This window comes from Pholcus phalangioides, unplaced genomic scaffold (assembly GCF_987345545.1).
Source record: "Pholcus phalangioides strain wild (caught in Gottingen) unplaced genomic scaffold, Ppha-v1.0 ptg000022l_1, whole genome shotgun sequence".
In the NCBI taxonomy this organism is placed as follows: domain Eukaryota; kingdom Metazoa; phylum Arthropoda; class Arachnida; order Araneae; family Pholcidae; genus Pholcus; species Pholcus phalangioides.
In genome coordinates this window covers 25,542,204-25,607,257 of record NW_028301615.1, presented here as the reverse complement: position 1 = coordinate 25,607,257, position 65,054 = coordinate 25,542,204, and the positions used below count along the sequence as shown (strand labels likewise).

General features: G+C 41.1%; 3 protein-coding genes across 3 annotated transcripts; 1 reads left to right on the top strand and 2 right to left on the bottom strand.

Moving 5' to 3' along the window:
- Positions 1-11,591: 11,591 nt before the first annotated feature.
- On the top strand, positions 11,592-26,112 carry LOC149070076 (uncharacterized). The gene is made up of 5 exons (XM_089249560.1): positions 11,592-12,276; positions 16,300-16,770; positions 19,439-19,768; positions 19,895-20,080; positions 23,554-26,112. The coding sequence occupies exons 1-5, from the start codon at positions 11,983-11,985 to the stop codon at positions 23,851-23,853; spliced, it is 1,581 nt and encodes a 526-aa protein (XP_089105686.1). The 5' UTR covers positions 11,592-11,982; the 3' UTR covers positions 23,854-26,112.
- Positions 26,113-26,244: 132 nt separating this feature from the next.
- On the bottom strand, positions 26,245-42,608 carry LOC149070075 (A disintegrin and metalloproteinase with thrombospondin motifs adt-1-like). The gene is made up of 9 exons (XM_089249561.1): positions 42,537-42,608; positions 41,320-41,403; positions 41,051-41,175; positions 39,939-39,988; positions 38,971-39,076; positions 38,747-38,875; positions 38,434-38,599; positions 28,969-29,058; positions 26,245-27,829 (listed from the first exon to the last, which is right to left on the bottom strand). The coding sequence occupies exons 1-9, from the start codon at positions 42,606-42,608 to the stop codon at positions 27,653-27,655; spliced, it is 999 nt and encodes a 332-aa protein (XP_089105687.1). The 3' UTR covers positions 26,245-27,652.
- Positions 42,609-42,697: 89 nt separating this feature from the next.
- On the bottom strand, positions 42,698-50,304 carry LOC149070074 (uncharacterized). Its single transcript, XM_089249562.1, has 5 exons — positions 50,123-50,304; positions 48,670-48,769; positions 47,261-47,568; positions 42,884-43,088; positions 42,698-42,777 (listed from the first exon to the last, which is right to left on the bottom strand). Exons 1-5 carry the CDS (start codon positions 50,168-50,170, stop codon positions 42,698-42,700), a joined length of 741 nt encoding a protein of 246 aa, XP_089105688.1. The 5' UTR covers positions 50,171-50,304.
- Positions 50,305-65,054: the final 14,750 nt, after the last annotated feature.

Sequence of the window (65,054 nt, the reverse complement as noted above, 5' to 3'; positions counted from 1 at the left end):
TCATCATTTTAAAGGTTTCTCACAACTGTGAATGAATTGAAATCCCTGCCAGCTATCTTGCAATCACAAAATGAAATTAATATTTTCATGATTACTATATGATATTACAGTGAATCCTCACTAAAATGATACTCGATGTAATGACAAATCCCTCTACAATGATATTTTTCAAGTCTTGTTTGTAAATGTCTATACTATAATGTTAAACTGCTGCCTGTCGATGTAACGATAGTCCTTCTACAATGATATTTTTTCTTGGTACGCAGAGTATCATTATATCGAGGTTTCAGTGTATCAAATTTTATTGATGGCAATAGAGATGGCGGTTGAGTGTTTTTTGTGATGTGTATTTTATCCCGTTAATATTCTTCCACAGTTAAGAAAAGGATTATATCAAGCAGTGATTCTAATTTTTTTCATACATAATTTTTTCATTGAGATTCACCCCACCCTTTGCTGTATGTATTCAGTTTTATTCATGAATAGTTTAAGGCAGTGAAATTCTTTGAAGTATTTGTCTTATACAGGGTATTGTGTGAAGATGTAAATTCGTCTTTGATTGTGGCATTTCCATAAAACTATTGGGGGAAATATTGTTAAAATATTTTATTTTTACAGATTTCGAATTTCATGCGATCCATATCAAAAGGAAATGAAAATTAGCGTCTTTCTTTATTGCACTCGAAAAATAACAATCTGCTTAAAGCAGAGTTCTTCAACTCTTCAGTTATTGTGGGCTAAATTAGAACTTTTCATGAAGCGTGCGGGCCACCAACTCGTACTGTGGAATTCCCTGTTTTTTTTCAACAGGGTTTCCCAAATTATTAAACACTTCTATTTACTTTGAAATTCTTTCTTTCATTAAAACTGAAGTTTGTCTTGATAATTCTGAAACTATTTTTTCATTAAATGTACATTTTCATTGATTATGGAATCATCATTTTCTTTCAGTAATTCTGCAATAATTTCATGAGTTCTGTAAGTCATATATAATTTCATTAATTATAAATTTTCATCAGTTATGGAAATTACTTTTTTCAATGATTCTAAAATTACAGCATTTCTTTCATTAAGGTCTTTTTCAGCATTTCTGTAAATTCTTTTGTTATGTTTGCCTTTTCTATACTGAATGTTGCTTCTCAATATATATGAAACCATAGGTCTTTAAAATTGTTTTGGCCCCAGGTCTCCCAAATTAGTTATAATCCTTTTAATGTGTTAAATGCGCAACATTCAATTGATTCTGAATTTCTGAATATCCAACAGTTCTAAATACAGCAGCACAGATGTCAGTAGCCAGTGTCTCTTCAACAATTTTTTATTTTTTTGCAATTTAAAATTTAATCGTTTTCTATATCAAGTAGTTATTTTCTCGAAATGCTCGGTGGGCCATAGCAAAAAAAGCTCAGAGGGCCACTGGTTGAAAACCCCTGCCTTAAAGTTTGAAGGAAACGTTTTCTGCGATATCAGGGAGTGAAAATTCTTGATTTTTTGTTAAATTCAGTTTTTTGAAGTACCAAAAGATTTCGAATTTTTCCTTTTTTTCCATAGTGAAATAAAAGGGGGGTTAAATTCTAATAATTGAACTATTTTTTCAATTTGGGGTCATGTAAAATTTAATTTTTAATACTCGTGTTCCCCCTCTCCTTTTCATGTATTTTTTATGGAGTTGCAACTATCCCAAATAAATTTCCTCTCTTTCTGCTGATCGTCTCTCATATTTTAGTGTAAATGAACTGTCAAAATTTTTGTACACATTATAAAGATTAGTCGAATATATGGTGCGTACTATAAATAATAATGGACAGATTAAAAAAACAAAGAATTAACAAATTTATGTGCGGGATTGCGGTTTACGCCTTCAGATTTGTCAGAATCAGACTTTTTTTGACACTAGAAAAAAGTTGAATACTCACTGATAGGTAGCTATATTTGGTGCCACATTAACCAAATACTGTGATCTAAATGGTTTTTTTTCCTTCAAGTAACTTCACCAAATATGTCTTTTCTGCCAGTATCAACATCATAGTCTTTCAAAGAGACTGTAATGCAAGGGTCTTCAACCTTTTTTGGACATTGCGGGTCAAATTAAAACTTTCATGGAGCCTGCAGGCCACGAAGTTATACCATGGTATTTATTTCTTGTTATTAGACAGGATTTCCACAAATTATTATTTTTTATTTCTTTTATTAATTCTGAAATTTGTCCCGATAATTCTGAAATTATTTGAGAGATTATCAATTATTTTTCATTAAATTATTTGTTTTTATAAATTCTTTCGATTTTTTCATGAATTATTACTTTAAAGAATCCCAAAATTATTTCTGTCAGTGATTCTGCAAAATTGCAGTATTTCTTTCATCAATTCTATAACAATTTTTTCATCAATTATGAAATTATTTCTTTCATTAAGGTGTTTTTCAGCATTTCTGTGTATTCTGTAATTATATATATCTTTTTGGATCTCGAACTTTGCCTCTTGAAAATAATTATGCAAAATCACATGTTCCGAAAAGTGTTTTGGCTATGGGTTCCCCCGAATTCGTTACACGGCCCATTTAATGTATCAAATGTATCAAAATCATTACTATTGGGAATCTGGAGAATTATCTTACTGTTTTAAATACAACAGTATAGGTTTCAGGGGCTAGCACTATTCAACTATTTTTTTCCTCTCTTTTTGTGACTTATTTGTTTCTCTATTTAAAGTAGCTATTTTCTGAAAATGGTTGCGGGCCACAGCAAAAAGTTGCAGGGGCTATGAGTGAAGATCCCCTGCCATAATGCAACAGTCATAATTCAGTTCTCTAATATCTAGGAAGAATTTGTCTAAAATCTAGTTGATTCCCATCAAGGCTAATGCCACTGTGGCAGTCGAGTGATCATAGTGACAGACTGGCATTGTGAGGACTCAGGTTTGACCTCGAGGCTTATATGAGAGCCGATCTCCCAATTAAAATGTCTTGCCACGGAGAGCAACAGCCCTTCAACTGTTCAATCACTACACTTCACTCCCAATTTGAAGAGTAGATGGCAGCACTAATTCATGCACAACACCATGTACACACTCCGATCATTAGATACACACACTCACACTTCCGGCACAACTCAATCGGTAGTGAATTGCCCATTGCAATTGGTGGTTTGAAAGAAAGAAAGATTCCATCGTCTTTTGAAGGGATTAAATTTGCATATATTATCAGGAAACAAGACTAAGCAGTGTGCTTGGCGATAACTTCAAGTAATTTTCTGTTTTGCGTCAGAAAAAACAGACTGTTTAGCAAGTCTAAGAGCACAAAACTGCACCTGGTTACATCAATTTGCAGATTTTCCCATGGTTGTTTAAAATTTGTCTCAATTCATGGGACACCATGTACATCATGTTTTTGAAACTAAAGCCATGGCATTTGTGAACAATATTCATATCTTCGTTGAATTGCAATTTAACCAATTGGACATTTTGAAAGTGAGTTATTTCTCATCGTTCATAAAGCAGGTTTTTTTGACCAATTAACTCCCAAATACTTCCAAAAAAATCTTTTTGTATTGAAATCACATTTTATAAAGTAATTAGATTTTTATCTCGTAAAACACTTTTTATCTATAATACCTGAAGAGCTATGTTACGGAAGGCCTTTTTACATAACCACAGGGCTGGACAAAACCCAGGTTGCCATGGGGACTAAGAAATTGTTATTGGCGCCCACAAAATTTTATTTGTGGTTACTAAATTGCAGGCTGAGAGCAGCACAAAATGTTTGGAATTCATAGCAGCATTATCTGCCTATGGTCACTATGCCCTAGGAAAAGTCAATGGAAGCATTATTTTGGATCTTATTCTTTAGGTGAAAAATTTTTGGCACCTAGATTTTTTTTGGCGATTTTACCGGTCCTGGATTACCATGTATGTGAAATGCTCATTAGTTTGAAATTCTCAGGAATGTCATAACCCAGTGCTTAGTTTTGATAAATGGTGATATTAAATGAATGATATGTGATCAATATATATATGAATGATGATGACAAATAAATAATATTGCTCGAAAAACTCATTCCAATGATTCAAATACTAACAATCAGGGCCTGTTCTTAAGTTTGGACCCTGAGCAAATATGAATTTTCGGGTCCCCTTATATATGTATAAAAATAGTCTCTATACACATATATAAAAAAACAGTTGTCTTTGAGGCAGGGGGAAAAGGGGCGTGTGGACTGTGCTTAAAATATACAAGACAGCCAATTTTGGGAACCCCTGACAATTTGTGAGCTTTGGGCATGTGCCCAGTTAGCCCATGCGAAAAACAGGCCCTGCTAGTAATATATAGGGTGTTCTGCAAACACTAATGTTGCTTTCATCTCATCAACTATACCTACGACGTCCGTCGTAGACCTATAGTTTCAATGTAAAAAATGCTCAAAAGGCGTTCAAGAATTCCCCTGTACCAGTTTTGAAAGTGAAGACAGTGTATCACAAAATAAAATTTAAAAAATCTAAATTTTTATACGCCCCCGTCCTTCAACTTTCAGTTAGAAACTTGTTGCCCTGTCTCTCCCGAGGCCACAAAAAAAAACCAAGTTTCTAAGTGCGATATTCGCTGAGATATTCAAACATCGGAGTAAAGTTGGGAGAAAACACAATAAATGAGGAAAGAGAGGATTGTCCGTCAATTTTTCCTGTTTCATAACTTTTCTCCGATTTTTGAATTTAAATATCTTGGCAAATATTTTACTTTAGAAACATGGAATTTTTTTTTCTGTTGGCCTCAGGAGAGACGGGGCAACAACTTTCTAAGTTAAGGAGACAGGACCGCATGGAAATTTAGATTTTTTTTATTTTGTTACACACTGTATTTTCACTCTCAAAACTGGTCTTTGAATGACTTTTTAAGCATTGAAATTGGAACCACATCTCTAGGACGGACGGTTGATGAGATAGAGGCCATGCTACAGGACACCCTATATATATATATATGAACAATAATATGAAGTGGGCAGCAATTATCAGAAATTATATTGAAATATGTTTTTAACGGATTGTAATATTTGTGGTTGTTATTCGCTGTCTTTGGATAATCTTTTGGCTTTAATTATAATCTCTGTGATATATGTATTATGGATATTATACACAGTATTATGTTTCGTGGATTATTTTTCTCTTCTCATATTCTTTTTTCCTTGTTATTTTTGTCACAGACGCTGGAAGTATTCAATGTTGATGATTAATAAAAAAATTGTTTTTTCCCCAACTTTTTTGTTTGTGTGTTATGCATGTGAATCCTCATGTTTTGTTGAACAGTGAAATTGCTATACACATAGAGGGCTACAGAATGAGATCTGGTACTATGATTTTCGCATGTAAGCTGTGATTTCCAGGTACGTGTGGGAATCTCTGGACATTAAGTTGCCCGTCAGTCCCCTATGTTGAGACTGCTATGCTTAAAACCCCCATGAGAAGGAAGATTACTGAACTCTAGTCCAGGATAGGTGTCGACCCAGGATGATGTGTCGGGAGGTTTGATTTACTGTAGAGGTTCATTCTACCTCCCACATTTTATGCACACACATAATTCACTAAATCGCTTGAGAGGGATGATCACCCACTTTTTCTGGATCAGTGCCTGGCTCAGGATTCCAGAGAGATCGGTCTTATAATTTTTTTTCATTACAAATTTGGTTTCAATTAAATTCAACGTGATAAGTGGAAGAGGTCTGCCTGAAATAAGCCTAAGGAGCCCCGGATAAGACTGGGAGGCACAAGAAGATAATATGGCCAGGAGGGGGGGGGGGGGTTCCATGGGCTGAAAAAGTTGAAAAAACACTGGGCTACTGCACACGTGAATTAGATCACCCTCGTACGTCTTGGATGTAAAGTGGGGGGGGGGGGAGCGTATCGCATCCATGCCAAAAAGGCGTAAATAATGGAAAGGAATACCAAATTTAAGGCCAAAAAAGGCAGCATCTGTCAGAAAATTGAAAATCTTTTATATACAAATTAAGAATATTCTAAATCGTTTTCAGGCCCGGTCTGACAAGTGTTTAGGCGTTTAAGGACTTATGAAAATATTTCTCCCCCCCACCTTAGTGTCCAAGATATTGGGTTAGCCACCCTTGAATATAGGCTGTTTAAAGTTGTGGGGTCCCTGCACAAATTTCTTTTTGCTGAGTTTTTACAATATCAATTCAACCGTCTAAACGTTGGGACCTTTGGTGCCATTTATCGCGGCACACTACAACAACTACTTAACCGTACATGCACCTCCCACGCATCCATCTGTGGATTCCTAACCAATCGGTACACGTAAGAACATTTTGTGTGTATATGCCAGGCCCTTACGTATTTATGTTGTCAGAATTATTCTTGCTGGTGCCGCCATCTGTCTTACGTATTTAGACATAAATATGGTGAATTTACGTGCTGTGTCTGTATCGTGTGCAGGTCTGTGGAGAGACCTTTTTAAAGCGGCGGTTTGTCTCCATCAACAGACGACTACTAAACCACACATGCACTTCGTCCATATTCTTCTGCGGAACTTTTAACGAATTGGAATGTGCGTGTATGTGCTGTGAACCTAACGGGAAGTTTGTCTCCTCGTAATGCTTCTTATGTGTAGTGTGCTGCTATCAGTTTCTATAACTATGTGTGAAGTGTAATGATTGAATAGTTGTAGGCCTGGTAGTCTCTGTAGCGAGAATTTTTAACTGGGAGATCGGCCCGCATTTGTGCCTCAAAGTTGGGAACCACAAGAAACCAACTTCAGCTGACCACCACTGTGGACGGTGGGGTTCAAACCCGGGTCCTCGTCATGCGAGTCAATTAACAGACTGAAAAACATCGAAAAATGAAACCGATTATGAAGCAGTTGCTGCCACATCTGATATTTATTAAAAATTATAATGGAACTCGCATCTAGTATCATCCTTTAAACCCGTGTTTCCCAAAGTGGGCATTATCGCCCCCCTGGTGGGCTATGGAACGGTCCAGGGCATAGGCAGAGATAGACTTGGAAGTCTGGAGGGGGGCACGATGATGTCAATTCCTACACAACTTATACATTAAATCTGCCCACTCTATTTTTGAAGCCCCCCCCCCCCCCGTATATCTTCCCATGGTCCAGGAGCGCGATACAAGCTACGGATTTAAACATAGGATCCTATGGATTCACTTGAGTAAGGGTCAATGAGAGAAAAAATTTCTGATGAAGGGGACGATGGGGGACAAAACTGTTGGGAAACTATGCTTTCAACCAGTCTTTCGCAACCGGTGTGCTTCGGCACCATAGGGTGCCGCGATATCGCTAAGGGGTGGCGCGAAATATTATGGAGATATAAAAATATTACGGTCTACTTAAATTCTCAAAATAAATTAAGTCGAATTAATCACTCTCATGCATGACAGACTTATCGGATAAGTCGCCATCTGGTGACAGTGTCAGCAGTATGGGAGCTTTGGCCCCGAGTTAGGTTTGGCTGCCCATGTATGGCTCCGTTCAGCGCGCACGAACTTTAAGGAAAAAGGATTCGTTGGCTTGTACTTGAGTGCGTTCACCCGGCAAGTGAGAGGACGTGGGTTCGATTCCCCGCAAGACCAGTTGAACTTTCTTTCTTGGTTTCATCTTCGCATCATCCGAAACTTTCGTAGTAATAGCGGATAGTGAAGTGATGTCACTAGCATAGAGACCTTAACACAGCCTCACTGCAAGACTGCAAATCCTTAAGGGCAATTTACGGGTTTCGTTGCCAAAATTGTAAGGCCTGATATAAAGTATCTGCTCTCTAAGCATCAATCACAAGTTTCCCATAAAAATGATTCAATCAATAAAACTCTATTAATCGATTTTCACTCGGTGATTTTTGTTGTAGTAAACTGTATTCTGTATTCAAGGAAAAAGGGTGCCCCAAGAGATTTTTATGTTATTCCCAAGGGTGTCGCCAACATTAAAGGTTGCGAAACGCTGCTTAAAGGAAATATTTTTCACACTATGAGATTATATTGGTCAAAGCCGTACAGCTTTTGGTATAAACTACAGCAAGTCGAGAGACCGACAAGGTCAGTAACGTACATAAATTGGATGTTTAGATTATTTGTTCTGGTTATATAATTATGCGAGTTTCCCCCCAGTCTCCCATTTAAAGTATCTCCTTAGGGAGCAGGCAGACCTTCAACATGGTACTAACATAACATAAAAATTCAAGTATTTACTATCCTTACTTCAAAATGTGGAACACAGTTGGCGGCAACAGCAAGAGCACGAAACAATCGCAACTCTGACAACATAAATAAGTTAGGGCCATGCATATACTACATACACTCACACAACACGTTCCGACATGTGCCGATTCTTTAGTAATTCCGGAGAGGAATATGTACGAGCACCCCCCCCCCCCCATCCTGCAGCATGTCCTCTACCAGAGAAAATGGCTGAAATGTTTGGCGGACCAGCGGCTAGCCATTTCACGGGCTTCTCGTAGTGAATTTATGGTGTGAAAAAAAAAAGAAGACAATGGGAGTCCCCCTGGCTGGACTTCTCTCAGCAGCAGCACCCTTGTGTGTGGGGAGGGGCATGCGTACGAAGTGCATGTACGGTTAAATAGTAAATGTAGTATTTCGACATGGACTTCAAATTGTATTAATACTAGGCTGACCATATTTCCAAAGGGAACATACAGGCATTCGAGATTTCAAACACAAGCACACACACACAATTGCCAGTTGTTCACGCCATGAATATGCAATGCAACGCACCACTCTCCAGTCCCTGCATAAGGACTTGAGTCCCATATATACGGGCCGGCTGTTAACTTTCAGTCCCCAATGTTTTCCTCATTTGATTGCCTCTGATTACAGCAATTCAAAATAAGCAATTATCACGCAAAAACTAATAAAAACTAATGATTAGAATTTAAAAAAAAATGCACTGCCCATAAAAAAGATTAAGGTTATCTTAACTCAGTAGTTTGTAGTACTTCTTTTTAAACGTGCCAATTGTATTAGAATTCACGACCTCCCGAAGTAAGCTATTCCATTTATTAACGACCGTGTTTGGGAAAAACTCCCTGCGACATCCATGGCCTCCACATCAGGGATCAGGGGGGGGGGGCCCAAACCAGACTTTTCATGGGGCCCTTCGTGTAGAGAATTTATAGCATGGAAAAAATAAAATTATGGTAATTGTCTCGGTTATATGCAAGTGCATATGCATTTGCATATTTTGGCCTTTTTTAGCATTAATGCATATAAATGCATAAAACTGAAGAATTTTCAGAATAAGCGCATATTTTTGGAAGCTTATGTAAGCGTAATCACATTTCTATGATTTTTCAAGTAAATATTGCTAATAATGCAGTAAAGCCTCTCCTTTGCGTTCTCCGGATAAAAAAAAATTCGTTCGTAAAAGAGGGGATTTGAAGTGTAGGACCAGGGATTTGAAATGTATACTTCTAATATACAAGGGGAAAATATTAGTTGGTCGTAAAAGAAGGGTGACCGCATTTGACAGGTCTCCGTTATAAGAGGGGAGGTTTACTATTATTTTTATAACATCGGTTTTTCTGCCACAGGTGTGTGTGTGTGGAATTTAGTGAATTAATAGAGACGTTCGTATTTTCCAAATATCAAGTATTCTATGTATTATTAAGGCTATTTCTGGAGATATTTCAAAAGCGTTCAATTTTTTCAGAAATAGTGTAGAAATTATTTTGTTACTGGTATTTCGTTACTGAGCAGCTACAACAAACTAGAAATTAAAAATGCCTAAATAAAAAATGTGTAGAAGTTTTTTGCATATGCAGGTATATGAGGGGGATATTTTTTGTAAATCAAGTATGCACTAAGAAATAGAAAATATTCATTTTAAAACTTTTTCATGATTTTTAGTGTATATTTTGGGTTTTAATGCATATTTGGACATTTTTGAGTGCATATTTTATCATTTTAAAGTGCATATTTTGGCATTTTCAAGTGCATATTTGCATATTTTTAGAGCATATTTCGTCACTTTTTTAGTGCATATAATCCGAGCTCTACTTATGACTAATAATCTTGTAGGCTGCCAAACCTATAGTTAGTATGGTGGGCACTCAAAAGAATAAATTATGTGATGAATTTATATTCAATGTGTGTGTGTGTGCGTTTCTGTTTAGTTCTTCATCTTTGGGTAGTAGTTTGACGTCCCATGTGTATGGGATTCAGGATCGTCCGCCCTTTTACAAAGTTGATTGGGGAGGGGGGGGGGGGCAGAGCAACCCGAATCCTCAGGTTCCGGTATCTATGCCCAACATGTTGTAGGTATAAGATGAACTTCTACCGTACATAAGTGCATACAAAGTCTGCATTGCGATAATCGAATTCATAACTCAAAAATAAACAATTTAGAACTCAAGTGACGAACTGAACATTTTTACGAAAATAAGAGGACAGCTGGACAATATTTTGCATGAACGGAGAAAATGTTTGTGCCCAATAAAACGGGACGTATGGCCTGCGGGTCAAAATACGTAGAGTGGCACGCGTATCAAAAACAATGTTGATTATGGCACGGCTTGGAAAAAGGTTGCCATCCCTGGTCTATCCATTCCGTTGAAAATTTAAAACACTTCGATCATATCACCCACCCCCGATACCTGCGTTCTACCAATGTAAACATATTTAATAAATCCCCTCTTCATAGAAATCAAGTCCCTCTTCATAGATCAAGTACCTTGTGTGCAAACAAGAGCACACGTGGCTCTTCTTTTCGCACCCCCCCCCCCCCAATCAAGTCTATGTCCCTCTGCTGGTATGTGTGATCTCCAAAACCTTATTCTAAACGGTATACTCTAGTGCAGGACGAACTAAGCCCCTGCAAAGTGTAAGAATGAATTTAGGGGGAACGCGAAGATACCTTTTTAAGAAAGAAACGGAGCATTCTATTCGATTTTTTTGACCACGGCTGAACAGTGTTCAGATAACCTAAGCCGCTCGTCGATAGGATTACCCAGATCGTTGTTCCTATATAGTGTCATCCGGAATAATAACACCATAAGTGAAACGCTGGTTGTTCGAACCAAAATGAGTGACCATGCACTTATCAACACTGAACGTCATGCTCGAAAAGTAAGGACGGCCAAGGACACTTCCTTGAGGAACTCCATCTTTCACACCAGCCAATCAGATCAAATTTCTCTTTCACCATAACCCGTTGTGACCTATCTCTCACCCACGATTCAATTCAACAAGTTCCCCCCCCCCCTCCTAATGCCAATCTCATGTAAACGCTTCACAGAACACGCTTCACTTACATGCATATAATATATATAACCCCCCTCCCCTTCCACTCTCTCTGATCAACATGTCTCATGATTTAGGAATAAAAAATTCATCAGGCCAACAACTGGCCCACGTACAATATAGTGCCCTGATGCACATGCTCTCAGCGCAAATGTAGGCTTCTTCATTTCTGTGTGTAGTCAGTCTTGAGACCGGAAAACAAAAAAAAAAACTGTTTCTCCGCAGAATCTATCTTAAGATGCAACCGAGAGAGAGAGAGAATTCTAAATATAGCTTGGGCCTGTGCGGAGCTCACTGCAGTGGCAAAATAGTGGTTGAAAAAGAGTCTGAACTTGAAGGTGTGGATGGAAGAGAGAGAGAGAGAGAGTTGGACTCTTCGAAACACCCCACTTCCACCATCATTTGTATTGCCTACTACCGTTCTCTAAAGACTCGCATTAGACAAAGAGTCCAACCAACCAACCGACAACGCGAAAATGTCTTTCCACCGTTATTCTTTGCCCTCTGCTGGAGATGGCACCGTGCCATCGTGGTGAAATCGCATTATTTTGTTCCCGCTTTGTTTATTTACTGGTGGCGGATTCCATCTGCGTCCGTTAGCTTTTCGGGTGCTATCGTCGAATTAATAACTTATTATAGCCTTATCTAGGATGGTGGTGGTGGTGCTTCGTATGGATTCTTGTCATTTTGAGGCAGATTTTTATGCAGGTTTGAAATGAACGCCTCGACGAAGACACCGTCGAGGAGAGCGGCGTCGGCCGTTACCCCTCCTACAGCGGCAGTGAAGAAGTCCAACATCTCGCCTCTGAGCAAGTCGGCCATCTTGGGCAATGACGACGATGGCAATGTGATTAAAGTTAAGAAGAAGAAGAATAAGAAAGAGAAAAGCAGGACTGGACCCCGGAGACGTCTCGCTGATGTCGAGTCCTATTGGAATTGCCTGCCGGACATCCTATTGGAAGACGCTTTCGCCAGGCTGTCCATACGCGACCGGCACAATGCGTCGCAGGTGACTATAAAACAACTTTGTTTTTCTATTATTTTATTATTTTTTTTTCCTGAGAAAAATTCGATAATTAAGATGATATAAACATACGACGTGTAAATGAAGATCCCAAACACATGGGAAATCGCCAGTTGTCGCCAAAAATGATGCCAGAGGTGTGCAAACTTGCCAGTAATTGTTGAGATAGAAGAAAAATCGCTAATGGCGGGAAATGAAGTCCTACTGCAAATCACAATGGATTCAACTGAAAACGTTTAACGGGTGTAGGTTGATTGCCCTCAAGCTGAATCGTTTTTCAGAAAAAAAAATGAGTGGATATTGTGCCCTCAATTTCAGAAAGACGTGTCGTTTGCCCTTCATACCCCGATTTTTTAACATGGCATGTAAACCGGTGTCTTCATCTAAATCAGTGGTTCCTCACTCCTTTTTTTCAGCCCATGGCCACAAATATTTTCTTTCCGTGGCTACCCAGGGTCCCACTTTCTCCGTCCAAGAACAAGACCCGTGAATTCAAGAAATTCTTGAATTGAATTTAATCAAAATATTGAACAAAAGTTTTATAAATAAGATCGACGAAAGGTCTTAGAAGATCTGCGTAAAATACGGGATGAGCCAACGAACTTACACAGTGCATTAAACTTCTCGACACATCACCCGGGTGGTCCACGCCTAGCTTGGGCTGAAGCTCATATAACTTCCTTCTCGTGGGGGGGGGGGGTTATGCATAGCCGTCTCAACATCATGGGTTCCCACACACTTTTGGTTGCTCAGTGACCGGATCCCTCCATATACATTTCTCTTTCAGTCGTTCACATACTCGCACACACTGTAGGCCGGGTATCTTCAACGTGTCGCTTGCGAGCACCATGGTGTTCTCCGAAGCACCCCGAGTGCTCGATGCTCGTGTCCGATTTGGTGCTCGCGAGCACTTGATCAATCAACACCGTCTACAAATTGCATTCAATTATCAAAATCATCCGGATTTCATGTCAAACATGACGTAAGAGTGCTCTTCTTTTGATGATGGGGTACAGGCAATGCTCGTGACTAGAAAAGGGTTGAAGACCTCTGCTGTAGGTCATTATTTTGGTCGCTCAATGACCCAGTCCCTTGATCTCTTGACAGAAGCTGTGTGTGTGTGTGTGTGTGTGACATGGTTTTACCACCCTTTCCCCCATTCCACACTAATTTTGACGATGACCTCTCTTGATAATTATGATAATTAAGATTACGCTTTTAATCTATCATTCCTCAAATTTTCCGCCCCGTCAGAAATCACCGTGCTGGGTTATAAGTCCACTCACCAGCGCGACCCAACCCGCAAGGGTAAAAGACTTATATCCCGGGAGGACAGAGCCTGGGTCGTGTCTGGTCTGTCGGGTTATAAGTCCGTTTATATACATATACTAGCTATAATACCCGGCGCTGCCCGGGTTTTCTTCAATGAGGCTTTTTTGGATCACGTGATATCTCCCTCTCTTTTTCTTGAGGGACATACAAACCGTGTCCAAGTCAACCAATATGGCGACCTGCGCGATTCATGAAATAAACAAATATAGATTTACACAGAAACGTAGAAATGAATATAATTTTTTTTTTTTAAGGGGCGCTAGGTATTTCGATCCCCCCCCCCCCCTCCGAACTTCAAGTTATCCATCTGTCTGTTCCAGCTTCCAAAAATCAAAAATCCTTAGTTAAAGCTGTGGAATTTTTTCGATGCACTTTTCACGGGCTCATAACTAATTTTAAAATATCCTAACCCACATGAATTTATGCAAATAAATATCAAAAGAGACAATATGGAGACATTAATTTTCATACTTGAGAAGATATAAATGAAATCAATGATATTGCTCGAATATCCAACTCAAAAGTATAGGTTTGGCTAATTACTTCATATTTAATCTCCTGGGCTTCGTACATCTCTAAGCGAACTGAATATTTCACAAAAATCGAGAATTCAATACAATTTTTAAAATTATTGATGGGGCGGAAAACCCCACCGAATTTCCACATTTCTACATGAAAATCGGCAATTTTAACACTGATTTATATGAGGATCACCCTTTTCCTGACCATCAAAGCGATGCTGATGATGATTACGACGTTATTCAAAAAACCTCATCACTGGGAGTATTGAAAATGTGGCAAACCATTATAAAGGCATAAATATTATACATTTACTGACAGCATTAAAGAAGTGACAAACCATTGTAAAGGCATATACACGTCTGAAACGCATTTCTAGGGAACCACGGTAACCAAAGTAAACGTTCGGAAAGTGATTGTTGAGGCCCAAAAACCATTGTTGCCGGACAGTTTTTCGCCCATTTGGGGCATTTGCCCTGGTCTGACGAAATTTTAAAGTAGCCTATCGTTCAAGTCGGGTCCCATTTGGTATATATGCAAAATTTGGTGACGATCGATATAAAATTGTAGATTTGTATAGAGAACATACACACACACAGACACACACATAGAAAATCAATTTTATATATATAGATATAGTCTTCCCCCAGTAAAAGAATGACAATTCAAACAAAAAAAAGGAACATTTTCATAAAAGAAGAATCGTTTTCAGCCAAAATTACAAGAACATACGGGAATATCCCTCGGGGAAACGGGCCGTATGGTCACCCCCGAGATTTAGGAAAATACAGGGTGTCCAATAAATTCGTAAAATAGCTAAAAATTCATAAAAATTGTAGGAATTTGAAGTATTTGAATGCGGTTTGTGAAAGTGTGTGCGTTATCCCCACTACAGGGATTTTTTTCGGTAAATGAAAAAATATATATATTGTTCTGCTTTTTGTCGATAGAGGGCGTTGTGCATCAGCTCGTCAGAAGTGATTGGACCAGAACCTTTCTTCATCAATTCTGTGTCTGAAACGTTCGTGAACTTCAGCCGCTGAACCATGGTTGAGGTAAAACGACTTCGTGAATAGTGCTTCCCACCGATATCAACATCACAATGAAAAACCTCATGTAAGCGCCAGAAACAGGAATATTGTATTCAGAAATGAGCTGTCAGTCGTATCACGGCCGACTCAACACGAGGCCAACGAAGATAGAGATCATGTGACTTTATCCGTCTGACCTAGGGGAATACATTCTCTAAGATTGAATATGTTACTTCCAAAGCCCAAAGTTGGCTACTTAGTGAACTGGCAGGCCAGTTGATCCGGCCAATGTCCGAAATTCGGGCTTTCGCCGGCACCTATATGTCGATCCCTATGCATCCCCATATATGGATTACTCAAGTGGCTCAGATATCAATATTCAGATTCCTTTGATCGTTAGGGTTGCTATAGCTAATCATAATAATTATGGTTAGCTATGGCTAACCCCCAAATGGCCATAATTGTGACTAATACCACATGGCTATAAATGTGGCAAAAAAAATACGCCAACGTGGTGATGACCTCGAATTATAGGGATCGATGTATAAGGCCGGTGAAAGCCCGAATTTCAAACATTGGCTGGGACAACTGGACTGGCCAGTTCGCGAAGAGGCCAACTTCGGACTTCGGCAGTAACAAATATATTCCCTTCGGATATGAGTCTATTCCCTAAGTTCATCCCCAGTGCCATCTTTAGCTGTAGAAGGTATTGGTCAGACGAAAAGTGTCACGTGATCGAACATGTCGAGTCAAAGCCGCTTGAAAGACTCTTAATGCAGCTTTGTATCGAGTCGACCAATCGAGAATCGAGTGGATGAACTCACGTGATCCCTAGCTTCGTTGGCATTGGATTGAATCGGTCGTGGTTATACACATCCTGCATTTCCATAGGACTCTGATTTGCATATTTCCGGTGATTTTATTTCGTGCAGCACCCTCTATCGACAAAAGCTCGAACTAATTTCTTTTCTGTGCTGAAAAAAAAAATCCTCCCTCCATGAGAATAACTTTTCGCAAATCGCATTCAAATATATCAATTTTGTGTGAGTTTTTAGACTACGAATTCATGGGACACCCTGTACTTCAGCTAATGACATAAATTATAAATTGACCTTTATCTCTCCAGGTATGCAATAATTGGTACAGGATATTCTACTCGCCGAGCGTGTGGAGCACGTTCGTGTTCGGTGACTACACGTTGACGAGGAGGAAGTACAACTATTACATGGGTTACCAGCACGTGCTGGACCACTACAGGACTCAGATCTGCCTGCACAGGGTCGGCCGGGCTTTCCGCACGATAATCATCAAGCCCATGGAGAACTTCTTCAACCTGTACGAGTTCCTGACGATCGCATCTTACTTCTGCGAGTATTTCGACGACCATCCGCTGAGCATGGTCCGTTGCCTGGACTTCACCTTCGGCTGCGACGTGGCGGCAGCGGCGACCAATCGCTCGGCGTCGACTGACCAGCAGCGAGGGGTCGACAGCGGGGTCTACGGGACCGGAGGGAAGCTGCTGGAAGCTCTCAAGAGGCTCATGAGCAACTTGACCGGGCTGAAGCATTTGTCGTTGCGGGATTTGCTTCTGGATAAGGTGAGCACAATGTAAGAATCATTTCGGAACGTTCTTAAAAAGTACACCCAGTGGCGTCGGAGCCGGGATGGGGGGGGGGGGGGTGTCCCACGGAAGTTTGTAGAACGGGTCCGAGCACCCACGGAATTGATTCAAAAATCGAAATTTTCTACATGAAACTCAAAACGGGCACCCATAGGTTCAAAACACTTGCGATGCTCCTGAGTACCTTAACACATATTGATCATGTGTCAATGCGGGGAGAGGGGATTCGCCCCTCCCGAGAGCCAAAAAAATAAAGTAAAAATTTATTTGTCCCGTAAAGTAAAGGATGATTCAATGAACTTAAACATAACCCCTCCTAATACATTGCCCTGGATCCGCACCTGCCTCGGCTTCATTCAGTGTTGAATATGTCCGTCTCGGCTACACTCGCAGCTGATGGAGTCTGCCTCTGCTTTATTCATAGCTAAATAGGCTTTATCTGCTGAAAGACTGAAAATATCTGCCCAGGCTTTATTCGCAGCTGTAAACGGCTCACGTGCGGATCCAGAGGAGGGCGATGGAGGGTAATCGTCCCTCCCAAGAGTCCAAAAAATGGTGGGAAAAATTTGGAACAGCATAAATCAAGGGAACAAATGTTGTTCGTTAGTTTATGCTGTTTTTTCCCAACTTTCCTCTGGTTTTTGAATTGAAATATATCAGCGAATATTTCCCTTGGGAACGTGTCTGAGGTCTACACATTATTTGGATAGTTTTTCTAATTGAAAGTATGCCTCTTGGACCAACGGTTCACCAGTAAAATGCAGCATAAGGGGAATTAAATAATCACCCTGTACGTAAAGATATCTATAGGAAGAACTAGATGATTCGCGGTCTTATTTCACCGTTCCAGTATTACAGACTACTTCACCAACACTCTGGCCATATCGCTATATATTGCCATTAAAGAGATGGGTTGGAAATGAAGGCGCTATCTATCGGTGGTCGACTCAAGTTCGTTTTTGGAAAAAAAATATCTTATCTATATCATCCCTCGGGTGTGAACCTGGGACCGTGACGGTAACGACCACTCTTTCACGGTAGCAGACGATCATCTTACCACCACGCCACTCGGGCGCCAGTATTACAGACTGGGGCCTTACATGTTCCAACGTGTTCTGCAACACTGGTTAGTTAAGCATCGAGTGAAGATAAACCGTAAAGGCATGTTTATATATATACACGCGTCAAGTAGTTAGGGGTGATTCAAGTATTACGTCAGCATTGATGGGGGGTGGGGGGAGGGCGTTTCCGATTTGCTGACTTTTGATGACGGGGGGGGGGAGGTTCGGAATATGTTTACGTCATCTTTATGAAAATATGAAATATTCTTAATGGCATCTAACTCAGTGCGCCAGAAAACGAGAAAAACCTTTCGCTAGTTTGTGGGCACCTGAACTAATATTCTCCCTAATAATAAGTCCCCCCTACAGAGCCACTTTAGTGATCTCTAAATGTTTGGCGAATCCTTCAAGTGCTCTGGAAATGTGTCCGGGTCACTTAAGTGCTCAGGAACTGTGCCACAGCATCACTTAAGTGATCCGTTATTACGCCGCGGATCACTTAAGTAATCTAGGATTGAACCGCGAGTAAATTGAGAGATATAGAACCGCACTTGGTGCCGCTTAAGTACTCTAAATCTGTGCCACACGTCACTCAAGGGAGTTCTAAATGTGTCACGGATCGCTTAAGTGTTCTGGAACTGTGTCACAGGCCACTTGAGTGATATGTGAATGTGCCACGGGCCTACTTGAGTGATCTGAAAATGCGCCATGGGCCGCTCAAATGCTGTGGAATTGTGCCACGGGTCACTTAAGCAAATCTGCAAATGTGCCACTTAGATGATTCTTACAAAACTAGGTTTCAGGGGCAGGCCACATCAGATAACCCCCAGGGCCACATTTGGTCCGCGGGTCAAGGGTCATATATGGCGTAAAGGGTGGGTCGCAATGAATATCTTAAAGAGAAATTTTGAGTTCTTCAAATAGCATTGAAATTAACAGAAAAATTGATTATAATAACGCGTATAAAGTTATTTTATTCCGGAATTTTAATTAAAAAAAATATTGTTTGCATTAAAAAAATAAATTTTTGATCGTTGGGAGCCCTCTCCCGCTTACGTCTCTGCTTCCCCCAATATGCTTTGGGAAATAGGGGGGGGGGCAGAGCTGATGACGAAATGTTGATGACGGGGGTCAGACTTTTGCTGACAAGGGAGGGGTCAAAAATGGCTAAAAATTTGCTGACGTAATACTTGAACGGCCCCCTCAACTAAATTTGAAGTCGTCAAGTGCTGCAAAATAGTGTCCCAACGAAGTGATCAAGTAGTTTTAATGCTTATTGGATAATACGTACTAGGCTGCGCATAGGGTCCACTTAACCGAAAAAAATTAGAATTCGGTTCATCTTCTTGTCTACTGTACAACTTGACCAATTGGCGTGTGAAACGGTCATTAACGTCTGCGTACATTTTACAGTACTTGACGACTTAAAATTTCGTGCACGAAGTTATTTGACGCGTGTGAACGGGCCTCAACTCGATAACGAGTTGGTCTGGGTCATCGATCTTGATTGAGCGTTAATTGATGATATCGTTTGTACTGCCGCTTATAATCATTGGATTGTTATTCATTTCATCAAAACCAAGGAAGAGGCGATGTACCTGCTGGACGACGTGGCCTACAACTGCTGCGAGACGCTGTGCACGCTGAGGCTGGTGAACTGCACGAAGGAGCCCTACCCGATATTCCACTCGGTGGCCTTCGTCAACCTGCGGAAGCTGACGATCTCGCCTCAGCACATCAGCGAGGACGTCGTCTCGTGTCTCGGTTACACCCAGCTGCGAGATTTGGTCTTGCTGCAGACCAAGCATACGGACAACGTGACCCCGGTCCCAGAGAGAGCTTGGAAGGAGTGTCGCAAGCTGTCGTCGGTGCTCAGGGTTCACCTCAGAATCGAAGGCAAGTTGAGGACCGAGGTAAATGACGATCCAATGACTTGTATTTCTGCCAAGTTTATGTTATCATAATTCATGTCCACTATAGTTTTGCGCATGTTGTTTAAGTTAGTTTTGTTTCTCTTGTGTATGACTGGAATTTTAAAGATAGTTTGGCAAGAGGGAGCCCCGGTTTCATCCGTTGTGTATGACACACCATACAGCCCAGTCGCCTTCACGCCATCTCTGACTTGCTCGAATCTCTACCACAAGGAGCTAAAGACCTACGCCCATTTGAGGTTGCCGAGGTTCCACATGACCAGGAATTTCCAGGACAGGGCGGATTCTTCTTTGGTAAGTCATGAGTAGTACCTTCTGAACCACCTTAACGGGTTCTGCAACTCTCTGATAAACATACAACTCTGATTGCAGATGACAAAACCCAATTGGTTAATCTAGAAACTAGGCAGATGGAGAGAATAAGGCCGGCCGTCTTGTTGTGTGGTGCTTGCTCCAACACTGGCAGAGCTATAATCTGGGAGCTCTTCGAAGGTCATAGCCTAGGGTAGTGATGGGCAAACTACGGTCAGCCGAAGGCTTCCATCCAGCCCGCTGAAAGTGTTCCGGTAGAAAAGTATCAATATACACACAAAACACAATAAATACTTATGCTGACCATATTTCCTTCATAAAAAAAAATACTGGAGACAGAAAATCGGGATCCATGCGTAGGGCATAGGTGCCAATTCAGACTTAAAAACTCTGTAGTTTATCACGTGATGGCACATTCCGCATCAAACAAAACACGTCACACAAATAAAAGGAAACTTTTATTTGTGTGGAAACCGGGGACTTTTTTTTATTTCAACGGGTGACTATATATAAATCCCGTTTTTCCGGGACGAAATTTTTGCCACTTAAACGTAATTGGCCACTTTGCATGCTTTTGGCATCATATTTGGCAACAATTACTGATTTTTCGTACATGAAAAATCCTCATTCTCCATATTTTTTCTGAGAAACCGGGGTCAGCTTGAAATTGTAAATACTGGAAGAATATCTTCTTTCAGGGTATTTTATTAAACCAAAGTACAATTTGAGGACTTTTAGGAATTTTTCTGCGAAGATACGAAAAATCGGAAGAATCTGATTTCCGACCGGAAGGATTTTAATAAGGCTGAAAAATCGGAATCACTGGCACCTATGGTATACTATCCCTACACAAATTATTGCCAAAAAAAAAAATTGTGAAATGCAAGTTAAGTTGCTAATTATAGCCGAAAAAAATTTTCAAACTAGAATAGTTACAAACTATGGCTAAAATTGCTCAAAAATTGCTAATGGCGGGATGTAGGGAGCTTCCACAAGACGCAATGGGTGAAAATTTATATAATTCACCAAACAAAACGCATATGTTTAGCAAATACGTGAGATGAATATGTTTGTACATACACACACGACTAGAATTAGTTACCATATAAATTATACTATATGATAAGTATGACTAGGTCATTAAAAAAAATCTTCATTTTTGATTAAGAATTAAGATTTATTTTCTTAAAGTCTTCTCCCACCAGGATCGTCTATAGGGGCAGTGGGTGAGCTCATGGGCCCCCACATCCTGAAGCAGGGCCCCTAGGCTGGGATCTTTTACGAGCCCCCCGACTAGACTTTCACGGGGCCCCTTTTATGATGAATTTATAGCGTGAAAAAACAAAAAAATGATTAAAATCCTCCCGGGCCCCAGGGCTGGAGCCTTGTCAACCCACCCCTTGTGGGGGCCATGGGTGAGCTAGAGCCACCCCTGCCCCAGATCACTGACTGATATTGGGTTTTACCGGTTCTCGCACTGACAGGGTTCCTAGTGACCTGGGTAGTCAAGGAAAATGTAGAATATTTGGTAAAAGTCAGGGAAAATGTAAAATATTTGGTAAAAGTCAGGGAAAATATGTAAATATTTGGTAAAAGTCAGGGAAAATATGTAACTATTTGTCAAGGAAATATTCTGTGTAGGTTGAAAAAAAAATTAAACTTGAAAACATCGGGAGAACGTTAACATTTTGAATTCTATTTCCTTTTTTTCCAGGAGTTTTTGGCCCGGGGAAATGATAAACCGGATTACGCTGACAACCCTGAACGGTCATGGCACCGAATATGTCATTTCCTCGGAAAGATTTCTCGTTGAATTTATGTGGCATAAACACGTGGCTTAGCACAATATTTTGAACGGGAACTTAAGTAAACACGGAAGAAGCAGGAGAGAGAGAGTGATGGATGGGGTTTTCTTAAAATAGATTCCAAATTTTCATTTTAAAACGTCATTGGTTGGTTTTCATTCTTCGAAATGTCTACGGTGGGAAGGGGTGCTGCTGCTCCTCATCCACGGAGACGACACCGTCTCGCCAGTTGCATATCAAACTGCCATACATTAGTAAATGTAAATAACTTATACAGATTTTAAGTCTTATTAATTATATCTTTTTGACTTTTCGTGTGATGGTTTCTCTTGTTGCTTCGTAATTCAAATATTTTGGGATTTTTTTTTGTTTTTGGCGATTTTTCAAGTTGATGGTATCTAGGCGACTCAACACGTGTATTCCAATGGCGCCACTTAGGCGAGGATGTTGGATATTAGCGACAAGAATACCTACGCGACCGCGTGACTGTCTCCTTGATACTCTAGTATCCCGTTCTTCTGGTTGCCTGTCCTTGACTTTTAATGGATACTCCCCATCAACTGGGACGTCTTAAAAGCACCATGACACCCCCCCCCCCCGGGTCTGATGTTCTAAAGTCTCTTGCCCAACCAAATATAATCATCACGAGGCTCCCATTCCCTCCTAGATAATTTCTCGCTAGTCTCAGTTCCCTGCCAGGCTGAACCAATGCGTTTAGACGGCTTTGCCCGTCGGGTAGCATGCGTGAATATTAAGGCTAGTCATCCTGGAAGCTACTACGAGCGATAACAAGTCGCAGAACAAGTTACGTGCATGCCCAAGACATCCATAGTAGTCTTGCGCATACACGAGACAGATTTGTTATCGCTCTTAGTGGTTTCCAGTTGACGACCAGCCTAATCTACGAGATGACTAGATGGTGTTGGTGTTTTTCATGTGGGATGTTATGGGGCTGTGGATTTCCTAAGCTTCCATTATACTTCTCGCTAAGACTCCCCCCCCCCACCCCCACTTATGGCATGTGCAGTTTTTTATTCTGACCGGTTCTCCGGTCGGAAATAATGCCGGCATGACCACGCCCTCCTTGGGGAAATGAGCTTATATCGCGCAAGCGACTGAGCCTGGCGTGCTCGGTTGAATCTGTGCTCCCCCTGGATCCTCTATAAGGGGCCACGATAATAACATGATCTGATGCTATGAATTTTTTTGAGCAAGTATTTGAATTGGAGAGGCGTCAATTGGTTCCGGTCTAATAGGGGTCCCTAGAACATAACTTTAGGAACCCTTATTATGACGATTGAGGCTATCCGAAAAGGTTCGAAATCAATCACATGTGGTGGGTGCAGATAGTTGCATCCAAGGCCGCAACAAGACGCTTGGTCAGTTGGAGCAAGCACGCATTTTCTGTGCCCTCTTGTAATGTTGAAGGAGAGTTTAAAGGGTAAAATTTGCGCCCCCCCCCCTCTGGTCCAACGCCCGGGGCAACTAACCCGCCTGTTCCTCCCTCTTGTTGCGGCCCCGGTTACATCATCAATCACACCATGAGTTCGAATAAGCAGAAATTGTTATATAAACAGTGTAATTATACACAATTTTATTTCAAAATTTGGTGACAATTATCGAATATATTTTTTGTGTTGTTGTCCACAGTTGCTGATTGGTCGGACGTGCCTTGGACTGACGACGATCGTCATAAGGGAGCTCGTGTCCACGTGCACGGTCCTCCTGCTGAGCTGCGAGTGCAAGAACCTGCGGAACCTGGTCGTGAGGAGGAACGCCCTCGTCAAGAAGTTCGACTGGCCCCAGAATCCGGAATGGTCCGACGACTTCTACTGCTGGCTCAAAGCCACGTCCTTGTCGTACGAACTGACCATCGCCGAGGTTTCCAGGATCCTCGGATGCAAGTGGGTGCCGCTGACCGACCAGCAATTCAAAATGTATCGCCTGTGACGCGTCAATCCGCGTACACTATGAGCTTGATGAAGTCTGGATATACTGTCGCACGTGGTCTTTCGAACGTTGTATATCCGATATCTAGTCTGTAGATTTCTGTATAGTCATTTTTAGTGATTTGACCGCGGTGATAGCTGTTGGTTTTAGATCAGTGTTCTTCAACCTTTTTTACAGCTGCGGGCCGGTGAAAAGAGTTTAAACATTTTTAAGAACTGGTGAAAATGTGCAAAATAATTTGCGGACTGGACAGGAGGTATAGTTCGGGTAGCCGCAAAAAATAAAAGAATAGAAAAATAATTTGCGGACTGGAAAAAGGTAAATAAATAACAAAAATAATTTGTGCGCAAGAAAAAAAAAATTAACAAAAAAAAAAAAAATGAGAGAAATATTATGCGGACTGGTAATTAAAATGACTACCGTTAATAAGAAAAATAATTTGAGGACTGGCAAAAAATAAATAAATCGGAGTATTTATTAGCGGACCGGCAGAAAATTAATATCGTAAATAGGAGAAATAATTTGCGAACCAGCGAAAAAAAAGAAAAGGTAGAAATTATTTGAGAAATGGCAAAAAATAAATTCTGTAAATAGGAGAAGTAATTTGTTTTCGCTGCAAAAAAAAAAAAAATAATGTGAAAAATAAATCGCAGACTGGCAACAAATAAATAAATGGGAGAAATAATTTATGAATCAGCAGTAAATAAATATCGTAAATAGGGAAAAATTACTTGTGGACTAGTAAAAAAATGAACGAGAGAAAGAATTTGCGGATAAGGCAAAAATAAATAAATGGGAGAAATAATTTACTGACATCATGAAATAAATAGCGTAAATGGGAGAAATAATTTGTGCCGGCAAGAAATAGACACCGTAAATGGAAAAAAAAAACTTGTGGATAAAATGACAGATAAAATGAATATAGTAATAGGAGAAATAATTTGCAGACTGGCAGGTAATAAATATCGTAATAGGAGAAATAATTTGCGGCTTGGCAGGTAATGAATATCGTAATAGGAGAAATAATTTGCAGACTGGCAGGTAATAAATATCGTAATAGGAGAAATAATTTGCAGACTGGCAGGTAATAAATATCGTAATAGGAGAAATAATTTGTGCCGGCAAGAAATAGACACTGTAAATAGAAGAAACAATTTGTGGACTGAGACAGATAAAATGAATATAGTAATGGGAGAAATAATTTGCAGACTGGCAGGTAATGAATATCGTAATAGGAGAAATAATTTGCAGATTGGCAGGTAATGAATATCGTAATAGGAGAAATAATTTGCAGACTGGCAGGTAATGAATATCGTAATAGGAGAAATAATTTGCAGACTGGCAGGTAATGAATATCGTAATAGGAGAAATAATTTGCAGATTGGCAGGTAATGAATATCGTAATAGGAGAAATAATTTACAGACTGGCAGGTAATAAATATCGTAATAGGAGAAATAATTTGCAGACTGGCAGGTAATGAATATCGTAATAGGAGGAATAATTTGCAGACTGGCAGGTAATAAATATCGTAATAGGAGAAATAATTTGCAGACTGGCAGGTAATGAATATCGTAATAGGAGGAATAATTTGTGCCGGCAAGAAATAGACACTGTAAATAGAAGAAACAATTTGTGGACTGAGACAGATAATGAATATAGAGGAATAATAGGAGAAATAATTTGCAGACTGGCAGGGAACGAATATCGTAAAAAAGATAAATAATTTGTGCCAACAAAAAATAGACACCATAAATAGGAAAAACAATTTACGGACGGGCAAATAAAAATAAAATAAATTAATAAATGCGAGAAATGATTTACGGACTGGTTAAAAATTAATAAAAATGAGAAATAATTTACGTAACCTACTGATTGCCGAGACAGAAATAGAAACCAATATAGAGATGTTGTGAATTGGTCGAAATATTTGCAGACCGGACCAGTGGTTGAAGAGCACTGAGTTAGATCATGGTAATGTCAGATCAAGCTCCGATGCAACATCGACAGTTAAAGGGTTAGATTTAAGAGAGACATTTCGTTCGTGATTCCCGGTGTATGAAGAGAAAAATCCCAGAATCTCACCCTGATGGACGTTCCACCACACTGTGTATCATTCCACCCTCCGTTTAAGCCTTTGTGTGATTCCACTTCGACTCAATCAATGTAAATGTGATACATGTCTCAGTGTTTCTTTTTTTTTAGTCAATAATGTAAATACGTGACAGAGTGTACTCGAAAATAAAGCGACATATTGATTATGTTTATGACACCCATTATTAAACGTCCAGAAATACTCGCATCTTAATGTACACATAATGACCGCCATTATCCAACGAATTCGGATCTAGCAACTCCAATTTGGTAAGGTATTTTTTTAAGCAAAATTCTTGAGCGTTGCTGCTACTTTACCGCACACCAACTCCGGTTATACATCGCCATACGGCAATTTCCAACCAGTGGAGTTGGGTAGTGAACAAAGTCGCCATCGACTGGCGTTGTCTTGGCGCAAATCCAGCATTTGTCGCCAAGTCGAATTTTACCATCGAATTCATTCGATAGGAGACCAAAAAACATTGCTAAAGACGCCGAACGAGAACGATTTGATGCCCTGTCACTGAGCTAAGGCGTCTAAAAAAGAGAGTAGAGGCTTCGTTTATCTTTGGGCTGTTGCCGCTACAAGTTATGTCTCGGAAATCGTCGGGGAAAAAAAAGCATGACAGAGAACAGTGATTGATTAGAACTCCTTGAAATTCCAGGCTGACTCATCCGCCATGTTTGAGCAAAAGTGTGACGTCAGTATTATCGCTCTCTCTCTCTCTTCTCAATTACGTATCCTTTTTTTCAACGATTTTTGAGGCACCTTTCAGAGCTGCAACCCCGTTATTAGCTCAAAGATGGAATACGAGTCCGCTTTCTTTTATAGGCGCCTTACGATTGGATATTGCGATAAAACACTGGCATCATAATTTTTCCTCAAAGATGGAGCATTTGTCAGTCAGCCTGGTATTTCGAGATCTACCCTGAGCTAAGGTGCCGGTGAAAGAGAGCGGACTCGTCCATCTTTGATCTAAGGAGGTTTGCAAAAAAAGGAGAGTCGGGGGAGCAGCGATTGGCTTTAGGGATAATACTGACGTCACACTTGCTCTCAAAGATGGTTGATGAGTCAAGCTAAAGCGTCTGCAAAGGAGGACAGACTAATCATCCTCCATCTTTGAGCAAAAAGCTGGTTTTGCCGCTCCAAGTGATGTTTAATCATGGAAAAAAGTAGGATAGAGAATCACCCTGCATCTTAGATTGGCAAAACCAGTTTTCAGTTCAAAGTGACATCTAATCGTCGTTAAAAAAACAGCATACGGAACAGCTCTTGGCTCTAGCGATAATATTTATGTCACACATTGCCCAAAGATGGTGGATGAGTCAGCAAAGGTGCATAGAAAGTCGGGAAAAGGCTGGTTTTGCCGCTCTAAAGGATGTCTAATCGTTGAGAAAAAGTACAGCAGGGACCACCACGATTTTGACCGTGGTGGTAATACTGACATCACACTTGAGCTCAAACTGAGGACCAACATGGCGGATAGGTCTGCTCCCTTTAGAGACGCCTTAGTTGGAAGAAGATCTACAAAACAGGTCACGATAGGTACAATATGCGGGCTGCTGGTTCAACAGAAATGATTGTTTTCCTCCGAGTGGTTTTTGTTGACTAATGACTAGTATATGGGAGAGAGAATGACTATGTACCAGCTTTAAATAAATTTGTGAGCACGTTATGAGAAGAAGACTCGTGGAAAAAAGATCGTTTTATCCCATGCTTTTGATCATCTTTAGCACTGATCTCCTGATAAAGTCCATCATGTCTTCGTCGGCAACAGTTCCTCTGAGCCTGGTCCGTCGCGTCGACGATGTCGATGAGCTGTTTCTGGTAGTCTTGGAGGCGATCGCGGGCCCTTCGAGACGGCAGGAACCTTCGACACAGTGCTGTAAGAAATAATATAGAAAATGTTTTCATCGCGAGAGCATTTTGAATTGTATTTAAAAGTCATTGCTGCTGCTGGTGGTTAGGTACAAAGCTCGTCGTTTTGGCAATTAGGCGCACAACTAATCGTTATTTGCAATCAGGTACAAAAATAGTCGTTATTGCCAATTAGGTACAAACAGGGCCGCAACTAGATGCTTGGTCAGCCGGGGCAAGTGCGCATTTTGACGCTCCCTAGTAATGTTGAAGGAGAGGTTTCAGAATGAAATTTGAACCCCGTCGGGTAAAGCGCCCGGGGCACGAGACCCGCCTGCTCCCCCTCCCCCGATTGCAGCCATGGGTACAAAAATAATCATCATTGTCAATTATGTATAAAACTCGTCGCTATTGGCAATTTGGTGCAAAGCTCGTCGCTATTGGCAATTGGGTACAAAGCTCGTCGCTATTGGTAATTAGGTACAAAACTCGCCACTGTTGGCAATTAGGGGCAAAGCTAGTCGTTATTGGCAATTAGGTACAAAAATTTGTGCGATCAGGTTCAAAATTAATTGTTGCCGAACATTATTTTCAAAACTTATTGTTGCTGGAATCTATGTTCAAAACTCATTGTTCGAAAAAATTATGTTCAAACGCCATTTTCTGCTAACGATTACTGTTGCGCCCAAAACTCATTATTTCTGTCAATTTTGTCTGAAAGCCAATTTTCCAATTTTAAATAAAAAAATTGCCGAAGTCCAGGTGGCGCGGATCCAAGGTGGTCGTGATTCAGTGCATTGTGTCGGGAGTACATTGTGCAGGTTAGTTGGATCATACCATATTCTACTGGACAAACAAAATGTTCCCACATTATTTGGCTCTTGAGAAGGTAGCGATCGCCATCCGTCCGTATGCCCTCCCTGGATCATCGCGCGCGAGTCCAGGGTACTGAATATTGCTGAATTGGGTGACCTAGATACATTGAAATTGACTCAGGACTCAGAAATATGAGACGTCGCCATAATTTAGATTTTTGTATTACATGTGTCTGAGATCATTAGTAGATTATATTGCGCCAATTTTGAAACAAATGTCAATGTTTGGCTTCATTCAATTGATTAATTATGAATCACATGGAGAAAAAATAGGAAAGCATGTACATTACTTTTCTCGTGCCGCAAGGACTACCTTCAAGCGCTGGATGAGCCGGTTTCGCCCACGATCCAGATGCACACCATAGCTCTCTGCATACGTTCTGAAAAATGTCGAGATAAAAGACGCAATGAAATAGTAAGCACACTGCTATATATGTGTGCAATACAATCTCGGTGCAAAACAAAGTCCTTGAACACCCTTTCAACGTTTTAATTATAGTTAGACCAGTGCGTTGCTTGGGTTTACACAACACCGACTCTCGAGTGTGTGGAGGGCATGTCTCGAGCCTATACCACCTATAGCCGAAAAGGCCTCCGCAAGAAACTCGTAACGCCACTTTTTTTTTTCTTTCAAACCGAGCACAACAGGTCTATCACCATCTATGAGTGATTTACTACCTAGTGAATTGCGCCGGAAGTGTAGGCTACCTGTGTGTGTACCGTTTGAATGCGTTTGTAGTGTTCTGTTTGATTTTTCAGTGCCGCCATCTATATTTCAGAAGTGAAGTGAGTGATGTGTTATGATTGAATTATGTCCCTATATAGCAGGACGACGCATGTGCCGTCTTTATCCTTTTTTGTAGTATATCCAATGGCTATAGGTGAGATGACCTTCTTCAGTGACGTCACGTTCTTGGTTCGAACCTAACCGTCACCACAGTGGTGCTCGGCTGAAGTGAGTTTTCCTGTGGTTCCCAACTTCGAGGCGCAAATGCGAGCCGATCTCCCCATTAAAAAGTCTCGCCGCAGAGATCAACAGGCCTACAACGATAAATCATTCAATCATTACACTTCACTCATAGTTAGAAAAACTGGTGGCAGATGGCAGCATTACACAGAAACAAACTCTTAACGCCAGGTTTCACTACACGCACGTTCCAACATGTATTCCAACCGTTAGAGGTTCCGCAGAGGAATATGGACGAGGTGCACATGTCTGGTTCAGTAGTGGTTGTAGTAGTAGTGATATCACGTGCTTCGTGCGGTGGCCTCCTGCTATAGGTGGTGTTGCTTGAGGACACACATAAACGTGTGTTTGTTATCCATCTATGATTATTACTCAACCGTACATGCGTCTCGTACACATTTCTCTGGGGGAATTTTTAACGAATTGGTAAATTCAGGAACGTGTGGTTTGTGTGTGTGTGTGTGTGTGTGTGTCCATAAACGTGGCCCTGAAGTATTTATTTCGTGATAGTTATGTTTGTTTTTCGTGTTACTCTGGTGCTGAAACCCGTCTTTTATATTTGGGATGCGCGGCAATGGCAAATGCTTGAATTTTTGTGCTTTGTAAGTATCATGTAGAAGGTCTGCCAATTCTCTGCGGTGAGACTTTTCGAAATTGGAGACCTGCTCGTATTCGCACTTCGAAAACCACAGAAAACCAACTTCAGTCGACCACCACTGTGCCGCCAACAAGGTTCGAACCTGGATCCTCGCGATGGTCACCCGACCGCACAGCGGCACAGAATGCCCCACAGCTCTACCGCCAAAATGGGAGCAGTGATAGTACACGTCATGTCAAACAATTTATGAGTGGAATCCAAAGTTTCAACCCACTTATTCGGAGGATACATGTATCACCCTAATTCAGAATAGCCAAAATACGGCACCAATATATGTATATTATAATATATATAAAGACTTTACGTTTTGCACCCCCGTGAATGAGGAACATCAAAAATGAACATGAAAATTAAATTTGTGTTTAAAAATTTGTGTGAAAAACAAAAAAACCTGTGCAAAACTCTGACATCAGTCAAACCGGGCCGTGAGTCAGGGCCGTCTTAAGAGCAACATGGGCCCACGGGCCAATTTGTTTTTCTGAGGCCCTTACCTGGAACGTTCTCGAAAACTTCAGTTAGTTCTCATCTTTGTGATGGCCCCTATTCTCTTGAGGCCGTGCCTGGGTGGGCCCATGCGTTAAGACGGCACTACCGTGAGTGATTCATCTCGTTTTTTCTTTTTTTAAATTTTATTTCCCGTTAGTCGTGTGCATATGTCCGGGCCTTCCACTTACAAAAAAAGAGCAATAAACCGGGCCTACGGCTTCCGAAGGTTAAGAACAGGGCCGTAACTAGGGGGGGATAGGCGGGTCTTGTGCCCCGGGTGACCAATCACCTAGTTGTGGCCCTGATTAAGAACCACTGTCGTAACTTACTTACCAATGCGTGAGCACTCCAGAGCAAGGGCGTAGCGGGGGGGGGGGGGGACCAGACCCCCCAAGTCCCGAAATGTGAGAAAATTACCAAAAAAGGGAAAAAGATGGCCAAATCTATTGTTTTATCACTTTGGTTCCCCCCCCCCCTCCCGAACGAAATGTCTGGCTACGCCCCTGCTCCAGGGTTACATGCAGGGCTGGATTAACTATTAAGCAAAAGAAGCACGTGCTTAGGGCATCAGTACAAAAGGGGCACCGCAAAAATATATCAAATGTTTTGTTTTTTTAACGTAAAATTTTTCTTCAACATCGATCATCCTATAGAGGAGATCCTAAAATTTTAAGAACACTTGATTGTATAGTTGAAGATCATTATCACAAAGGATGGCACAAAAGATGAGAAACTAATAATATTGCAAACTAGACTTCACACACGTTATTGCTGAGTTTTTCGATCAGATTTTCACAATTTTCATAAAGTACGCCCCAGGGCTGCCTTAACATTATCATACGCCCACGTACAAAGCGATTTTTCTGAGAGAGGCACCACTACCTAGCTAAAAATTCCCACCTACCTATTTGCATATTTACTCTTGAAAATCGGAACCAGATCTAATTGTCTCTCGACACCACGGGGAAGTGGCCAGAGTGGCAAATGCGGTAAACCAAGTTCTACAGAATAAGGACATGATTTTTGTGGGTCATTAGTGAGTGGATCAACTGTGTAGTTTGATCTGTAGAAGTGAAAGAAATGCTACCAGGTGTAAATTACAAACATGAGAATGTATCTAAAAGAAAAAATGTCTAATATAATGCTGATTCAACAGAAATAAGGTACCTATGGCTGGGCCGCAACTGGATACTTGGTTAGCCGGGGCAACTACTCATTTAGGCACCCCTACGTAATGCTGAAGGATAGGTTGAATAGTGAAATTTGCGGCCCCTTTTGTGATGCGGCCCTGCCTATATTGGTAATAAGTATTATGGCCATTCTAACATTCAATGGTTTCTCCTTGGAGTGTTGTTACAGCATTTATCTCATTAACCGTTCGTCGCAGTGGTATGGTTCTAATTTTAAAAATTCTCAAAATGTGACCAGAAATCACCCTGTACGAGTTTTGAAGATGAAAATACAAATTTTTATACGACCCCTCCCCCCGTCCTCTAACTTCCAATTAGACAGTTGTTGCTCTTTCTCTTCTGAGCCCAACAAACAAATTACATGTTTTTAACTGCATTCTTCCCTGAGATATTTAAATTCAAAAATCGGAGACAGGTCCGGGCTCAGCAGAATTTCGCGGCCCAATGCAAAAAAAAAATTAGCGAACCCTCTAAAAATTTTTTATGTAGTTGCACCCCGACTTACAAACTTTTCGAGTTACGAACGTAAATCTTGAAGGGGAATTTTTCTTTAGAAAGAACGCATTTTATTACATTCATTTTTTTCATTATTTCGGGAACGCGTTGATAGTCAGGATCGTAATCAAACACGATCCATTGAGAGGCAATGGCATTTAAATTAATTTTACAAAATTCATAAATTATTAATAATAATTAGCGTAAATAGTTGGTAAGGTTTTCGCGGCCATCATTTGATGAAAATTGTTTTTTCGGGTTCGAAGACCGTCGTCCGTTTGAGTTAGTTCTCAACGTTTCCCCAACACTAGTGGTTGGCATCATCAGGAGAATAGATAAACTGGATCCTAGTTTATCTATTCTACTGCCGACGCAAAATTATACTGTTTGACATCAGCTACTCTGTTGTCTGCATGCTCCGGTTTGAAGGGAAGGGAAAGAAAACACAAGAGTGAAGAGAATATCGGCAAAACCGCGGCGCACGACGCATTTGACTCCTGCAGAAGCAGTCGGCTAATCACGCCCGACGTAAAGCGCTGTCATCAGGCGTATTGCGCTCTGTAGGAAAACAGTCGTGCTGCTTTTCTTATTGGTCAAGAAAAGACGGAGTGTCGCACTGGGCGAATCACGTTGCGCGCGGCACAGGAAACGTGCTCCCAGGAAAACCCGGCTTTATGGTGTCCCCCAACATCTTTCGTCGGAACATCACGTGACTCGGTGAAAACAAACACAATCCCCGTTATTTTCTTATGGTATCTACAGGAATTTAAAACAATAAATGAAAGAAATAATTTCAGCATCGATGAGATAATTCCGGAGGTAAAGAACGAGATAATTTCAGCATTGATGAAAGAAAACAGTCTAGAATAAATGAAAGAGATAATTCCAGAATGAAGAAAAGAGATAATTCCAGAATGAAGAAAAGAGATAATTCCAGAATGAAGAAAAGAGATAATTCCAGAATGAAGAAAAGAGATAATTCCAGAATGAAGAAAAGAGATAATTCCAGAATGAAGAAAAGAGATAATTTCAGTATTAATGAAAGAAAATTCCAGCATTAAGGAAAGAGGTAATTCCAATATTAATGCAGAAGAGATAACTCCAAAATCAATGAAAGAGGTAATTTCAGCATTAATGAAGTGATAATTCCAAAATAATTGAAAGTGATAATTCCAAAATAATTGAAAGTGATAATTCCAAAATAATTGAAAGTGATAATTCCAAAATAATTGAAAGTGATAATTCCAAAATAATTGAAAGTGATAATTCCAAAATAATTGAAAGTGATAATTCCAAAATAATTGAAAGTGATAACTCCAGAATTAATGGAAAGTGATAACTCCAAAATTAATGGAAGATCATTCGAGAATAAATGAAAGATAATTCCAAAACTAATAATTTTAGAAATTAATTAATTAATTTAATTTTAACTAATAGAAAGCGGTAATTCCAGAATTAATGAAAGGAAACATTCTAGAATTAATGTAAGAGATAATTTCAGCATTGATAAAAGTGATAATTTCAGCATTGATAAAAGTGATAATTTCAGCATTGATAAAAGTGATAATTTCAGCATTGATAAAAGTGATAATTTCAGCATTGATAAAAGTGATAATTCCAAAATTAATGAAAGAGAATTCCAAAATTAATGAAAGAGAATTCCAAAATTAATGAAAGAGAATTCCAGAATTAATGAGATATAATTTCATAATCAATGAAAGAAATAATTCCAGCATTAATGAAAGAAACAAATCCAGAATTGATGAAAGCAATTATTCCAGAAGTAATGAAAGAAATAATAATTAATAAAGGAAATAATTCCAGAATTAATAAAAGAGAAATCAAGAAATAATGAAGGGAAATTCCAGAATTGATAAAAGAAATTATTCCACATTAATGAAAGAAATTATTCAAGTATTAATGAAATAAATAATTTAATCTTTTTTCACCTTTAGAGATGAGTTCTCTTTTTTTTTAATCTTTAAAACCCAATGTTTAGAGACCGAACTGTACATTTCTATGGGCAAACAAATTGCCAGGCGGGAACTTTGGTCACGTGATTTCCTTGCATTTGATGTCGCTGCAGTCGCGGCGGCTGTATGCTCTCTCCGGTAACATAAACTCATTTCAGGCCTCAGAATCTCTGTCGTCTGCTTCTCTCCAGGTTACTTGTTTTGGACGTCTCCTTGTGTTCTGAAAAAATTACTGAACTGGCAGTTCGGACTTCCAGTTCTGTTTGTGAGCATAGCTTGTAGGGAACCTACTTCTTGTCTGTCGTCTGCTCATTAAGAGGCTCTTTGTTTTGGACGTCTCCTTATGCTCAAATAAAATAACCGAACTTTCAGTTTAAATTTCCAGTTCAGTTTATGAGCTTTGTTTATAAGGAACCGAGCAGAATAAAGAATATAGTTTTTTACTTCAAACTTCATCATCACCACATGAGTCACTTTTAAATTTGAGATTAGATGGCAGCACATTACTATAAAGTGGAGTGTGGGAAAATCCACTTTTTACGATTTTAACCTATCGTCTGCTTGTGTGGAAGTCATGGGCGGAGATACTGGGGGGGGGGGCAGCGTCAAAGGTGGAGTCGACTGATCTAATGTATATATGTATATATGAATTGACATAATCATCATCATCATCTTGCCCCCCCCCCCCCAGCAATAATGACCGTGCCCCCCAGACGTCCAAGTCTATATTTCCGCCTATTGGGGAGGTCCTTTGTTTTAGATGTCTCCTTGGATCTTTGAAAAAATTACTGAACTGGAAGTTTGATCTTTCAGGTCAGTTTATAAGCTTTGTTTATAAGGAGCAAAGCTGAATGAGAGAAGAATTTAGTTTTTTATACCCGAGCTTCGTCATCATCACATAAGGCACTTCTGATTTTGAAAGTACGTAGATAGCAGCACCAATAATATTTTTATTTAATGTCTTAAAGTATTTTCTAGAGTATATTAAATTAATTTTATTTCCCTTAAAATTGTTAGTGCCATTGTGAATTCGCTGCAAATGCTACAAGGCAAAAAAAAAAAAAAAAAACTGCTATTGGCGGACGGCGTAGTTTCGAGTCATGGGACTCATTACTTCTAGATACAATATTTATAAGACGTACTGACTGGGAAGACTGGATGCATTTATCGCACCCACGTCCTGCAGCAGGGGTCGTTAGGCTGCGTTCTTCGTTGGGGACTTAGAGGCCAGATCATGGGCGGACATCGGGGGGGGGGGGGGTGGCGTGGGGGGCATTGCCCCCCCTCTGCGTGAAAGGTGGAGTCGACTAATCTAATATATATATATATATGTATATATGAATTGACATCATCATCATCGTGCCCCAGCAATAATGACCGTGCCCACCCCCTTCCCCCAGACTTCAAAGTCTATCTCAGCCTATGGGCCAGATTTTTCACTGGTCCCTCGATAAAGAATTTATAATATGAAATAAACAAAAATTATAAGAAACTAGAAGCCTTTCAGCCCCCGCAGAGGCCGTGCGACCTGTGCAGCCATACGGGGCACCTCTATAGGAAAGGGTGCCAAATCCGAGTTGGAAGGTAAAAAAAAATTTGTTGAGCTGAGAAACGTCATCGAGGGCACCAAAAATAGATCCCGCACGGTAAGAGATTCTTTTCTTTTTTCTGCCCCTACCCATTGGTACATCAAGGCCACCTTATGATCATCGTAGACCCGGGGCCACAACTAGAGGTTTGGTCAGCTGTGTCAAGCAAGCATTTTGGCACCCTCTTGTAATGTTGAAGCAGAGTTGGAAACAATTCAGAAAAGAAACCATAATCGGTGTTCTTAACCAGGGACAGTTCTTTGGCCGTGTGACCTGCGTAGCTGTATGGGGTACCGCCAGGTGCGGATCCAGGTCTATGTGTCGGGAGAAGCGAATTGTATAAGTTCGTTTGGTCAGGCATCTTCAGCTACGAATAAAGCCGAGGCAGAGATCTTCAGCGGCGAATAGAGCCTAGGCAGAGATCTTCAGCGGCGAATAGAGCCTAGGCAGAGATCTTCAGCTGCAAGGGAACGAAGGCGGGTATCTTCAGCTGCAAGGGAACGAAGGCGGGTATCTTCAGCTGCCAATGAAGCCGAGACAGATATCTTTAGCTGCGAATAAAGCCGTGGCAGACATCTTCAGCTTCGAATGGAGTGAAGGCAGGCGGATCCAGGGCGATGTGTCGGAGAAGCGACTTCCTGTGTAAGTGCATTGGATCATCCGTATTTCACGGGACAGACAAATTTCTACCATATTTATTCGGCTCTTGTGAGAGGCGATCGCTCCCCGTCTGGATCCGCACTTGGGCACTGCTCTATGAGGAGTGCGAAATTCGAGTTGAAAAAGTGAGGAGCTTTGTCGACAAAACAACGTGGGCAGGGTGCACCAAAAATAGGTTTCACACAAGTACAGATTTCTTCTCGAGTCACCCCTGTTCTTAACGCATATTGCTGCATCCAGAAGTAGGGCCGCTGTGTCAGATTTTTTTACCGGATATTCATTACTCTGTAATGAATTTATAAACCCATTTATCCCATATCCTACAACATGGCTCCTAGGCTGGGATCTCTGGTACGGCTCCAGGTCAAACTTTTCATGCCCTCCCCCTCTTGCTGTAAGTTTATAATGTGGGAAAATACACATAAAAATTATAATTATCGTCCCGTGTCTGCTCCCCTCTAGTTGCGGCCCTCGGGAGCAGCGTGTCTTGTTACCCGGGCGTCGGATCAGAAACGGGGTGGGCACCAAAAATGCGTCCTTACCCCGGCTGACTAAGCATCTAGTTGCAGTCGTTGAGGTCCTGCCTACTCTTGTGGGAAGGGCCACAACTAGTGGGGGTGGGCAAGCGGGTCCGGTGCCAGGAGAGGGCATCAAACATTACAAAGGGCGCAAAAATGTGATCTTGCCCGGCTGACCAAGCATCGACCCTGTTGCGACCCTGCTTGTGGGGAGGAGCCTATGGGGGCCCAGGGACGTAGCGTGCCTTCTCAGGGAGCCCCGGGGCAGACTTTCCTGGGGCCTTTTGAAAATATTAATTATCATACAAAATAAGTGTGTATTTCTTTTTGTAAGGCCCCCCCCCCCTCATTTCCTCAAGGCAGAACTCTGGTTGCCCCAGCGCTTTTACGGGCCAGGGTCCACCTAGGGGGGGGGGGGCAAGATAGAGACACGCATGTCTCTATCTTGCATAATGTTAAAAATTAATATTTTAACAAATTTTTCATAATAATTTTTAATCAAGAAAAGTGTAGAGAGAGATCAAGCGCTGAATTTGGGGATGGAACAACCAATAAAATTTAACATTGTAATTTCAAAGCTACAATCAAAACACTGAAAGGAAAATTTAAGATGCGTTGAGTTAAGAAGCAAATAATGTGAGGAAAAAAAACCCTTTTCGATTGAGGGTCCATTTCATCGATTGAAGTACGTAAAAATATATGATGGCTCATCTCTACTAAGTATAGACACAAATGTGGTAAGTAGCATTAGTTTTAAAGATGTTATCAAAGACTTTAAACTAGAAAAAGTAGGAGAAAGCTTGCAGATAGTAAAGTGAGTGCTCAGAAATATCCAGATGATATATTCAACCTTAGATACAGTCACGGATCCACAGCGATGGGTCAGGAGGGGTGGTAAATTGTGTATGATTGTAGGATTGTCCCGTAGAATACGGGACAGGCCAAGTTTCACCATATTATCCGGATTTTGGGAGGGGTGATTACTCCCCACCCTACTTCTGGATCCACAGCTGGTCTCCACTTCTGAAATACAAAGTTACATTCAATGTTTTTTTTTCCATTGATAGATTCAACATTGTGTAAAATATACGTAATGGGGGGGGGGGGAGAGAACCAAAATAATTTAAGTGCTTAGGGCCTTCAAACATCTTAATCCGGACCTGGTTACATGAGGATGAATCTTAAGACTCACAACGTGATAACGAGAAAACGAGCTTACATTGAACGGCGCCTTGGTGTCCTGATGAGGTTTGTAATCGGGACCCAAAGCCAGGACGCACTGGTCAGTTAGCGAGTACCTGATGCCCGGTAAGCCGCGCATCTGCAGGTCGTAGCTTCTATTGGGTGGCGACGCATCGTCTTCCAAGCACCAACCATAACCACTCCTAACACGTGACAGAAAAATAAGTGAAAAAGGACAATTTAAGCAACTGCGGACATTCATCCGCGGGAAGCACACACACAGTACCACAAAGAAAAGATGCGCCAAGGTCACATTCTTTGACTGGTGTACATGCATTGCCCGGGATTACCTGAAGAACTTCTTGACGTAGACATTGCTGCACGTCGACCAGTTGACTTTGCCCGGTCCGGTTTTTTCGGACATGATGAAAGTGTTGCGGTCGCAGTTGTTGCCGCTGCCGTCGTGCATGATGCCCAGGCTAATGAACAAGCAAAAGAAAAATCAATATATTGAAGGGAAATCTCATCATATAATGAAGGTACTGACCGTTGGGTAAGGCTTAGCATTGCTCACTTGTGGCCCATCTCATGGGCGATGACGAAAGCCGCTTCGAAGCTCGTGCCCTCGTTCAGAGTACAGCTGTAGTTGCTTCTGCACATTCCGTTCACCCAGGCAAGACCTAATAGTTTGAACGAACGAACGCATGCATTATAATCTACAACTTGAAAATACGTCACACACATTCTATACTTCATGCATGCTCAACCCATGACCCGCAGGCCAAATGTGGCCCGTGACCGCAAACATAATTTTGTAAAAATGAACTAAATGGCATATTTACAGGTTACTTCAGGGAACCCCGGCATATTTACCTATCATTTAAATAACAATTAATCACTGTGCCACACTCTGCAACTGCGGCACATGTTCCGGAGTAGTTTTGAGGTAAATTCACATCTTTTAAGTGGTCTACGGTATATTTTCAGATATCTAAGGAACTCACGGCATATTTACAGGCCACTAGAGTGACTCCGAGGCACAATCCCAGATCACTTAAACGACCCACAGCACGTTTACAAATCACTTAAGTGACACGCAGCATGTTTACAGATAACTTAAGTGACCTGCGGCACAGTTCCGTGCCACTTGAGCTGCGCGCGGTGCAGGTTCACATCACTTAAGTGACTCCCCGGCCGGAGCCGGATCTTGAATTTTGCAAACTACGCGGCCGTAGAAGGCCCCAGCTGGAAGGGGTAAATTTTTTAGGGCGCCGACTGAAGAGGAGGAACAATTTTTTTATCACCAAAATATTATTCGCTTACACTTGAGAAATGTCCACAACCAGCCCTGCCCATGGTCTAGCCCTAAATCACTCAAGCGGACCACGGCACATTTAAAGATCACTAATGATCTGCGGTGCTGTTCCGTATAAATAAAGTGGCCAGCGACACGTTTTTAAACCAATGAAATATCCCGCACTCTCTTAAAGATTGAACACCCTCGCTACAGCGAATCAACTATACGTATTGCAGGAGACTCACCGAGAACTTTATGATTCTTCTGCAGACCGTCAAACTTGTACAAGTCCAACCTGAAAACAGAAATTTAATCAAAGCCACGTAAGAACCTGCGTCAAATATAACATTGATACATACACAGTCGAGTCACATTACTGTAACTATCATTTTTCCTCATCAAGCTGCGTGTAACTATTGTATGCTGAGACGCGCGATGGCTTGGCGTAAATATAAGGTCACTATCAGACAATTTTCGTTCTTCTCGGACAACTGGTTACTTAGTCACTAGCCCCACCCTCCAGTATTATTCTTAGTCACTAAGGGCAGCAGATATTTTGGTACACCCACCCCCTCCCGCTCTACAGTATTAAATCAGGTGCGTCAAATTAATGGGAAGAGCCAAATCAGAGCCTCCATGGTCCGGCACCCTGGCATCAGACCAGCCTGTCCCCCCCCCCCTCCTTAATAGCTGCCTTGTCTGGACAGCCGAAATTTTTTTTTTATGACCATGAGTTTTGTGTGAAAAGGGTCTGAATAAACTTTCCCCAAAAATACCCACCAACGAAAAATGCAAATACACACGGAAAAATACAAAATTCCGAATGCATTTCGACACACTATGGGTGCATAGGTGCCGCAAGCTAAGGGCTAATGCCATTTGAGCCCCTGAATAAATTTTGAAAGATGGCCGAGCCTCCCTCCTCAATAATTTCTGAAAAAAAACAATGTATAATTCACCTTCCCCATCCTACGTACACACCCGTGTATACGGAACGATCAGCACCTTTCAGACTCCCCCCCCCCCCAATGTTTTCTTCATGCCGGCACCTCTGTATGGGCGCGGTCTTCAGAGGAAAAGATATAACCGCTGACCGGGGATTCCACTTGGATTGAACCACTTTTTCCGTCGAGCTACCGGGAGTTAAGATTTGGTAACCAACCCAAGTGGGATCCACGTCAGCGTTATAGTGGTTATATTCTTCTCTCTGAGTATGGCACCCGTATATAGTGCGTCGAAATGCATTAGAAATTTAGTATTTTTCCGTGTATTTGCTTTTTTTCGTTGGTCATCTCTGAGTGTGAGTTTGATGGTTACATTGATGTGATTTGACGGTGGTGCATATGTATGTACGTACCCAGTGAGCATGATGGCGTGATCCCAATGTCCCGACTGTCCCTCTCGTACGTTCAGTTTGCTCTGCCAGTTACAGAAGTTGTCCAGGTAGTGATCGATGTCTCCGCCGTCTTCGTCAGGGGAATCCTGGGAAAATGACGTGGTAAATTATACTTTTAACGAGATATTTCCAATTAGCCTAAAAAATGCTATTCCCTTCGTGAAACAGCTTCAAGAGACGCAGACATAATACCGCAAGATCACACCCACCGACTCACAATGGATACTCACATCACCTCGTTTGAGAATCTGTAATTTCACGATGACCAACTTGAACTTAGTATCCAGAGTGGCGTAGTTGTAAATAAGCTGAACCTGTCGAAAAAGATGCACAAACTGTAACATCTGGATTGGCAAAAACAACAAGATAAAATATGACCTATAGAGTTTGCAAGCATCTGAGCAACCAAAAACAATCTGCAAGTATGTGAATTACTGAAGTCTAGAATGACTAGAGAGTTAGGAAAAGGTCAGTAAGTGAGCAAAATAGTGACCTATAGAGTTTACAAGCATGAGTGTGACCAAAACTGTGACCTATAGACAGAGCCGCAACTGGAGGTGGGGGGGGGGAGCAGGCGCGTCTAGTGCCCCAGAGTAGAAGGGTCACAAATTCACCCTTTATTCCCTCCTTCAACATTACAAGGGCGCCACAATCCATGCTTGCCCCGGCTGACCAAGCATCTAGTTACGGCCCTGCCTAGAGAGTTTGCAAGCATATGAGTGACCAAGACAGTGTACAAGTATGTGAATGACCAAAAGCGTAACCTAGAGAGTTAGAACAAGGTCAGTGAGTGAGCAAAGAGTCACTTGCAGAGTTTACAAGCATGCGTGTGTCCAAAACTGTAACCTAGATAGTTTACAAGCATGTGAGTAACCAAAACAGTGTGCAAGTATGCGAAAAAGTGACCTAGAGAGTTAGGACAAGGCCAGTGAATGACCGAAAGGGTGACCTAGAGAGTTAGGACAAGATCAGTGAGTGAGCAAAAGAGTGACTTACAAAGTAAACAAGAATGTGTGCGCCCTAGAGGGTTTACGAGCGTGAGTGATCAAAACAGTGTGCAAGCACGTGAACGACCGAAAGAGTGACCTAGAAAGTGTGCAAGCACGTGAACGACCAAAAGAGTGACCTAGAAGTGTGCAAGCACGTGAACGACCGAAAGAGTGACCTAGAAAATATGCAAGCACGTCTATGACCGAAAGAGTGACCTATATAGTGTGCAAGCACGTGAACGACCGAAAGAGTGACCTAGAAAGTGTGCAAGCACGTGAATGACCAAAATTAGAGGTGTATTTATAGGGGCTAAGCGGCTAACAATCCTGGACGGTGAATTCGAGGAATGAGCGATCATGGAAAATTAGACCCTAATGGAAAAAGTGTAGCGGAATCTGCGTAGCCAACAGGTAGGCCAAACCATAAATCCGTCTGTGCGATTGTTGTCCTTCACTACCTGGTTCATGATTCCGAGCACCCTTAACACGGTGGCTCTCTTCGGGTCGATGTCCGTCGACGCCTCTATCATCGCGTAAAGGTCACTGTCCACGAAGACCGCTATTTCGATGACTTTCCGGTTGCTGTTGTTATTGACTATGGCGGTGGCATCCGCTCTTTTCAAGCGACATTAGCAACCAATGATCGTCTACGGAAATCGACTGGTGTTCGGAGGTTTTGTTGTCGCTCTGATCCGGAACCTGGAAAAAAAAAAGAGGGAAAACAAGAGTTGTTTTTTTCCCCCAAGAACAATTGATGATTGTGTTATTCACGATGCCATTGAATGTGGAACACGTTTCACTTTACCCGCTTCCTGCTGACTGTCACCGATCCCGCAGAAGTAATCACCGTGACCGTCGTGTTTGAAGAGAATGTGGGACTGGGACCGAAGACCCGAAGACGATTCCGCTCCAGGGGATGGGCCGACTGTGAAGTTGCCGTCGCCTGATGACAAAGTCTCAAACGTCGGATATAGTGCGTACGTCCCGCTTGGCGTCAACATTATGCCATCCTAAAAGACATTAAAAAAAAAAGAAGTCACATTTCATTTTTGGTGATTTTATCTCCAAATTGATTACGATCCGAACACATCTCTTGTACTGTGACTGGCGTGGGTGTATGAACAGATCCCCACAGTGCATTTCCGCACATGGGGGAATTTGGTGGCATTTAAGCACACCGAAGCTCTTTCTTAAATTTCTTCTTTCTCTACCCATAGTTTCTTTTATTCCCTTCCTTAAGTAGATAGGAGTTGTACAGGGGGCTGTATCCACATTTACATTGTTAAAGTTCAACTATTTTTCATCACTAGAATGTGGAGTGCTTTTGGAATAATCACTCCAAATTATTTTCTACCGGTAAATGTTAAGCGAAAAGTGAAGCGAGTAAATGAGTGATTTTGCATAATCACCGATCGCCTCAGTAAATTTGAGGAATTTTAATAAATTTATCACTTTCACCGGTGATTATTCATAATTCCTTATCGAAGTCGGTAAATTTGACAGATATAAAATGAAAATACCACCTCTATTCTCTTCATTTGATCAGTTTTATAGTTCGCGATACGTCCAAGTGTGTTTGAAATAATTGATTTAATTTGTATTTGACAATAATACAATAATAATTGACAATAATTTTGTACAGGGTGGTCCGTCCGTAGACACTTTAAAAATGCATAAAAACCGGAAAAATAACCGAAATAAAAAACGGTTCGCAGGGTTAGCAACGCTAGGTTACGGGAATTTTTTTTAAAGAGAGAAAAAAAAAGAAAAAAAAATTCAAAAACAAGCAGATAGGTGGCGCTGACGTACACAAGTCAAAGAAAAGATATGCAAATAACGAACAGAATGCCTCCAAATCATAGGCGGAGATAGACTTGGAAGTCTGGGAGGGGGGGGGGCACGATGATGATGTCAATTCATATATATGCATATACATTAGATCTGCCGACTTTAACGCCTTTTACGCTGGGGAAAGGGGCACCTCCCCACGCCCCTGAAATGCTCCAAGTCGTTTATTACAGCAGTATGTGCTCCGCATGACAACCACCACAGGGAATAACACATGGCAGGCGAGTCACAAATCCAGCAACGGCAAAGTGCAGCAGGTCCACATACACCGTTTACGACGGTGAACTGATTGTCGATTAGGAGCGCAAGTTCTTATAACCGTTTCATTTGCATACTTCCACTGAATTCGCTCGTACCAGTGCCACCTATCGGATGGTTTTTTTCCTGTCTTAAAATAATTTCCGTGACCTAGCGGTGCTAACAGTGCGAACCGTTTTTTATTTCGCTCATTTTTCCGGTTTTTATTCATTTTTAATGTTTCTACGGACGTTTTGCCCACCCTGTATTTGACATAAAAATTAAATTAAAATAAGCGTTGAAAGATTTTCTTCACACACACACACGCACGCGCACGCGCGCGCATGTTCAAATCAAACTAACATTACGATCGATTGCTTCAAAGAAGAATTAATTTCATTTAGTACACTGCTTGGAAAAAAAATGTAACAAATTTTACTGCAGAAGCCTCAGAAGGAAGTGTTGTGATTTGGGAGTATTCTACTAGGGTAAGAAATGAAGTGAATATTTTAGCATACATAATGGTGTATTCACCTATGAAAGGGTATGAAAATGTGATACCAGAATGACAATGCGACAAATGTCAAAGCAAATGTGTTCAAAGTTATGAAAAATGTGTTGCAGAAAAAAGGCATCAGTCATCATTCTCGAACGCTGGAATTGTCATTCAACGAGCAAATCCAGTCGAGACCAAATCCAAACCCACAAATTACAGAGGTATCGAAACATTATTTCTGGATTCACCAAGGGTGTTGGTGAGTGAAATATTGCAAATCTGACCAAAAAATAAAGTTGAGATAACACTGCAGGGGTTGATTTTAACTTTCAAAGAGCACGACTTTCTTTTTCAAGGAGTGACGAACAAAGCAAAAATAACCGACATCATAGCAATAAAATTCCATAAATTTCAACACTTCACCATAATATTTCAATCACATGTATGCATGAATTACTTTTTTCAGTGACGCAATTTCATGTGGATACAGTCTCCCCCCCCCCCCCCCCCATAACTTCAAGCCATTTATGGTAGAGAAGAAAAGAAGGAAGGGCAGGAAGAAAAACAGAAAAGGAAAGGCAAGAAGGGCCCATGGTTTGCGGAAGTGTCACCAAATTCCCCATATGCGGAAATATACCTTGTGGATGTGTCACCAAACCGCTAGCGTGACCATATGGCCCGTACATCTCGTAATTTTGGCAATTCCGACTTTTTTTTCCAATAAAAAATGTCCCGTATTTAATCGGGACCAACTGAAGCTTTTATTCTTTACAAAAAAAGGAATAAAAAATCATTTTCCCAACTTATAAATTATCTTTTGTTAATCATGTGATTATATAAATATTAACATACATCTCATGCATAAGGACGGATCAAATGAAAACGGAAAAGTTGTTATAATTTGGTTTAGTTACGAGTGTGAGGAAACTTTGAGTGGAGGTCGAGAGGGAGGTAAGGAAGGCAACCCTTTTACTGCGGAATGAACTTCCTCTAGGTAGTCGCGTGGAATCACGTGATATGTACTGGTAGTCGGCCGACAGTATCTTCCAATCAGCAATCGGTTGTTTTTTTTCACCTGTGTCTGTGGAATGTTTGCGAGTAAAGCAGAGCAACGTGGTGTTACTCGTTTTTAGAAGGAGTTGGAGTTCTCACGGAGGGCATCAGCGATTGAAGGCAGTGTACGGCGAACATTCGCTGTCATCATTGGCTCATGAGAGTAAAGTCACTTCCCGAATGGATCGATTTTCTGAAATCTTTGATGAAGATATAATTTTCGTTAGTTATAAATTACATGAGGATAATCAGGAATATGAATATTCATCTCACATATTTGTCATAGAACATATAACCCCGAGAAAAATACGGGAAATTAAGATATGAAATACCAGAAATCACCAGTTGCCATCGAAAATGATGTCAAAAGAAGCAAAGTTGACAATTTTTGCTAAAATTACCCAAAGATTAACCATTTCTAAACATGGGAGAAATACGAGACATCACCGATTTTCGCCAGATAAAGCTAAAATCGTCGCAGAATCGCAAATGGAGGGGAAGTTAAGTGCTACTGCAAATTGCAGTGGATAAAAATGCATTTGACGAAAAATAGGCTAACCATATACCGATTCCAACTACGGGAAATCGCCAGTTCTTACTAAAAAATGATGGCAAACATTAACTAAGTTGCCAGTTAGGGGCCATTCAAGTATTACGTAAGCAAATTTGTAGCCATTTTTGACCCCCTCCCCCCCCCCCCCCCCCCCTTGTCAGCAAAATTTCGTCATCAGCTCTGTCCCTCCGAATCCTAACTCATATTTTCATAAAGGGTGGTTGGTGACGTAAGCATTATGCAAACCCCCCTTCCCCCTTGTCATCAAAAGTCAGCAAATCGGAAACCCCCTTTCCCCCCCCCCTCGATGATGACGTAATACCTGAATGACCCCTTATCACTGAAATCCCTGAAAAATCGCCAATGGCGGGAAATTAGTGATACTGCAGATTGCAGTGCATGATGCAAGTAGGAGGAGAGGCGGCTAACGGATCTGGTGCCCAGGGCGTGGGGCCAGAGGATGCACAAATCCCCCCCCCCCTCTTTCAACATTACAAAGGCGAGCCAAAATGCGTGCTTTCTCCGACTGACCAAGCATCTAGTTGCTGTCCTGAGCTCAGGGAAAACATAAACTTTATCAAACACACGGCAGTTTATTGCAGATGATTCCAAGATTATCGGCAATCATTCGATCAATTGACGATTACTATATTCTTATGGGATGGACGGCTATACACCACCATCTTATAATCCCGTTTATAATTTTGATTGCCCATTGGCGTTGATGGTTTAGATTTCATTTATTTGTTATAATATGACTTCAGGAGTTGACGATCAATTTTTATGTAAATTATTTTATTTTGCTGCCTTCGTCTGAGGTGGTCATGTTACGTTGTTTTTAATAAAACTTTCCGGACACACCCATCCTTCGGGAACGCTTCGATATCTCTCTGAGATGGGAAGCGGGGTGTGCCTGGTCTTCAAAGGTCAAAGGTTATTGCAGATGAGACATATATGAACCTCAAAATGGCATGTATTAATACGTTAAAACTTACCACGGCTCCATTTCCAGAACAAGTAGACAAAGCAATGACAGTTCCATGCATATTGAGAGCCTTGCCGTGCAATAGACACCTTCTGTCCCGTACTTCCGAGATGGCGTCTTCCAGGTCCTCCTCAAAAGACTTCGAGCCGTTCTGGAAATCCTTTGTGAATTCCGTCAGGCCGTCGTTGACTTCGAGCTCGACGTAAAGGATCTTACCCGATACGTCCATCACCATCAGATTTGGCAGATCATCGGCGTATCTCTTCTTCCTCCTGGATGTGTGGTACAAATGTGGATAGACGACCTGGTACTTGATGCCTGCGAGATCAGGGGAGGGACAGTATCTTAAATACAGGTTGTCAGGTCTAGAGGTATCCAAAATTATATACATATATAACAGCCGTGGGCTGCCCCCCTCCTCCCTCAGTGGCCAAAAAAATTAGGTACACCCCTGATTCAAACTTCGACTCGTTCTTGCAGTACGTTCACTGACGTAATAAATCGGATTTGCTGATAAAAAGCTTTCTCTTGGTCAGAAACACCAGTTAACGTTGCAATTTGCGTGTTCATGGAGAAAACAAGAGATGTGAGAGACTTTGAACGCGGCATGATTGTGGGTGCCAGAACGGGTGATTCCAGTATCTCCAAAGCAGCTATCCTTCGGGGCTTTTCTCGTACAACAGTATCTCGATTCTTCAAAGCCAAAAAACTTCGAGCGGAATAGTGGGCGTAAATCGCTTGTGAAAGAAACGGTGCTAGACGACCGACACGCATTGTACGCAGCAACAGAAGAGTTGCAGCACAACAAATTGCAGCACAATACAACCCAGGATCATCGCAAAGCACATGCGTACGCTCTACAAGACGGATCTTAAAACGAATTGGTTTTAATAGCCAGCGACCAACAAGAGTCCCTTTGATTTCACTGCAAACCGAAGGCTTTTGTGGGACAGAGAACGCCGAAATTGTACCCTAGATGATTGGAAGAAGGTTGTCTTGTCTGATGAGTCAAGATTTCCTCTTCATTACATTTATGGCAGGATCCGTGTGTGGGGGCAAGGAGCACTAAACTATGGATCCGGCATGCCGCATGACAACTGTTCAAGCGGGTGGCGGTGGAATAATGGTCTTGGTATCATTTTCCTGGTATACTCTTGGTCTCTTATTTCAATTGGAAACATCCGTCAACGCCGAAGTTAAAAAGCTCCGAAACACCACCTTCCTAATCTCAGGGAATTAAGAGCTGCCACTTCGTTAGCATGAGCTAATATTCCTCCTCAACGGTTTCAGCAACTTGTAGAGTCCATGCCTATAAGAATATCTGCTGTCATCAAAGCCAGAGGAGGTCCCACACGATATTAGTGGTGACTATTAGGGTGTTCTTAATTTTTTGGTCACAAGGTGTATATGAAGCATTACCTGGATGAATATCAGTCCTTGACGCTTGATCGCCATCCTCATCATCTCTGTACTGCTGGAAGGACTGCACCGCCTTGATGTACACCCCGTTGGAAGACACCTGTTGGACATTGATGCGAATACATGTTAGACATTTCTTTTGAACACTATTTTCCATCATTATATATTTCTACAATCATGACACTCAAATATTGGCCGACCACATTTCATCGAGAAAAATACGGGAAAATTAGGACTCCTGATACGGGAAAATACAGGTTATATCAACAATCATTGTTAAAAATGATACCAAGGGTGAGAAAATTTTCCAATTAATACCAAAATTCCAAAAATTGCCAATCATGGGTGATGTTTTACCACTGTCAATTGCAGTTAATTACGTAAATTCTACGAAAGAAAACGTTTAACATGACCAATAATCTCGTACAATGGATACCACTTAGAAGGTTTTTGTTGTCCCAACTTGTACTAATACTCATCGAGATTACCCATTTAAAGCGTTTTCCCATTTACAACATTCGTTCACGGCGGATTTTTGCATAACCTTATATAAGGGGATCATATTATCATAATGAAATTTACAAGTTGGGAAAATAATTCTTATCCTTGATTTCAGTGAATAAAACTTCAAGTTGGCCTCGTTCAAAATACGAGACATAACGATATGTTATGATAAATGTAATAAATCGGTTATTATACATAATAACCAATTATTATGCATACTTGCGAATCGTCTTGGCACACACACAAGTTTGGTAAATTTATCACTTTCATAAACGAATGTGCGTAACACCCAAGTGTCGTTGGTAAATTTAATGAACACTGAAAACATTATTATATTTACCGACGATTATGCATAACCAAGACTGGTAGATTTGATGAGCACTTGCAATTTATCGCCTTTGTCTGTGATTATGCATAGTATGTACCCTAGTGTAATTGGTGAATTTGATAAATGTGAAAAAAAGAAGTTCCAAATGAGTCTAGTATGCGCGATGAATATAGTCGGACCCCGGTATAATGATAACAAAGTTTACGATCATACCCCCGATATAATTATACAATACATGTGTGAATTATCATGCATAGTGTATCACATATAGTACGATTTATCATGTTTACCAACGACGCGACGCTATTGTGTTATGCATAATCGCCGGTAATAGGATATATTTTTTTAGTATTTATTAAAGTTATCAACGGCACTCTTGGGTACTTACTATGCATAATCACCGGTAAAAGTGATAAATTTAGGGAATTTACCAAACTCATCAAAATACTCTGTGATTATGCATAATAACCGGTTATTATGTGAAATAATCGAATCCATCACATTCACCATAACAAATACATTGTTGCACAAAATTCAAGACGGTCAAAACGGAGGGAAAAATAAAGGGGATGTCCCGGGTAATACGGAACGTATGGTCACTCTACTCAAAAAAAAAATTACCTGAATGCATAAGAGTATCCCAAAGACGAAGTTCGCAGCGCTCGCCATATTCCTCCGAAGCGAAACTTTACTGGACCCTCAACGAACGAAACAACGATCCATTACAGTCATTATATACTGCACATACATACACACACACACATGTAGGATGTGAAAGCACCGAGAAAAACCGGACAACCGTCCACGAGGGTAGTCGAGCGCACAAATGTGACTCGATATTTTGTTTGTCCCGCGTAGGTTCGAGTCCACTTCCCGTACGATCGGAAAAAAACAAAACAAAAAACGAGCCTTTTATGAGTCGCTGGACCGTAACCTCAATGTATGGCATGAGTTGTTGTACGACTAAATACCTCTATAGAAAACAAAATGACCCCCCCCCCCCACACTACTGTGCCCTTCTGTTCATTCATCAACCAAACCGTTATTTGGGATATCCACTAATACCAGTGTTTCTCAACCTTTCTGAAAACAAGGACCAGTAAAACGTCTGAAACAATTTAACGGACCACTTGTGTCCCGTATTTACGGGACGAGCTTGTATTTTTCGTCGTCCCGTTTTTTCAACGATACTTTTTTTTTGAATTTGTAGTATTTGCCAAAGTCGTGAACACACACACACACAAGCAGTTTCCATAATATAATTTATATTATGATAATATAATTTATATTATGACAATATAATTTATATTATGATAATATAATTTATATTATGAGCCCGGATTATATGCGATAAAAGATTGGCAAAATATGCACTGAAAGATGTTGAAATACGCATTAAAAAAACACTGAGATATTCTCTAAAAAAAGATTGAATACAGTCGAACCTCCCCTAACGGACACCTCTCATTAGCGGGCATTTTTCTGATCCCCGGTCCAGTGGAATAGGGCTTTAATGTATTTCACTCCCCGTTAGCGGACAGTGAAATTTCAGGAAAACTCTAATTTGTTTTTTCAAAACTCTAATTTACTAATTTTTGTTCGTACACCGAGAATTTTTCATATTCAATTAAGATTATGTCCCAAGCTCGTGTTCGTAAATATTATTAATCGTCAATTAATTATCTGATTAACTGTACATTACTATAGTCCAGGATGGTGAATTCGAATGGTAATGTTGGTTTTGTTTGCACATGCTGGGGTAGGTGAGAAGAAAACCAACATTACAAGACTGATTAATGTTATGAATGTTAGCGTTTTTCTATTATTATTCACTTATTTTATTTTAATTGAATTTTTATTTCCAAATAAATGTATCATGTGAACAGGTAAAACTAATTAATTGGTTTAATGAAGCTACCGAAAGGTTATAAATTTCCCCCGTATATTTATTAGATTTTCCAACTATATTTGGAAATTTACCTGAAGAGGAAAAATATGCGCAAAAAATGAAAAACGCGAAAATATGACCAAAAAATATGCACAAAAATGAAAAAATATACACGAAAATTGAATTTGCGTATATAATTTAATACAGGGTGATTCAGAAAAGATGGGGAAAACTTGAAGAGATGGTAGTACACACAAAAACAAACAATTTTCATCAAAGAATGCGTGGTCTAAAATGAAATGCTACAGGGCCAGGTCCGTCATTTAGGGGGGGGGGCAGAGGGGCCCCCCCCCTGGCTTTTGAAAATACACTAAAAAGGGTATATATATATATATATATATATATATACACACACATACATTGAGTACATGTGCTTTGCCCCCTCCCCCCTGGAAAAAGTTGAAATGACGGCCCTGTACAGGGCGAAACATAGCAAAACCGAGGATACGAGGAGAAGATACAAGAATAACGTATACGTTAAAAAAGCAATTTTAATGAATAATTTACAATAATTTATCAAAAGAGCGACCGTTAACGGTGATGCAAGAAGAACAGCGGAGAAGGAGGGATTGGCGAACGCTCTGGAATATTCCAGGCAGGCATATCGCGAACCTCCCCAGCGCCAGCCGGAAGTTTTGCGATCAGGTCCTCTTCACAGTCACGACGAGTCTCATACACCAGACTCTTCATCTGTCCCCACAAAAAAGAAATCAGGCACGGCAGATCGGGCGATCGTGGTGACCAAGCTACAGGACCACCTCGTCTGATCCATCGATTTGGAAAAGTGACGTCCAGATAGTGCCGTACCTCTCTCCCAAAATGGGGTGGAGCTCCATCGTGCTGCAACCATGCAACCACATACGCCGCCGGAGAGCAGTTGGAACATCCTCCGGCAGCACCTCTTGCAGAAACATCCGGTATTTGCCCTCGTCAAGGCGTTCCGGCAGAAGATACGATCCTACTAGGTGGTCGATCATCATTCCTGCCCGAACATTGATGGAGAGGTGTCGCTGATGCGCATGTGGATATGAGGCATGTTGATTTACAGACATGTTTATTGTGGTTATTAAATGCACCATCTCGCGCGAAAGTGCATTTACCGGAAAAAAGAACAGTAGCTGCAAAATCTGGGCGTGCTGCACTCTGCTATTTGAGCCATCGGGCGAAGTCTACGCAACGAGCATAATCTTCTTCAATCAATGCTTGGACTCGTTGAAAATGGTATGTGTGCAACTTCAGCACCCGCCATGTCATGGATTGTGGCACACCAAGGCTACGGCACACAGCTCGTGTAGTTGGATTATCTGCCACCATCTCAAGTATCTCGTCTTCCACACCTGCTGTTCTGGCAGTCTTTGTGCGACCTGCATCCGACCGGGAAGCAAGAAAGGATCCCGTTTCGCACAGCTGCCGATGCAGCGCGCAAATGTTTTCGGATTGGATAACCGCCTGCGGGAAAAATGCTCAGCGTACATTCGTGCTGCCTTTGCGGTACTTCCGTTTGCGGCTCCGTAAATGAAATGCATATCTGCTTTTACAGAATTACTTAAGTGCGTTATTATCCCGTACGTTACGACTGTTAGAACGGTTGCACGCTGGAATAACTTCACAGGGCTGGCATCCGTGCTTTTTATTCACTGTAACGATGATTTGCACGTACGATTTCTTCTTCTTCCTCAGGTTATACGTGCATGCATGGTGTTCTTTTTCTCTCGATAATTTTCAACAGGAATGCCGTTTCGAAACGCGCTAGCGCGTTTACGTTTCATGTTAGACCATGCATTCTTCTTTGATGAGAAGTGTTTGTATTCGTGTGTACTATCACCTCTTAAAGTTTTCCCCATCTTTTCTGAATCACCCTGTATACAGAAAATACACACAAAAAACATAAAAATATACAACATTTTTATTTGAACAACAATACAACACCTGCGACATGAATGACATATGTGAGTACTCCTTTGTTATTTGGATACATTTTCCTAATTGGAAGTATGACTTCAGGATCAACGGCTCGCCAGTAAAATGTCATACGCCCAGCATACGTATGCACCCTGTTAACGTAAAGAAGCGAAACTCTGAACAAACGTTGAAACAGGCACATGCGGTTTCAAACAATATTTATGTCATTATTAAACAAAGCTATAGTTGAAAACTATTAAATAAATAAGGATATTGTTGAACGTTGAACTATTATTGTTCGAATCAAAAGTGGTTCTGTTTCAACTTTTGCGCAGAGCTTCCGGGAATATAAAAAGCCAGTTTTCTGGTTTTTTCTTCGTCAGGAAAAAGGTCGTCTTCGAAAAACTCGTCTTCATAAAAAATATTGGGTTACCTTGAATTTTAATTTCAAGAGAGGTTGGGTCTCCAGTGGGACGTTGGGTGGGCATCAGATGTGGACGACATAAAATTTCCTACTTGCACTGTGCCTCTTTAAAAACGTACGTTATAAGACATATGCTCTCGGATCGCCGAATTGATTCTTGTAGGAACTCGTCCACCGCTCTGATCGAAAAATGTTAAGTTTGTTTTCAGTTTTAATTTCTGTTGGATTCGAGCTGGAGGTTGGGTGGGCATCAGATGTGGACGATATAGAATTTCCTACTTGCACTGTGCCTCTTTAAAAACGTACGTTTTTATATGACATATGCTCTCGGATCGCCGATTGATTCTTGTAGGAACTCGTCCACCGTTCTGATCGAAAAATGTTAAGTTTGTTTTCAGTTTTAATTTCTGTTGGATTCGAGCTGGAGGTTGGGTGGGCATCAGATGTGGACGATATAGAATTTCCTACTTGCACTGTGCCTCTTTAAAAACGTACGTTTTTATATGACATATGCTCTCGGATCGCCGATTGATTCTTGTAGGAACTCGTCCACCGCTCTGATCGAAAAATGTTAAGTTTGTTTTCAGTTTTAATTTCTGTTGGATTCGAGCTGGAGGTTGGGTGGGCATCAGATGTGGACGATATAGAATTTCCTACTTGCACTGTGCCTCTTTAAAAACGTACGTTTTTATATGACATATGCTCTCGGATCACCGAATTGATTCTTGTAGGAACTCGTCCACCGTTCTGATCGAAAAATGTTAAGTTTGTTTTCAGTTTTAATTTCTGTTGGATTCGAGCTGGAGGTTGGGTGGGCATCAGATGTGGACGATATAGAATTTCCTACTTGCACTGTGCCTCTTTAAAAACGTACGTTTTTATATGACATATGCTCTCGGATCACCGAATTGATTCTTGTAGGAACTCGTCCACCGTTCTGATCGAAAAATGTTAAGTTTGTTTTCAGTTTTAATTTCTGTTGGATTCGAGCTGGAGGTTGGGTGGGCATCAGATGTGGACGATATAGAATTTCCTACTTGCACTGTGCCTCTTTAAAAACGTACGTTTTTATATGACATATGCTCTCGGATCACCGAATTGATTCTTGTAGGAACTCGTCCACCGTTCTGATCGAAAAATGTTAAGTTTGTTTTCAGTTTTAATTTCTGTTGGATTCGAGCTGGAGGTTGGGTGGGCATCAGATGTGGACGATATAGAATTTCCTACTTGCACTGTGCCTCTTTAAAAACGTACGTTTTTATATGACATATGCTCTCGGATCACCGAATTGATTCTTGTAGGAACTCGTCCACCGTTCTGATCGAAAAATGTTAAGTTTGTTTTCAGTTTTAATTTCTGTTGGATTCGAGCTGGAGGTTGGGTGGGCATCAGATGTGGACGATATAGAATTTCTTACTTGCACTGTGCCTCTTTAAAAACGTACGTTTTTATATGACATATGCTCTCGGATCGCCGAATTGATTCTTGTAGGAACTCGTCCACCGTTCTGATCGAAAAATGTTAAGTTTGTTTTCAGTTTTAATTTCTGTTGGATTCGAGCTGGAGGTTGGGTGGGCATCAGATGTGGACGATATAGAATTTCCTACTTGCACTGTGCCTCTTTAAAAACGTACGTTTTTATATGACATATGCTCTCGGATCGCCGATTGATTCTTGTAGGAACTCGTCCACCGTTCTGATCGAAAAATGTTAAGTTTGTTTTCAGTTTTAATTTCTGTTGGATTCGAGCTGGAGGTTGGGTGGGCATCAGATGTGGACGATATAGAATTTCCTACTTGCACTGTGCCTCTTTAAAAACGTACGTTTTTATATGACATATGCTCTCGGATCGCCGATTGATTCTTGTAGGAACTCGTCCACCGTTCTGATCGAAAAATGTTAAGTTTGTTTTCAGTTTTAATTTCTGTTGGATTCGAGCTGGAGGTTGGGTGGGCATCAGATGTGGACGATATAGAATTTCCTACTTGCACTGTGCCTCTTTAAAAACGTACGTTTTTATATGACATATGCTCTCGGATCACCGAATTGATTCTTGTAGGAACTCGTCCACCGTTCTGATCGAAAAATGTTAAGTTTGTTTTCAGTTTTAATTTCTGTTGGATTCGAGCTGGAGGTTGGGTGGGCATCAGATGTGGACGATATAGAATTTCTTACTTGCACTGTGCCTCTTTAAAAACGTACGTTTTTATATGACATATGCTCTCGGATCGCCGAATTGATTCTTGTAGGAACTCGTCCACCGTTCTGATCGAAAAATGTTAAGTTTGTTTTCAGTTTTAATTTCTGTTGGATTCGAGCTGGAGGTTGGGTGGGCATCAGATGTGGACGATATAGAATTTCCTACTTGCACTGTGCCTCTTTAAAAACGTACGTTTTTATATGACATATGCTCTCGGATCGCCGATTGATTCTTGTAGGAACTCGTCCACCGTTCTGATCGAAAAATGTTAAGTTTGTTTTCAGTTTTAATTTCTGTTGGATTCGAGCTGGAGGTTGGGTGGGCATCAGATGTGGACGATATAGAATTTCCTACTTGCACTGTGCCTCTTTAAAAACGTACGTTTTTATATGACATATGCTCTCGGATCGCCGAATTGATTCTTGTAGGAACTCGTCCACCGTTCTGATCGAAAAATGTTAAGTTTGTTTTCAGTTTTAATTTCTGTTGGATTCGAGCTGGAGGTTGGGTGGGCATCAGATGTGGACGATATAGAATTTCCTACTTGCACTGTGCCTCTTTAAAAACGTACGTTTTTATATGACATATGCTCTCGGATCGCCGATTGATTCTTGTAGGAACTCGTCCACCGTTCTGATCGAAAAATGTTAAGTTTGTTTTCAGTTTTAATTTCTGTTGGATTCGAGCTGGAGGTTGGGTGGGCATCAGATGTGGACGATATAGAATTTCCTACTTGCACTGTGTCTCTTTAAAAACGTACGTTTTTATATGACATATGCTCTCGGATCACCGAATTGATTCTTGTAGGAACTCGTCCACCGTTCTGATCGAAAAATGTTAAGTTTGTTTTCAGTTTTAATTTCTGTTGGATTCGAGCTGGAGGTTGGGTGGGCATCAGATGTGGACGATATAGAATTTCCTACTTGCACTGTGCCTCTTTAAAAACGTACGTTTTTATATGACATATGCTCTCGGATCACCGAATTGATTCTTGTAGGAACTCGTCCACCGTTCTGATCGAAAAATGTTAAGTTTGTTTTCAGTTTTAATTTCTGTTGGATTCGAGCTGGAGGTTGGGTGGGCATCAGATGTGGACGATATAGAATTTCCTACTTGCACTGTGCCTCTTTAAAAACGTACGTTTTTATATGACATATGCTCTCGGATCACCGAATTGATTCTTGTAGGAACTCGTCCACCGTTCTGATCGAAAAATGTTAAGTTTGTTTTCAGTTTTAATTTCTGTTGGATTCGAGCTGGAGGTTGGGTGGGCATCAGATGTGGACGATATAGAATTTCCTACTTGCACTGTGCCTCTTTAAAAACGTACGTTTTTATATGACATATGCTCTCGGATCACCGAATTGATTCTTGTAGGAACTCGTCCACCGTTCTGATCGAAAAATGTTAAGTTTGTTTTCAGTTTTAATTTCTGTTGGATTCGAGCTGGAGGTTGGGTGGGCATCAGATGTGGACGATATAGAATTTCCTACTTGCACTGTGCCTCTTTAAAAACGTACGTTTTTATATGACATATGCTCTCGGATCACCGAATTGATTCTTGTAGGAACTCGTCCACCGTTCTGATCGAAAAATGTTAAGTTTGTTTTCAGTTTTAATTTCTGTTGGATTCGAGCTGGAGGTTGGGTGGGCATCAGATGTGGACGATATAGAATTTCCTACTTGCACTGTGCCTCTTTAAAAACGTACGTTTTTATATGACATATGCTCTCGGATCGCCGAATTGATTCTTGTAGGAACTCGTCCACCGTTCTGATCGAAAAATGTTAAGTTTGTTTTCAGTTTTAATTTCTGTTGGATTCGAGCTGGAGGTTGGGTGGGCATCAGATGCGGACGATATAGAATTTCCTACTTGCACTGTGCCTCTTTAAAAACGTACGTTTTTATATGACATATGCTCTCGGATCGCCGAATTGATTCTTGTAGGAACTCGTCCACCGTTCTGATCGAAAAATGTTAAGTTTGTTTTCAGTTTTAATTTCTGTTGGATTCGAGCTGGAGGTTGGGTGGGCATCAGATGTGGACGATATAGAATTTCTTACTTGCACTGTGCATCTTTAAAAACGTACGTTTTTATATGACATATGCTCTCGGATCACCGAATTGATTCTTGTAGGAACTCGTCCACCGTTCTGATCGAAAAATGTTAAGTTTGTTTTCAGTTTTAATTTCTGTTGGATTCGAGCTGGAGGTTGGGTGGGCATCAGATGTGGACGATATAGAATTTCCTACTTGCACTGTGCCTCTTTAAAAACGTACGTTTTTATATGACATATGCTCTCGGATCACCGAATTGATTCTTGTAGGAACTCGTCCACCGTTCTGATCGAAAAATGTTAAGTTTGTTTTCAGTTTTAATTTCTGTTGGATTCGAGCTGGAGGTTGGGTGGGCATCAGATGTGGACGATATAGAATTTCCTACTTGCACTGTGCCTCTTTAAAAACGTACGTTTTTATATGACATATGCTCTCGGATCACCGAATTGATTCTTGTAGGAACTCGTCCACCGTTCTGATCGAAAAATGTTAAGTTTGTTTTCAGTTTTAATTTCTGTTGGATTCGAGCTGGAGGTTGGGTGGGCATCAGATGTGGACGATATAGAATTTCCTACTTGCACTGTGCCTCTTTAAAAACGTACGTTTTTATATGACATATGCTCTCGGATCACCGAATTGATTCTTGTAGGAACTCGTCCACCGTTCTGATCGAAAAATGTTAAGTTTGTTTTCAGTTTTAATTTCTGTTGGATTCGAGCTGGAGGTTGGGTGGGCATCAGATGTGGACGATATAGAATTTCTTACTTGCACTGTGCATCTTTAAAAACGTACGTTTTTATATGACATATGCTCTCGGATCACCGAATTGATTCTTGTAGGAACTCGTCCACCGTTCTGATCGAAAAATGTTAAGTTTGTTTTCAGTTTTAATTTCTGTTGGATTCGAGCTGGAGGTTGGGTGGGCATCAGATGTGGACGATATAGAATTTCTTACTTGCACTGTGCATCTTTAAAAACGTACGTTTTTATATGACATATGCTCTCGGATCACCGAATTGATTCTTGTAGGAACTCGTCCACCGTTCTGATCGAAAAATGTTAAGTTTGTTTTCAGTTTTAATTTCTGTTGGATTCGAGCTGGAGGTTGGGTGGGCATCAGATGTGGACGATATAGAATTTCTTACTTGCACTGTGCATCTTTAAAAACGTACGTTTTTATATGACATATGCTCTCGGATCACCGAATTGATTCTTGTAGGAACTCGTCCACCGTTCTGATCGAAAAATGTTAAGTTTGTTTTCAGTTTTAATTTCTGTTGGATTCGAGCTGGAGGTTGGGTGGGCATCAGATGTGGACGATATAGAATTTCTTACTTGCACATGTGTCTTTTTGGCGGTGATTTTTCCGTCTGCATATTGTTTGTTGGGGATTTTTCTCTCCGTCGGTCAATTTTCCTATTTGTAAATTTGCTTGGCGTTGAATTTTTCTATCTGCGAATTCGGTGGCGGTGATTTTTCCGTCATTACATTGTTTGTTGGGGATGTTTCCGTAGGTGAATTTTCCTATTGTTAAATTTGCGTTTCGGTGAATTTTCCGTTAATCATCATTTTTCAGAATCGGCACTTTTCATGGACGGAATTTCACGGGGAAAAGAGCCGCCCTCGAGGTCATAACTTTGAAGACGGACTTGCGTTTTGGCCTCAACTTTCGTGACACCGGGCCACAAAGAGAACGAAACAGAAGAATGTATCTACATTGCGGATGCTTCATGTAATATAATGGGAAGTCTCTCGTATCGTGTAAAAAAAGCCCCGCGGCAGCTCCATTCATCCCTGGAATGTTCTTTTCCGAACCATACTTTCCGGTGAAAAAGAGCATATCACACAATTATCACAAAGAGCGCCGGAAATAACGAAACATACCAGATGGGAGCATAATGGCGGGGGGAGGATCGCCGTGTCCATTTCGATGTATATTATGTGCAATAAATACGTACACGCGAAACCACGGGTGAGACTAACGATTTCGACATTAAGTCTTTAATTACGACGCATTTCGGATTTAGTCTACCTAAGTACAGCGAAAACTCGATATAACAATACTCTGTGGACCAAAACAAAAATCGTTGTACAGGGTTTATCGTTATTTCGAGGTGTAGCAGTTTAAAATTAGAGCATACATGTTCAACCTATGGTCCGCGGGCCAAATCATCTGATGTGCCACCTCAAACCTAAACTTGTAAAAATGAATTAAGCGGCACATTTATTGATCACTCAAGTGAGCCGCGGCGCATTTACAGACTATTCAAGTGGCCTGCGGCAAATTTATAAATCATTTAGGTGAGCCACGGCATATTTACTGATCACTAAAGACGCTTACGTCATATTTGCAGATCACCAAAGTCGCCTGAGGTACATTCATAGATCACATAGGTGAGCCGCGGCACATTTACAGATCATTCAAGAGCCCTCCAGACCATTTACGGATGACTCAAGTTGCCTGCGGCACATTTACAGACCATTGAAGGGGACTGCAGCAAATTTATAGATCACTTAGGTGAGATACTGAGCCCCGGCAAAAATTTACAGATCACTCAAGAGGCTAGTGGCACATTCGCAGATCACCGAAGTGGTCTGCAGCACATTTACAAATATTTCAAGTGGCCTACGGCACATTTTCAGATCACTCAAGTGAGCCACGGCATATATACTGATCACTCAAGAGAACTCCGGCACCTGCACAGATCACTTGAGTGACCCCGGTGCAGTTTCACATCACTTAAATGGCCCATGCATTAGCGTAGTAATGGGCAAACTACGGCCCGCTTGGAGATTCTATCCGGTCCACTCACCGATTTCAAAATAATAGTATAGGAATGGAAAGTAAGAAATTGATTTTAAAACTTTTGCATATGCAAAAAAAATACAACACATATGCATAAATATGCATAAAGTTGTTAAAATATGCTTACTGTATTTATTTTTTCACAGTTGTAAAGGACAGCCCATTTGCAATATGAAACCCTGACGGTCTTCAAAATACAGTAAAACCCCTCTTAACGGACATCCCTCTTTTAGGGCCTAATAATAATTTCCCCGTGTGTAATAAAAGTATGCATTTCAAACCACTGAATAACGGTCATCCCCCCCCCCCTGCTTTTAAGGACGAATTTTGTTGTCCCATCGGTGTCCGTAAAAGATAGGTTTTACTACGCACGTGCAACACACACACATTCCGTCACACTCCATTTCTAAACATGAAATTCCAATATTACCGTTATTCTCCCTGTTTTGTCAGCATGCTAGGAATACCCGTATTTTTCCGGCATGACGGTAACTCCGAGTCTCAGATTCTGGGAAATTCTTAAATACTGTATCTCTTTTTATTTTTAAAATCCATTGAGTTGTCTAAGTACATATCGTGCTCTTCGTCAATACTCGCTTTTCTCGGCATGACGGGAACCAATAACGGGGGGGGGGGGGGCGTTGACGGGCTATAGCCCGGGGCGGCGAAATTGGAGGGGTACGGTAAATTTGAGGAACGTGTGCTCAAGAAAATTGTAGAATGAGAGAAAAAGGAGGCAAAATACAGCCCATAGGGGAAAAAAACCACCTCTGCCTAGAGAGCGAGGGACTAGGTAAATACGTGACCAAACAGAGTAACGTATAGAGTTTGCAAGCATGTGAGTGAACAAAAAAGTATGCGAGTGACCAAAAGAGTGACCCAAAGAGTTTGTGAGTATGTGAGTGATCAAAAGAGTTACCTAGAAAATGTGTGAGCATTGGCGTGGCCAAAAGAGTGCCCACAGTATTATGTGTAAACATTAGAGTGACGAAAAGAGTGATCTAGGGAGTGAGAATTAGCGTTTGAGTGGCCAAAGCAGTGTGAAAACGTGTGAATTGCCAAAACGAGTAACCTAAAGAGTGAGAGAAAAATTATCTAGAGAGTGTGGGAGCATGGGGGTGACCGAAATAGTGAGCTAGAGAACAAAGGACTAGTTCAGTGAGAGACCAAATAACGACCTAGAGCGGTTGCAAGCATGAGTGTCACCACTGACCAAGAGAGGGCGACAAAAAGAGTGATTTAGAGACACAAGCGGATTTACAGAGAAAGGGGATCTAAATGGGGTTATAGCACGGGGAGAGGCGAATTCGAGGAATGAGTGGTCAAGAAAATTAGACTAGAATGGAAAAGGGCGTAAAATTCGCTAAGCCCACAGACGGTGAAACCATAAATCCGCGTCTACCGAGAATGGAACAGAACCCAAAATTCAAAAGCTGACGTCCCTCGAGTTTTACGGCATGCCGGAGAATTCTGGGGAATCCGGTATGAATCAATGCCTGAATATGTCTGACCCGCGAAAAAAAAATATTCTTGGCCCGATTAAAAAAAAAGATTTACCCATCACCGACATTAGGATATAAACATTTCCAAACAAGACAAAATTATCGTTGTAGAAGGATTTATCGTTATATCGAGTATCGTTGCAATGAGGTTTCAATGTATCTCATGTGCAGATTCAGAGCGATGAATCGGGAAAGACGACTAACTGCTTAGGTCCAAAAGACCGTCCCGTAGTTAAAGGGACAGATTAATTTTTTTTCATGTGATTCGTTTCTTCGGAGGGACGATCGCCCCCCTCTAGGTTCGCATCTGCCCCAGACGATTGTTTCTTAATATTTTTTTCGCACATGGCTCCCTTTAGATCAGGGGAGAGCACAAGTTCCGTCCCGCTGGCCAAATGTGGTCCACCAAGGCAAGGGCGTAGCGAGGGGAGGGGACTTGGGGGTCTGGTCCCCCCCCCCGAAATGTGAGAAAATGACCGAAAAAAGGGAAAAAGATGGCCAAATCCATTGTTGTCACTTTGGTCCCCCCCCCCCCCGAACGAAATTTCTGGCTACGCCCCTGCACCAAGGGGTCCCATCCTCCGGCCTGCGAAAGTTGTTCCGATAGAAAATTGTCAATGCACACAACACGATAAGTATACCTAGACTGGCCATATTTCTTTCATAAAAATGCGGTATATTGCCAAAAATGTGAAGGCCATCAAAGGTGCTAATTCCATTCAAAAATATTTCAAAGGCCAGTAAAGAGTAAAGTTCTCAATTTTAACTAAAAAATTGTACCAATTTCATCTCAATTGAGTTGTCAATTTAGGAAAAAGAAATTGAAAAAATTGAAGTAAAGTTGCCAATTTCAGCTGAGAAAATTGTCAAAGGCACATAAAAGTGCCAATTACAGCCAAAAAAGTTGTCAGACATTAAGTCATGAAAATAATCTTGGTTTCTATACATAATTAGAGTAAGCCAGTCTCTGAAAATAAAGGGAAAACGGGGCATTTTATGAAAAGGTGGGGATGACAAAATTACGGGAATGCCCCGTAGAATATAGGTCGTATGGTCTGCCTACATATATTAGTTTTTGGCCCGCGAGCGGCAGAAATACCGTATATCAAGCCCACGCACAAAAAAGTTGTGCACCCCCTGCATTAGATGAGCATTCTTCAAACGCTGGCCCGCGTGAATTAATTACAGGTCCACGAAAAAAACATTTTGCCCAATTCATATAACCACTACATAGTTTTATATTTCTTCCATTTGTTTATTTTTTGCGGTCCCTGAATTATTTATCTTATTTACGATATTTTACTCCTAGGGATACGTCTGTATGTATCTCTAGGAGGTAATGGCTATTCCCCCCATTAATTTCTTGCCGGTCCGCAAATTAGGATATTACTCCCATTAGTTTTATTGCCGGTCTTCAAACTATTTCTACCATTTCGCAAATTATTTCTCTGATTTATTAGTTTTTTGCCGGTTCACGAATTACTTTTCCTAAACGGTGTTATTTTATTGGTGCTGCTTATACGCTGAAGGGGTGCCGAAAAGATCACGTCTCGCACTGGTAAGCATTTTGCCTCAAGCCACCACTGGCTTCTTGGCAACTAAAAAGGGGGTCGTGGTGGAGAGACAGAGAGTTGTAATGGATGATGATACAAACTTTGATGCTGTTCATGGGGTGCAGAGTGTCGGTGAAGAAGAGTACAAAGGAAAAGCTGCTGCCGCGGTTCGCGGAGCTTGCGAACCAGAATGAAGGTTTGTGCCGTTTTCGGAGCTCGCAAACCGACTTTCTTGCCGGTTTGCCTTAGACATCGCAAACAAGAACGAAAGTACCTGCAAAAGCATGGTGACTGTAGTGCATGAACATTTTATAAACGCATGTTCTTCCTCGATTTCAAGAACCAAACCGTGGCAAGCGGCTCTTCGACCCACGCTTGCCAAAGCGGAAGATGCTGCAGCTTTCGAAGGTCGCAAACCGGCTTTCAAGTTGCTGCCTCGGAGCTCGCAAACCAGAACGAAAGTACTTTCAAAAGCATACTGACTGTAGTGTTTGTATAGAGTTTCTCGATTTCAAGAACAAAGCCACGGCAAATTTTTCATTAATTTGAAGGATACATCGCGAAAGGCGGTTCGGGTTTAACTCTATATCTTGCAAGAACTTATTGGTTACCGTGGGGCTTTAGTTCTTTATATTGTAACGAATATTATCTAATGCCACGTATAGGTTCGAGAAGCTCTACTAAGAGGTGCCGAAAAGACGTCTCGCACGGGTAAGCATTTTGTTTCAAGACGCCACTGGCCCAATGTTAGTTAAAAGTGACTTCTTAGCAAATAAACAGGGGATCGTGGTGGAGAGACATAGTTGTAATGGATGACGATAGAAACTTTGATGTGGATTATGGAGCGCCGAGTGCCAGTGAAGAGTATAAAAGAAAAGTTACTGTCGCGGTTCGCCGAGCTCGCAAACCAGAACGAAGGCTTGTGCCACTTTCGGAGCTCGCGAACCAGAACGAAGGCTTGTGCCGCTTTCGGAGCTCGCAAACAAGAACGAAAGTTGCTGCCGCTTTCGGAGCTCGCAAACAAGAACGAAAGTTGCTGCCGCTTTCGGAGCTCGCAAACAAGAACGAAAGTTGCTATCGCTTTCGGAGCTCGCAAACCAAGACGAAAGTATCTGCGTAGTGTATGAATATATTCATCATGCAATAATGTTCCTCGATTT

Bases quoted from the DNA above. Each gene is read 5' to 3' on its own strand.
- LOC149070074 (XM_089249562.1), bottom strand. From the start codon at position 50,170: ATGGCGAGCGCTGCGAACTTCGTCTTTGGGATACTCTTATGCATTCAG. The intron at 48,770-50,122 runs GTAATTTTTTTT...AATGTCCAACAG, and splicing joins GGATACTCTTATGCATTCAG to GTGTCTTCCAACGGGGTGTA. The intron at 47,569-48,669 runs GTAATGCTTCAT...CTGATCTCGCAG, and splicing joins AAGGACTGATATTCATCCAG to GCATCAAGTACCAGGTCGTC.
- LOC149070076 (XM_089249560.1), top strand. From the start codon at position 11,983: ATGAACGCCTCGACGAAGACACCGTCGAGGAGAGCGGCGTCGGCCGTT. The intron at 19,769-19,894 runs GTAAATGACGAT...GGAATTTTAAAG, and splicing joins AAGGCAAGTTGAGGACCGAG to ATAGTTTGGCAAGAGGGAGC. The intron at 20,081-23,553 runs GTAAGTCATGAG...TGTTGTCCACAG, and splicing joins ACAGGGCGGATTCTTCTTTG to TTGCTGATTGGTCGGACGTG.
- LOC149070075 (XM_089249561.1), bottom strand. From the start codon at position 42,608: ATGATAGAGGCGTCGACGGACATCGACCCGAAGAGAGCCACCGTGTTA. The intron at 39,077-39,938 runs GTGAGTCTCCTG...TCAAACTATTAG, and splicing joins GAAGAATCATAAAGTTCTCG to GTCTTGCCTGGGTGAACGGA. The intron at 29,059-38,433 runs GTAAGCTCGTTT...GACATTTTTCAG, and splicing joins ACACCAAGGCGCCGTTCAAT to AACGTATGCAGAGAGCTATG.